Here is a 72089-nt window from a genome sequence, read left to right on the forward strand (position 1 = left end):
TTACAACTGAAAGCTCTTATTTTTGCCCCAAAGAGTGAATAAATGCTATAATGCAATTTAAAATGAAGTTTCTACTGTTTCTATCAAATTGCAACCCCCCTCCCCCAAGATCAGGTGGAGGGGTCCTCAGGGTAGATCAAAAATACGCAGGGGGTCCAGGACCCCAAAAAGGTTGAGAACCACTGCTCTAGGAGATCTACCAACCCTGTGTCCTTTTCCTTCTTAATAGTGATGTTCATAGGGACCTTTTCCTTGTTGCCATCTTTGTTCCGCTGATGGCTGTTTCAGTTGACCACCGAGTGATTTGGACATTTGTCTGCAGGTTACCCTCTGTTGCTATGGAAACTCCTGGTCTTTGCAGTTCAGACACACATTGCCCATGCAGTCCTTTGAGGACAGATTGCAGCTTGTTGATGCAGCCGTGTCTTCCAAATCCACGCTGTTAATTAACCCGAGCGCAGGTAACTTTTCTGCCAGGAAGGAAAGGTTGGCATGAAGCTTGCAAAGACAGGTTTGTCTGTCTGCAAGCGTTGGATTAACTACCCAGAAGGGGCGCATCCGACAGAGCAAGGAGTAGGAGAGATTGGAATTAGGATGTTCAGTGAGAAATGTTCTGTGGAGGTTTTCCAGGGTATCATTGAGAAACCTCTTCTCTTTCTTTATCTTCCCTCTGGTGATTGTTTGGGCTTTGCCTGCTGTCAACCGGCTGTTCTCACCCCTCGTCAAGTAGGCAATGACACCGTCTTGCAGCCGGAAGCATGGGCTGCTGTACTTCATTTTGCCTTCAGCAGAGTCCTTCCTCCTCTTGCCGGAGAGGTGTAGCACTGTGTGAATGTGTTTTGTAATCCATACCTTTTAAGGATCCTCCCAGTTATCATTTGTGACATTCCCTGCCTGTGGGTTTTCTTTTTGTGGTGGCAAACGTATCCTCGATGTTGACCATGAGGGCCATGGTGGACAAGCAATGATCGCCGCACTTCACCAGAAACAAGGGCCTTTTGTAGCAGTCGCCTCGTTTTTGATGCTGGGGATTCTGGGACCTTTGCATGTCTTTTGCATAATTTCTCCATTGCTCTTTTTTGTTTCTTGAGTAAATCTTGCAGTTTTTTTTAAGTTCTCCGTGTAGTCTATAGAGTTTTCTCTCCTGACATGTTTTCTTCCAGCTTTTTTCTGGCTGAAACAAAAAAAAAAAGAGAATCAATTTACAAAGAATGGACGGAAGCCACTTATTTTGTTACACACGTTTCCTGTTTCCTGTCTTACTATCATAAATCTCTACATTGTTCGCTCAGGTTGTTGGACGACTTGGCTGTCGGGTGGCGTGGCTAAGTTGTCAAGCCAGAGCTTTCTTTCTCTGTTTCTTTCCTGTGCTTTCCTCCAATAGGCCCTCTTGCTTCCTTTTGGTCTCTCGTCTCTGCCACTGTTTTGGCCTTGCCTTGCTCTCTAAGCTTGTGCCATGCCTCTCTGCTTCTCCAAGTATGCTGACCTTTTTACAGGATCAGCATCTCGCCGAGCCCTGCATCGCCGCTGTTTCTCAGCTGCTGACATCTGTTTAAAATCATGGGCAAATAGCCTTTCAATTCTCAATCTCCTCTGACACATACAGGCCAAAGTTGTGACAAAATATACTGATCTGTGGTAACTGATCCATTATCATCAGTGAACAATGTTACCCAGTAGGTTCACGTCAATAATAATAATAATAATCTTTATTTGTATAGTACCTTTCTTAACAAGGTTACAAGGCGCTTGCACAATCAATCAATCAATCAATCAATCAATCAATCAATCAATCAATCAATCAATCAATCAATCAATTTGCATTTTATATAGCTCTTTTCTAGCTGCAAATGCCACTCAGAGCGCTTTACAATTAACTAATTCACACACAAATGTTGTGAAGAAGATGCGCCTGGGATGTTTTAGGACCAGAGACTGTGCGGGATCATCCGGATGGTCTGTCCCCAAGTGAAGGTGAGTCTGTGTTTTACTCGGTTGCCACTGATGCCTCAAACAAGGGAAAGGGAGGGGGGGTGTTCCCAGTGTGCGTGAGGTATTTTTCTGGGTCTGTGCAAGTTACTTGACTTTCATGAAGACGGTGATGAAACTGCAAATGGTAGTGTACACCCAGCTCTGATGACCTGTGTGGAAAAGTGTGAACTGGATATTAAACACGTCACAGCCTGTGCAGCAGGTAATGCCAATGTCAGCTTTGGAAAACGCCACTCCGTTTACCAGTTACTGAGAAAGCTAATTACCTGGCTCACATCTGCGAGCACGTCAGTGGATCTCCAGCCACTTCTCAGCATCACTTCTCTGTATTTTTATGTGTGCTGTTTCTTCATCCAGCTGTTGATCGTCTCCTGCACAGCTGTCCAGCTCTCACCTCATACTTCAGCAGTGGCGCCCCCATGGGGTGGCCACGGCCACCCTGATACTATCCCTGTCCCCTCTGCTGCGCCCCCCTCCCCCCCAGCCACGAGTCGCATATGCAGAATATGCTTCTGATTATGCATAATGTGCTTCTATCTAGCAACAGGTGAATAAAGCTGTATTGACATTAATGTAGCCTAATAAAGCAGGGATATGAATAGGTTGTGAGAGTAGGCTATAATACAGTGTATCTTGTTGACCATGATTATGCTTTTTTGTTTTGTTTTTCATTTTTGGACATATACAATATAACAATGAATCGTCTAACACGTTACAATATATGCATAACACATTAAAACAGAATTGTTGTGGAACTCAAAATGTTAACTGTACCAGTATTAGTCTATGCACATCAGAAAAATTAGAAACCAAAGTATTTCAGTACACGATTCCTTAACTCTCATATTGACAGTTTTCAACTAGCCTATGCAGTATACTGCAACAGCAGAACAGAATTCCTGAAATTCAGTCATGGCTTTTGGTTTTGGTGTGCCACCCCAAGATTTTCAGTGGCCCCGTTTGGCCACCCCTATGAAACATTTCTAGGGGCGCCACTGTACCTCAGGTCCCTTGGGGAGACCTGTCCTGTGGCACTGAAGAGGATTTTTGAGGACAAAGAAAAAAAAACTGAAGCTGCTGAGATTTATCTGTGCTTTTTCCACAACGTGTGGTGTGTTTTTTGACACACTCGTCAGGAAGCTGGAGGAAACGACGTTCTGCATCACAGATGTTTACGAGGAGGTAGGAAAATTCGAAGCAAAGACGCTTCAGCGGAAACCAGACAGCTTTTTGGATACCAGACCAAGCAGCTGATGGACAAACAAGTGTCAGCACAAAGATCAAAACAGCAAAAGGACTTTCTGAGGTTCTGACTCTGTCATTGCATACACTGACAGGTGGTTTGAGCTCTCCTTCACTGACCTGGAGCAGGTGGTGGCTGCCCTCAGAATGACAGACAGTCAGTATGGCCCAACTCTATGAAGAGTGTTGTGCTAGCAGGGAGGAAATACAGAAACCAAGACAGGATACCACAAAATCCACCAATGAGAAGTGGGTGGCAGTTTTCCAAAACATGGGGAAAGCCAACTTGATCAACATGTTCAGGATTGTCTCATTTGTCCTCGGTTGTGCCGGGCTCAGATGCCTTTTGTAGAGAGGATTTTCTCTCTGATGACCATTAAAGGGTCCGACTCAAGAAACAGATGCAGCACAGATGATCCGAAATGAACTTCAGATATCCGTGACTTGTCATGTAAGCAGTTTTCTCTGGCTGCACAAACAGACAAGACTGCTTGAATCGGTCAAGAGCAGCAAAAAATATCCATGGAAAAAGTAGACTCGGTAACTAGAGGCAGACCCCTCTTTCCCTCTTTTGCATTTAAATTTTTGTTTTTACTGTTGTTGTGAGGGTCCAAGTTGTGATTTCCAACTTGTATATAGTTTTAGTGAATAAGAATATGAAGCATCCATTGCCCACCACTGTTTGTGTACACAGAGGGAGCCTCTTCTGAGTCTCGGCTGTTTTGTTCCTCTGCAAAACTACAGCACACAGAAGCTATCGTGACTTCTAGTTTGTCCCTTGCAGGATTAACAAGAAGAAGGGGAATTATAATGCTGTTGACGGAGCCTACACAAAGTGTCGCCAGATCCTCCTCTTGTTTCTGGGAACACCGGGACGAATGTCTGTATAGCTTTTACTCATCGTGGACTGGTGAGCTGCTGTTGTTAGCTATAGTTTTGTGTTCTTGTCTTGTGTTGTATTTCTTGGTTGTCGTCTTTAACATGGACCTACCTTTGTGTCTGAATAAAGTAAGATTTGTTTTGTTTTTCTAACCTACGGTGCAAAGGTCACAGACCTGTGTTCTGACTTGGACTAATAGTGTAAGCGGTTATTTTCTCGCCCGGTGCGGGATTCGATACGAGGTGTATTACACCACAAGGCGACATCCCTAACCGCTCGGCTAAAGAGTCAGACACGTTAGCTAGGGACTAACGTGTCTTATCAGTAGTGTACAGTCGTCACCCTCCCCGGAAGCGCGCCCTCGCGCTTTGTTCTTCCCGCGCTCCGAAGAGACTTCTGAGGATCTGCACACTTCCGGATCCCACCGCTGCCACCAATGTAACCGGTTATTTTCTTGCCCGGTGCGGGATTCGATATGGGGTGAACTGCACCACAAGGCGACGTCACTAACCGCTCGGCTAGAGGATCAGACCCGTTTGCTAGGGGCTAACGTGTCTTATTGTAGTTTACAATAGTAAAGGTCATGGTTCACATAAAGGGCTGTGTTAAAGGCAGTGATTAAAGTGGGCCGGAGCTACCCGGATCCCGACACCGGCACTTCCCCTCCTCCTCCCCCAAGTCAACCGGAGCTGAGATCCGGCACTCTGTAGACAGGAGTAATTTCAACCATTTTGTCACAGTAAAATTTAAAACAAAAAACATGATGCAGCCAATTCACAAGCATTACAAAATAAATCGCAAATAAAGTCGTTCTTCTATTTTTATACTACTTTACTTTTTCTAAAAGTTTGAACGCTGTCGCGTCCTCACGTGACCCGCACCTGCCTGCTGTCTGGCTTTACCAGACTTGACATCAAAGGAGACTGGCTTCACACTCACGGGTCAGGGTAAGTTCACCGCACCAGGCAGACAAGACTCGAGAGAGCGTCAACCTGCTACCTGCACTATTATCTTGGATTGGGGGGCATAAAGAGTGAGTATCTTCAGTGTATTTCCAATAGTATTTCCAATAGTTTTGTCTAGCTCTGCTGTGGTTTTCATTCAAGCAACTAACGTTAGCGAACGTAACGTTCGCTAGCTAGCTAACTAGCTATCTTCCACCCGGTAACGTTGCTAGCTAGTTGCTGACGTTGCTGGCTAGTTGTTTGAATGCTGCTAGGCAAGCTAACTATCGGTAGCCTCCGGTTACGTTACCGGTAGCTAGCTAGTTATGTTTGTCCAACCTTAGCTCTGGCCATGCAATATTTTCATTCAAATAACTAACTAGCTAGCAAACGTTAGCTACCGGTAGCTATTATTAGCTAACAATGCTATCACTCCCGCACTTTTGCTCACCTCTCTAATACAGAGATCCCCCACTTACCAAATCCCACTTTAACCACTGGTTAAAGGTACCCGCTGTAAATTAACAAACTGTTATCAAACCTACCGTATGTTGCCAAGGCATGAGAGTTGTGTTTTATTTTTAATTTGACTGTAAGAGATTGGTGTACTTATGTGTCGTGGGTTAGTTTACGTTATTACAACAGTGACCCCCCCCCAGAGGGGTCGCCATAAACTGATTTACGGCAGTGCCTCGCGGAGCGCGAATAAAGCGTGTTAAACGGCTCCCCTGCGTCGAATGATTTATAGTTATTTTAGCCAACCAATACAGTCGGCCATCATTGTGACAAACGGCTTAAAACAACACACTGTATATTCACACAACCCCATACTACCCACCCACACCGCCGCGGCACGCCATCTTGTCTCATTCGGTAGTGTAAAAGCAGGCAACCCTGGAGGAAACCCACGCAGACACGGGGAGAACATGCAGACGCCACACTGAGGACGACTCCCAAGGCTGGACTACCCCGGGGCTCGAACCATTAAGTTGTCAATCATTGAAAACCTGCCAACGTGGGTACACGGATCGAACACGTGAGCCCTCTGTTGACGACAGAAGGTACTGCACGAATCAGGGACGAGGACGCAGAACACCGGGACTCTTACAAAGGCTCCGACATGTCGACTCGTTGAGACCTCCAATAACTTTGATGGGATTCAACAAAAGGAATCGAACCACCCCTCCTACTACAGGTCGAGAGGTCATCTGCTGTGTAGCAGGGACACACATTCTCAAGTGACCCACAACAGACTTCAGATTTAAAACGTGTTAACCAGGCAATATTTGTGTAAAGCATAGGATAAAGTTTTATAAATCAAATAGAAAATAGCGAGGAACCAAATTAAGATTACTTTTAGACCAAATACAGATATGCTTTCTTATACCTGTTTAATTCATACAAATATTAAAACAGCACAGTAGACCTTGGAGCAAGTTAAAATGATCAAAGCCTCTATTGTGTTATTGACATCATTTGAGAATAAAACTGACAGAAAAAAGATGTTACAATGCATGTCAAGCAACAATATCTTTAAATAGCATTAATTATATAATTACAAAAGAAATATCACATACAATGACAGCAGTGTATATGCACAAATCAAACAAATGCAAAAAAATATATAAGATAATAAATAATCCTAACTGTATGCACAATTCAAGGGAAAAAAAGGGTGAAAAGAACTTGAATGATTTCAATGTTTTAGGGCCAAAATGCATCACAATACACTCAAGAACAAAGCTGTAACAATTTTCTTTTAGGTTCTCTTTTAGACCGAAGAAAAGCCACTAAAAGAATGATGCCACATCTCTTGCGGCCTTGCAAAGGGAAAGCATAGCAGAGTCAAACAAGTGAGCTTTCAGGTGAACTGCAGAGATCTGAACTGCAGGCATGCAAAACCAAAAAGGCAGCCTTAAGTGTAGACTATAACTGTGAACCAACCATTGGGCAAAATTACTTTATGCAAAAAGCAAGTGCAAAAACTAGACACAAAGACATTATATTCATGTCGCATGTTATTTATCAATCTGCACTCACAACAAGCACAATGTCTTATATAAAGAATTAAGTGGACCAGAAACTAGCCTTGTCTTGGAATTTGGAGAGTATGTCAAAAACCAAAATGTGAAAAATGTGATGCCTCCCAAGGTAGTCAACCATTGTAGTCTCCTAAATCCCGAACTTTAAGACTAAATATGAGCAGTGAAATAACTAAAAAACACATTTCCGGGCGTCCGGGTGGCATGGCGGTCTATTCCGTTGCCTACCAACACGGGGATCGCCGGTTCAAATCCCCGTGTTACCTCCGGCTTGGTCGGGCGTCCCTACAGACACAATTGGCCGTGTCTGCAGGTGGGAAGCCGGATGTGGGTATGTGTCCTGGTCGCTGCACTAGCGCCTCCTCTGGCCGGTTGGGGCACCTGTTCAGGAGGGAGAGGGGAACTGGGGGGAATAGCGTGATCCTCCCACGTGCTACGTCCCCCTGGTGAAACTCCTCACTGTCAGGCGAAAAGAAGCGGCCGGCGACTCCACATGTATCGGAGGAAGCATATGGTAGTCTGCAGCCCTCCCCGGATCAGATGAGGGGGTGGAGCAGCGACTGGGGGCGGCTAGGAAGAGTGGGGTAATTGGCCAATTACAACTGGGGAGGAAAGGGGGGGGGCACATTTCCAATTTTGCAATTATAAAAATGTTCAAATAAGTAATTTGGTGACAGATGGTTACTTGCCTGACCAACACCATTCACTCCCATTCATACTGATAATTACTGGTCCTATAATACTGACTAATGTCCAATTTATATGCATATTAAGTACACCCTGAAGTATGAAATACTCTTGATATTTGACTTGGCTGAAAAAGAGCAAGGATGAATTCAGCTAGAAAATAATGGTGCAGAACTATGACAAGAGAAGGATCTGCGTTTGCGTTTCTAGTGGCAACATTTCCTAGAGGCATAGGGAATGCTTTTTAAACAGCAAATATCCAGCATAACTTACATCATAAATAATTCCTTTGAAATAATAAAATAATGACCACAGAGTGAACGTCAGAAAGAAAAATTACAGTGATGTAAAAAATGGCCAGATCTTCAGCTGTCAAAACATCTTTGACAGTAATTGTGCCATTTAGAAAATAGAGTGTTACACATTCTCCTGTTGTACCACTTACACATCTATGTAAATGCCCATTTTCTTTACATCCTAAATATTATAATTCATAGGTGTCACCTATTAGGGTTCTCTGGACTTTACATTTTTTAGAAATAATGCCATTGACATGGAAATATTGGAACAAAACCGTAAAAACCAAGTACAAAAGGTACAATATAATCAAAGAACCACATGAAGAAGTGTGAAAAAATCTTCAGTATTCACAGAAAAATATTAACTGAAGTAACTCATTGGACAAGAAGCGTCCTTAGTTTATATACATACGATAAGTAAAATTGAAAATAGATTTTCATCTCTGTACATAGCATTGTATACTTTCCTTTTCCTCTTCTTTATTTACAAAGAACTCTTGTTCTCCAGTCGCTTCTTTTTAGTTCTGTGTGGGTCTAGTCAAGAGAGATCACATCAGATATGGAGCCATATATGGCTGCCGCTGCCGCAGCTTCCGCCGAGGACCTTGACACCCCAGAGATGGAGTGGCTGTCCCTTTCTCGGTCCCGCTCCCTGTCCTTGTCTCGGTCTCGTAGGCTGCTGGAGGACACCAAGCTGCTGGTGCTGCCACTGTTGCTGCCTCCATTGATGGCTGCCAATGTGCTGTTCCCTGGTGTGCTGGGCTGCTCAAGGAACATCTGAGAGGAGCTGTAGGGCAGGAAGCGGTTAAGGAGCAGGTCGTGGTCCTCAGAGGCCGAGGCAGATGCAGCTGCTGCTGCAGCCATCACCATATTGTAATGCTGACAGGATGGAGAGGAGTAAAGAGTAAACGTGTGCAGAACCAATGCATGTCAGTGCTAAGTTGCCCGATGACAGAGTATACAAGTTCAACCTTCTAGGAGCAAAAGGTACCTGATTGTCGCCTTGGAGGAAGGAGAAGAAGTTTAAGTCTGTAAGAAATGAAAAGAGTCTCAGTGCATTTAACATGTAAACAAAGGCCCTGGCCATATTTACTCTGCGATCAACAAAACTTAGATGTGTTTAATATGGGTAAGAGCTCTACCAGGCAGGTCACTCGGTGTGTGGTAATAGTGGCGGTAGTCCTGGATAAGAGGTGGTGGAGGGGGAATGTAGCTCGTCTCCATAGGAGGCATGCTGGGAGTTCTGGTCACAGGTGAGGCCTGGCTGTGTAGGTTCAATACTCTGAGTAAAAACAATGTCATATCAGTAGAGTAACAAAAGGGGTAGGGGCAGAAAAAGACTAAACATACTAAACACATAGGAATGATATGGGCATGTCACCTGATTTTTGTTTATAAGACCTACCCCTTATTTAGAGGTGGCGATGCAGGTGACAGTGAGGGACAGGCCCTTTTCGGAGGTGGCTCATCATCCACTTCTTCATCCGAGGAGCTTTCCAGTGTAAGGTCAATCACATCCACTTTTCTGCTGTTGTCATTGGATGAGCCGTGTTTCTGCTCAGGCACTTCAGTCCGACATGAACCTGTAGGGAAAGAATCAACTTATCCTCTCCTTTTTTTCCATAAGCACAGTAAAATATACCCATTCAGCTCTCAAGGGATCTGCTGAATACGTACCAGAATCTAAGCCATTGCATGAAGCAGATACCTCCTGCACTTCCTTCTTAGACCTCATTGGAGACCAATTTCCATCCTCTTTGAACTGGATCTCATCACAGTCGGAACAGCTGTTCAGTATCTCCATGAACAACCTGCAGTTATCCAGTTATTGCATCAAAATTGGCAGTAATATGGTACAACTACTCCAATGCCCATTTTGACTACTCTGTAGAGCCCATTCCATGTCTGCTCTGACAAGAGTGTTTTGCTCACCCGTCAATTATAAGGTGCTCATACGGTGCCTTCTTATCGCATACTGGACACACCCAGGTGGGCTTCTTCTCATTCATTTGGATGTAAAGTGTGGCATCAAAGCACTGAAGGTGTGAACACGTCAGCGCTCGACAAGGGATTGTCAGCCTCATCTTTCCGAGCTATAATAAATAAATACATAAAATCTTAAAAAGTTATATAGTGTATGTATATGTATGTATGTATGTATGTATGTATATATATATATATATGTGTATATGTATGTATGTATGTATGTATGTATGTATGTATGTATGTATGTATGTATGTATGTATGTATATATATATATATATATATATATATATATATATATATATATAAGCCTGTCACTGGTGAATGATGCACACACATTTTTGTACTGACAGGGTGTTGCAGGATAAAGCAGCTGTGTTCTATTGAAAAATACAAGTGTTTAAAAGAATGCTGATCCTTCAGGGAGTAACAGCACACACCCCACCCTTAGCTTTGCTTAAGAAAGGAATAAGACACTCAGACACATAGTTTGGTTTAGGTATCTGCCTTTGTATATAATCTATCTTCTGTGAATTCCTAGACCCTGAGCTGTGTTGACCTTGGACCAAATATGTTTTCATTATGTCACAAGGCCCAGTACCAACTTGGGGTCTGTGATTACAACACTATGACACACACAAGCACGCAAACATCCATAGATGCAAACACATTTTATCTTGGTTTTTTCTCCCAGCACTGATTTTGTGAAAACATTCCACTTGACTGTGTTTTATAATAACATCAGTGTCCTTGTAAACGAAGAGGAGAGTACTAACTGGACAGAGGAGAGAGACTCTTAGACTGGTTGTGGCAATCTCACTCTCTGGATCAGCTGTTAACTTCTCTTTTACTGTGGGAAGAGACATAGGCAAACATATTAAAAAGCATTATTATCTGCTTTTTAGCAGTGTTAACTTGGTTAGTTATAGCAGGCAACTACACGACCTCCGCAACTACACGACCTCCCTAGAGCTGCTAAACTGCAAATTCGCATTCTGACACATGGAACAGAATTGCAAATTTAGACCAAAACAACAAAACTGACCTTCAACTATGCAATATAGGTGTACAAAACTATATAAAATTCTAGTTTCTATTTGTGGGCATCGTTAGCATATTGACAATTATCATGGAGATGATCACATACTCAGAGCTCTGGAGTGGTCGGGATTCCTGATTCCTTTGCCCCGTAGCCTTTGCAGCAACACTGTAGAAGACTGCTGTCTTACCAAATACACAGCCATGGAAAAACTCTGACAACAAGAAACAGAAAAAAAAGTCATACACAAGTGAATAATGTGCCAGTTTAAAAAAAGAGCAGCAGTATGTGTGTGAATTCAAATGAAATAGGTGTTCCATGAAGGCTTAGCTAATAGTGGATCCCTTTACCCTGCCAATCTCTGAGGTCCAAGACACCACAATTGTGTTGGGGACTGTTGTGGACAATCGAACCAGAGAAGTTATGTTGATAGGGCGACTAGGCCTTTTTGGTTCAACTCCATTTTTGGTTGGAGGAAGATATCCCTGCAGATAAAAATTATACATCAGCAAGTCAATCGTACATCAGATTCACAATATGTGCCAGTGCAATCTATTGTAAACATTGCATGACATAAAGGTAGGATTGTCAAGACTCACCGGTAGATTACAGGGCTTGCTATTCACCTTCACACACAAATTGGGGGGGAAGTGATCCTCTTGGGGACAGCTTGTTTCTGATAAACAAAATCTGCAAAAAGATTACATGGCAGAGAAACTCAAGTTAAAAGTCATGGATGTCAAAATCAGATATTTTTTGCTGGTTGCTACTCTCAATAAAAGGTTGGAACTGTTTATTTTTCCATTTCATTTGGAACTAAAACCAAAAATATTTAGACAGACACTTTTTAATTCCTTGAAGTTTGTATGTCAACTGATACATCGAGAATGAGGAAGACGGCCTCAATTTCAAAAGCACTTTCATTCAAATTGTGACCTTTTCTACAACACAGAAATGTCATTAGCTGTCTGATACTTTACTATCTGTTGCTCCTCCTACTGACAACTTTGTTTTTTTTAAATATATATATATATATATATATCTTTAAAGAAATTAGAAGTTGGCACCACATCCCATTCTACACCACATACAACAACAGAAAATGAGCTGCCGAAACCAGAAAAAGAAAACAAGTCTAGTATCCCACCACTATGATCCTGCTTTACGACCATAGAATACATAGAAATAGATTACTTTTGCTGTAATTTCCCCCAGTTACTTTGACAAAGACAGCTATCATGAAAGCATGATGAAATATATCCATGCTTATCATGAACCCTCTGGTGCTCTATGATAAAAACCTGTTACCAAGCTGCTAACAAGTGTCACAACAATGTTCTCATGCCTCTTGAAGACCATTTTGACTTCTGAAGGTTTGACAATGTGAAAATCACTACTTCAAAACAACTGACACTTCCTGACTTAAACAACTAAATGAAGACAACATTTTGTTCAAGTTTTTGGGTCCCTTTAAAAGGCTGTAAGGTTCTGTCCAATTATTTTCTGCTTTCACTGTATTGCCAGCACCTCTTTATACAAGCGTGAAAAGAGAAGCATCCATATCCATAAAACAGCCCCTTTAAATCAAAGGTTGAATCAGTTCGTCTGCATGCAACCAGTATGTATACATGATGTTAGAAAAGTCGATTTATTGTGTTAGTCCAACTAAAACTGGACTTTTGAAATACATGTAAACATGTTAGTCCGACTGAAATCATACCAAATCGAATTTCTTGAAGTTGGACTAACACACCTAGATAATGCGGTTGGGGATTGATGTACTCTGGCATGTATACGCTTCAATCGGCCCTGAACTGGCCGAGACGTTCTGCGCATGATCCATAGTTCCCGCAGCGGTCTTTCACCCAGAAGTCGAACAGCGTAGTATCAACAGTATCAACATGGCGAGTGCCTGAGTGAGAACCACGCATTTCTGGGCAGAGGAGGAGACAAACTTTATGTTGTGTCAGCTAAAGGAGTTGACTATCCTTAAGTACATGGATGGAAGGAGAACGCGGAATGGCGAACCATTTAAGAAAGTGGCGGAAAAGTTGGACGAAGTGGGATTTAAAAGAACCCTTGTGGTGGTAAAGAGGGCACGAAGTGGAGCATAGCAGAAGTCGCATGGTTGGAACTCTCCAGGAGCATACGGCATTGTCTTCTGCTTCCGGACATCACCATAAGCACCAGGGACAGCGTGCATCTCATTTGTACCAAAAGTAAAGTGGAGAATATGTATGAAATGTACAGCGCTGTAAAGTTGTCCATGTTTTCACTGCTCAACATGGAACCTGCTTGCTAATTTGTTTTTTTTTTTCAGACGTGAGGTTTTATTACAGTAAATCTATCCGAATCTCAACATCTTTCAAACAGATGGTTAAACATACAAATGCTCACTTAACATAGTCTTTTTTAATTAAATATGTAAAAAGCAGGCCAAGTTATTCACAAATAAAATGCTACTTGCTAACTTGTTTGTCGCTTGTTTGGTATTTGACGCAATACGTAAACCGGAATAAGGTCCAATAGCAACCAGCTGAAAGAGGGCATATCGCCACCTACTGTACACTATATGTACCACGCCTCTTAATCATTGAATTCAGGAGTTTCATTCAGACCCATTGCCACAGGTGTATAAAATCAAGGCACTAGCCATGCAGTCGGCATTTACAAACATTTGTGAACGAATGGGTCGTTCTGAAGAGCTCAGTGAATTCAAGCGTGGGACTGTTATGGGATGCCACCTTCGCAATAAATCAGTTTGTGAAATTTCTTCCCTGCTAGATATTCCACGGTCAACTGTAAGTGGTATTATTGAAAAGTGGAAGCGTTTAGGATAAACAGCTACTCAGCCACGAAGTGGCAGACCACGTAAAGTCACACAGCGGGGTCAACGAGTGCTGAGGTGCATAGTGTGTAAAAGCCGCCAATGCTCTGTTGACTCAATAACTGCAGAGTTCCAAACTTCCTCTGGCATTAACATCAGCACAAAAACTGTGCGCCAGGAGCTTCATGGAATGGGTTTCCATGGCCGAGCAGCTGCATGCAAGCCTTACATCACCAAGCACAACGCCAAGCGTCAGATGGAGTGGTGTAAAACACGCTGCCACTGGACTCTGGAGTAGTGGAAATGTGTTCTGTGGAGTGATGAATCACGCTTCTCTGTCTGGCAGTCTGATGGACGAGTCTGGGTTTGGCGGATGCCAGGAGAACGTTACCTGCCTGACTGCATTGTGCCAAGTCTGGTGGAGGAGGGATAATGGTATGGGGTTATTTTCAGGGGTTGGGCTAGGCCTCTTAGTTCCAGTGAAGGGAAATCTTCATGCTTCAGCATACCAAGACATTTTGGACAATTCTATGCTTCCAACTTTGTGGGAAAAATTTTGGGGAGGGCCCTTTCTGTTCCAGCATGACTGTGCCCCAGTGCACAAAGCAAGGTCTATTAAGACATGGTTGGGTGAGTTTGGTGTGGAAGAACTTGACTGGCCCACACAGAGCCCTGACCTCAACCCCATCGAACACCTTTGGGATAAACTAGAATGGAGATTGCGAGCCAGATCTTCTCGTCCAACATCAGTGCCTGACCTCAAAAATGCTCCTCTGGATGAATGGGCAAAAATTCCCACAGACACACTCCAAGGCTTTCCATCTTGTGGAAAGCCTTCCCAGAAGAGTAGAAGCTGTTATAGCTGCAAAGGGGGGACCAACTCCATATGAATGCCTATGGATTTAGAATGGGATGTCATAAAAGCTCCTGTAGGTGTAATGGCCAGGTGTCCAAAACTATATGGATAAAAGTATTGACTTTTGTCTATATAGTGTACTTCCATCAATAAATTGATTCTCCCCCAGTTCTTGTATACTGGGACAACGACAGTAGTCCAATTATATGGCCTAATCAAGCTATAACCGTAGCTCGACTTAACTGTGCATGTAAACGCAGTCACTGTTTACTGACAGATACATTTCATCACTCATCTAAGGGACCTCTTCAGTCTAAACTGATTGCAGGTATGTCTGTGAATGTTCTCATTCATCCAGGTCATGGTTATCCAAAGGAGTTGAATCAAGTGTAACTGGACTTGCTATATATCCGTGAAGACGTTTCGCCTCTCATCCAAGAGGCTTCCTCAGTTCGTGCCTTTCTGACTAGACCAAGCTAGTCTGACTGGCTGGTGATGAGACTCAGAATTTATCCTCTTTGGAGTTGTTGTCAGAGCTATAGATGTCCATGGCTCTTTGTGTTTCGATGTTTACCAATGCCCTTCGCTAACTGAGCCATAGATATGAGTGGCTCTTTTGTGTACCGATGTTTGGCCACGCCCGTCGTTATCGGAGCTATTGGTTTGAATTTGTTTAGCAGCGACGGTCATTGGGGGTGTTAGTTTCGACTTCATTATTCAGTGGTCATGAGAGTTGTTGGAGCCGTTAGTGACTGACTGTTGTTCTTGGAGGCTAGGCTTCTTGAGTCTCCTGGGTAGAAATGAAAGGACGGCATTGTAAGTGGGAGATAGGTGGTGTCGCAGACCTCCTCCTCTGTTGAGGGATGGTTTTTCCAGTTTCACATAGATAGCTTCCTTCACCCCTCTTTCTATCTTCTCTGCCCAAAATGTGTACGTTGCTGTCCTCGAAGGAGTGTGTCTTCTCCTTTAGGTGTAGATAGACTGCTGAGTCTTGTCCTGAGGAGTTTGGCCTTCTGTGTTGGGCCATCCGTTTGTGTAGTGGTTGTTTGGTTTCTCCTATGTAGAAGCATGGAAACCCATAGCATACCCATGCTATGGGTTCCCGTCTTACCTGTAGTGGCCAACTTGTATAGGAGGGTTTCTGTGCAACATCATCACAGAGATGCGTGCGCAACTAGAGGGCAGAAAGCAGCTACAGAGCAGAGATTTTAACCAAGACAGAGCTCAGATACAGCAGAGATGACGTGCAGTTGTTGTGCAATAAACTGCACAACCTGCCAAAAGGATGGGTGGAAAATATTCAACATTCCAAAGGGGTCACATACCTTTGCATGTGAACCCTTTGGAATGTTGAACTTCTACCTTGTTGAACCACATTGGTAACTCTCTTTCGAGAGCTCCCAAAGCGGTTTTGCCCCCTGCCTGCGCACGCACTTAGTAACATTTGTAAACAGGAAACCCGTCTATACGGAGGAAATGGAAAAGAGGGCTCTGATGTCCTATCCAGGGACACCACCTAGCCATTGGTTCAGATTTGTGGATGAACCCTGGGTTAAAATTAAATCTCAGGATGTACATTTTACCGATCACATTAACTCTGTGGACATCTACCTCAAGTCCACCAGGGAGGATGTGAAAAACAGGTTAGCCTTCTTAGACTGTGAAATTACAATTGGTGATGGGGGACATTTGATTGTTGATATTTACCATAAACCAAAACATACTGATCAGTACTTAAGGTTTGACTCTTATCATTCACTGGAGCACAAACTAGGAGTCATCAGCATACTACCAACGAGGTGACAACATCCCCACCGACACAGCGGCCGGGGAAGGGAAGAAATCCCACATCAAACATGACCTGGTTAAGTGTGGTTATCCTAATTGGGCATTTGTAAAAGCCAGGAAGACACCCAAATAGTGCACCAGCCAATCGAAGAGAGAAGGACAACTGCTGCCTAAGCGTAACCCACTGGTGATTCCGTATGTGACGGGAGTGTCAGAACAGTTGAGATGCGTATTTTCCAAACATCGCGTTTCAGTTGCATTCAAACCCCAAAAAACACTGCATCAGAAGTTGGTCCACCCCAAGGATCATGTCCCCTCGCACCAACAGAGCAATATAGTGTATGCTGTTAAGTACCAGGAGGATTGCCATGACTTGAATATTGGGGAAACTAAACAGATGCTGGCCAAAAGAATGACACAACACGGGACAGCTGACGTATCAGGCCAGAAATCCACAGTCTACACACATCTACACGCCAGTGGCCACTCTTTAAAAGATGAGGATGTGCACATCCTTGATAGGGAGGAACGCTGGTTTGAACAGGGGGTCAAGGAGGCCATCTATGTTAAGAGGGAACAACCATCCCTGAACCGGGGGGGGGGGGGGCTAAGAGTACACCTGTCACCATCTTACAATGCTGTGATTGCAAACATTCCCAAATCCTATGTGAACAGTACACATTGCCATTGAAAAGTCATGGCAATTTGAATACAAAACTGATCGTTGTTTACGGTCGTCGTGCCATTGCATTGTTTATAAGGGTGAGGATACCTGCAGTCAGTTGAGACTGAAGAGGTCACTTATGCCCCTTTTCCACTGCATGATACTGGCTCAACTTGACTCTACTCTATTCGATTCTACTTGCTTTACTTTTTGGGATTTCGTTTTCCACTGCACATAGTATCCCCTCATGGTGAAGCCCAGCTGGTCATTTGTGGGCGTGCTGACTAGTTTTTCCTCCCTTGTCTACCAGCACCCTACACGAGTGTTTTATTTTTTAAAAAATCAACAAGACCAACTCTAAATGTGTGCTTCACATGAACAATATTAGTGTAACTAAGAGATTTGCTGAAAACAAGTAAGTTTTTACATAGATAGATTATAAACTATAATACAAGTTTCATAAGACTCGCTTTGGCATTCTCTGGTTATAAACAGAGCTGTTCAATTCCTCTCTGACCAATCAGTGGTCAGATTTAATTTATATTTAAATAAATAAAAATTTATTTTTGTTTATATTTTATTTACTTATATTTAAATTTAAATGTTTTTATTTATTTTATAAGATTGTATTTATATTTAAATAAATATAAATAAATATACATATATTTATATGTATTTATATTTTATTTATTTATAGTGATATTTTCATGTCACCTTTTAGTATCGGCTCAGCTCACTTGGAACCTTGACTGAGGCGGTACCAAAAAACGTACCTGGTACTATCCCTAACTTTCGCCTAATGGGGAAAAAAAAAAGCGAGTAGAGCCGAGCCGAGTCGGTATAATGCAGTGGAAAAGGGGCATTTGATGAGTGGTGAAACGTTTCTCTCAATAAATGTGTCCAGATGAACTGATTCAACTTTCTGCGATAAGAGGTACTGTTACATTCATTTTGTTACAAAATAAAGAACAAAAAAATCATGACTGTACTATTTACTTAATCAAGAGCACGATATAAATAGCATGTAAACCGCTGAATTTAAATCATGTTTTTGGGGTAGTAAAAAAGAGACTCAGCTGTTTAAAAGGAATGTAGCCCCTGTGTGACAAATCTTTTCACTACTCGGTGATGTGTTCACCCAATACCTCCAAGCTTGTCAGCTCCCTCACATCAGTTGGGAACGGGTAAGCTCTCTGGGGATGAACTAAAGTGGTGGTATTACTCTTTAAACTTATATCTAAGAGAAATATAGACAATAATTTTTAAAAATCGATTCTGCCAGATAAAAGTTAGATGTCTGCTATAAGAGTGTGTTGTACCTGCAGTCACAACTGGTACAGGTGCTAGCTGAATTTGAGGTGTTACGATGACTGGTCTGAGAGAGACATTGAAAACAATGCATTCTTTTATGTTTAAATAATGCTGCAATAAATGCTTCATCAATACTGGATGTGCTTCCTTCCTTGAATGAAGTGATCTTACTGCAATGTCTGCAGTTTGCTGTGTTGTGGTTTTCTTAGCCACACTTCAGAGAGTATGCTCCTGGCAGCCGTGTCATAAACAGTCTACAAGCTTTATTAACTGCGCGTCCTGGCAGTTGACTTTACATTTTTATAGACATTGTTAATGCTCAATGCCTTACACTAATTTAAACTTAAATCACATTTTCAAGACTCCACGAGTAGAACGAGACTCATGTTTCGAACACCAGGTTCTTGCAAATTTGGAAACCACTCCACTTCAGAACCAACTTTTGATAACCAACGCTAATAAAGATGAAGTTTTTGTAGAGATTTTGGTAGCAGTCTGTAGTTTATTGCCAGAAATTCTGATCGTATGAAGTCCCAAAAGCAGCACATCAACTGTGTTGTGTAAGCCAATATGAGGTACTTGATGGCTATGCAACTTTTTCCTCTAACTGCTAATGCAGCTGGTCATTATAGACACATAATACATTTCATGTGGCCAAATCACAACGGAAACGGTGTATTTACTTCAAAATGCAGAGTGCATAAACACAGTTTAAGGTACACAAAACAGTCCAAAGCTATAATAAACACGAATTCTGGACTAGGGATCAGAGGATTATGTTCATGCGCATAATGAATATACTTTTTTTTTTCAGATAGCGATAGTGAAAGGCAGACAGGAAATGGGAGAGAGGTATGACATGGCTGCACATTTATGACCATGTGGCATGCGCTGTAACCATTCGGCTACAGAAGCGTCACTTGAATATACTACTCTTAATTGAAAAACAGTACCTCCACCAAGAGCAAAGCTTTTTTCAAAGCTGAGTATAGAGCTGGTTGAACTTACCGTAACTGGACTTGGACTGCAAAGTCACATTTGGTCCCAGAAATATCCCTGTAGGATTGAAATAGAAGCCAGGGGAAATTTTTTTTTATTTTCTGTGTGTGCATATAGAGTGGTTTAACACAGTATTTAGTAATGCCATGGAGTACTCACTTTTTTGTGCTAGCTAGTAACGGAACACATCTGCTTTTCTGCTGATGCAGCAACTTACTTTCAAGCCGATCCCTACTTTACCAAAATTATTTCCCTCATCGTTCCATGCGTTTGAAAGACAGGGGCAACATGCATCATCCTTCATAACTTACATGGAGCTGCTGATCTGCTGCACTTGCTGTGGAGTTAATGCAAAGGCATAACACGTTTCCTGGAACCGCTGGCTGTTGTCTGAGGCTGTATGTAGAAGAAAGAGAAAGAATGACCAAAAAAAAAGAAAAAGAAAAAAAAAAGGCTAATACTGCTTGTGCTTTATCAACTCATACCAGACATTTAAAGGACACATCAAAATAAAAAATAAAAATTATCCCAGACAAATATATTTAAAATAACCTTGCATACGAATTTTTGCTATAACCTCAATGATTAATCATTAATGATGGACAGAGCCACAGATTTTCCAGTTGCAAGCGGGAGACTTACCCAGGCTGGTGGGCTTGATGAGCTCATCAAGCATGTCATAGAAGGGTAATCTCTGGAGCTTGACGTCAGGGTGTACAGGGTGCATAGCTGAGGGAAGGTGAGGGAGACCCAGCTCATGCTTAGGCCCAAGTAAAGACACAGGCAGCAGGGGCGAGGGGGCACCGTGGCCATCAAACCCTAGCTGAGTGAGGCCTGCAGGCAAGCTGGAGGTGGAATGGACACTGGGCAAAGCTAGGTCCACTGGTGATACCATTTTGGTAGGGAAGCGTCGTCTATAGAGCTCCTTGATCTTCATCTGCACGGCAGGGCTGCAGCCAGCCTTGATTAGGTGTAAGGCTTTGGTCAAAAGTTCATGTTTCCGCCCGTGCTTGTTGCGTCCAGCATACCCCAATAACACTTGGAGTTCAGAAACTCGAAGGCTCATCACCATTTGCTGATGGAAAATAAAATGGGGAATTAATGAGAATTTCAAAGAACTCCGGAAAGCATCTTTTCCCAGATTCTAACAAAAGAACAAGGCAAAGTTTCAGACTTCCCTTATTTTTAACTTTAAGTTTGAGTCTATTCAAAATTATGTCATACATGTTTTCATTATTTAACAGAGTAATTACAAACTGGCTTGTCAAGCATCAAACTGACCGCAAGAATGTTGTGAACTCTTCAGCATCACCTCATAGCATTGATAAAAATATCTTACAATCATCCATCCATCCATCCATCCATCCATTATCCAAACCACTTATCCTGCTCTCAGGGTCTCGGGGATGCTGGAGCCTATCCCAGCAGTCATTGGGCAGCAGGCAGGGAGACACCCTTGACAGGCCACCAGTCCATCACAGGGCCAACACACACACACACACATAGGGACAATTTAGTACGGCCAATTCACCTGACCTACATGTCTTTGGACTGCAAGAAGAAACCGGAGCACTCGGAGAAAACCCACGCAGACACAGGGAGAACATGCAAACTCTGACTTTACAATTCAACACAGAACAAATAAAGGAACCTTCAGTGTGATCTAAGCAACAAAAACTGACCCAGAAACATAGAAGTAGTAGTGACCTTACATAACATGTTTGGTTACAGACACTCGTTTTTCAAACTTGGGCTTAATAAAGATACGTTCATAGCTGCATAGCCCATTATATCATTAAACTTAACACACAAAGGTATAAACTATCTTCCTGGCTTTGAAAAATGCCCAGTTAGGATAACCACACTTAACCAGGGCCTGTTTAATGTGGAATTTTTCCCCTTCACCGGCCGCTGTATCGGTGGGGACGTTGTCAGCTCGGTGGTACAGCGTCCTGATGACTCCTAGTTTGTGCTCCAGTGGATAATGAGAGTCAAACCTTAAGTACTGATCAGTATGAGTTTGGTTATGGTAAACATCAACAATAAAATGTCTCCCATCACCAATTGCAATTTTGCAGTAGACTGTGAAAGCGACAGGGGAAGGGGAGAAATTCCACATTAAACACACCCCAGTTAAGTGTGGTTATCCTAACAGGTCATTTGTTAAAGCTAGGAAGATACCCAAACAGTGCACCAGCCTATCGAAGAGAGAAGGACAACAGCTGCCTAGGCATAAACCAGTGGTAATTCTGTATGTGGCGGGAGTGTCAGAAGAGGTAAGATGCATATTTTCCAAACACCGCATCTCGGTTGCTTTCAAATCCCAAAACACACTGTGCCAAAAATTGGTCCACCTCTATGATCGGGTGCCCCGGCACAAACACAGCAATTTAGTGTACGCTGTTAAGTGCCGGGAGGATTTCAGTTAATTGTACATCGGCAAAACCAAACAGATGCTGGCAAAGAGGATGGCACAAAGAAGAGCTACCTCGTCAGGCCTGGACTCCATGGTCTACACCCATCTACAGGCCAGTGGCCACTCTTTCAAGCATGAGGATGTGCACATACTTTATAGGGAGGAACACTGGTTTGAATGGAGAGTCAAAGAGGCCATCTATGTGAAGAGGGAATGACCAGCCCTGAAACGAAAGGGCAACTATTCCCCAGTCCTCTGTGAACAGTACACATGGCCATTCTAACTCTAGTTAATGGTCACGGCAATTTGCATACGAAACCCGATTGTCGGTTCGGTCATTATGCAACTACGCTGTTTATAATGGTGGGGATACCTGCAGTCAGTTGAGACTGAAGAAGTCAGAAACGTTTCCCCCAATAAACGTTATGTCCAGATGAACTGATTCAACTTTCTGTGAATATTTCCAAAACCAAAGACATTGAATCGATCATTCTCATGTGCAAGCTGTTTTGCATATACTGTACTGTACATTGTACGTATACTAATATGCTCAGTCATGTCCATCTACCTCAGGCATGTATGTAAGTACCATTGCACTTTATCACCTCTTATTTCACCTGTATATAGTCAATCCTTGTGTATATATCTGAAGATTGTTGTGTTGTAGTGTTGTTATTCTATATTAAGTACACCGTGAGAGCCACGAAACCGGAGCCAAATTCCATGTTTGTGCAAACCTACATGGCCAATAAACATGATTCTGATTCTGAAGCTGTCTGCCTTGGATAACGGAAATCAGTACTGGAATGTAAACTGCATTCCAAAACTTTACAGTACGATATGCAACTACAATGACATTGGAGAAGTCACCCACTATAGTGGTATTACGTTCACACAGGTCAGGGGTCAGTTTGAAAACAACGGTTAACAAGGTCAAAATTACTACTTAATAAGTTTGATAAAGGCCAGCCCTAGCAGTAATTCGGCAGAGGGAGCTCCGTCAAAATATGTTACAATATATATATAAACCTTGAGAGCGGGATAAGCGGTTCGGATAATGGATGGATGGATGGATATATAAACTACGAAATGACAGAGGGGAGGGGCACTGAAGAACTAAATGAATTGGTTAGCTATAACTGCCATACTTCTGGGCTGACTGATGCTGATGTATTCAGATCGATATGACTGAAATGATTGTCTTTCTTATACCAGCCATTGCAATATCGAGGGTCTTGGTATATAGCACGAAATACTTAGATGATGCATTAAATGGATTCCGTTAATTTTGAATAAGCACGTTTGATAAACAGCATTCCATTTCCAGGGAATAGACAGAGCCCTTTTGACACATACAGCGGCTGGGCTTACACATTTCTAAACATGACAGCTGGCAAATAATACACGATTAGGGCAGGAGCATATACGTTACTGAAGCTCTTAAATTACTAAATTCAATAAGTGACCTTATTTAACGTGTGCAATGTAGCCGAAACATTGCCTAACGAAACATCGGCAACAATAACAAAGCTAATGCTAGCTAGCTAGCTAGCTAACGGTTAACCCGCTCTGGTCTCTATTCCTCTGCGGTTTTCTTGCCAAGCCCCCTACGGTGAAACATCGTTTGTTAACTTCTCTAGTTTCATTAATTTGGTATTTCAGCACCTTTACATATGAACGAGTATATTAAATATAACGCAGAGGTTTGCTGTACCTTCAGTTCCGCACTCTCCGCCATCTTGTTACACTAGATGCGCAGACGCAATGACTACCCTCAAGGGGCGGCAGGACGGAGTAAAATTGACTGTCCTTACCAGAAAGCTTCAGTAGATGGCGGTGTCGACCTAAGTTAAACTACGGCCATCAACGGTTGGCAATTTAAATTGGGCCATTGAGAAAATTTTTTTTTTACTGAATCGTTGTTATAAATAGCTTCATTGCAGTAGACCTATGATATCCCATTAGGGTTGTCTGAGGAATTTTGTTCCGTGTTTGCATTAGAATGAATCAGTGATGCACGTGGCTCAGAATGTAACTAAAATGTAAGGAATCTAAGGTACGTACACCGATCAGCCAAAACATTAAAACCACCTGCCTACCAATAGTAGGCGGGTGGTTTTAATGTTTAACAGAAGTGTAGGTCCCTCTCGTGCCGCCAGACATGCTCTGACCCGTCGAGGCATGGACTCCACAAGGCCTCTGAAGGTGTCCTCCGGTTTCCGGCACCAAGGCGTTAGCAGCAGATCCTTTAAGTCCTGTAAGTTGCGAGGTGGGGCCTCCATGGAACGGACTTTTTCCAGCACATCCCACAGACGCTCGACTGGACTGAGATCTAAGGAATTTGGAGGCCAAGGCAACACCTTGAACTCTTTGTCATGTTCCTCAAACCATTGCTGAACGGCATTTTGCAGTGCAGCAGGGCACATTATCCTGCTGAAAGAGGCCACTGCCATCAGGGAATACCATTGCCATGAAGGGTTGTATCTGGTCTGCAACAGTATTTAGGTAGGTGGTACGTGTCAAAATAACATTCACATGAATGCCAGCACCCAAGGTTTGCCAGCGGGAACATTGCCCAGATCATCACACTGCCTTTGCCGGCTTACCTTCTTCCCATAGTGCATCCTGGCGTCATCTCTTCCCTAGGTAAATGACGCACCAGGTCGTCCACGTGATATAAAAGCAAACATGATTCATCAGACCAGGCCACCTTCTTCCACTGCTCCATGGCCCTGTTCTGGACTATGGGGTCATCATGGGCACTCTGACCGGTCTGCAGCTACGCAGCCCCATACGCAGCAAGGTGTGGTGCACTGTGTGTTCCTACACCTAACATAGCCAGCATTAACCTACTCAGCAAATTGAGCTACAGTAGCTCTTCTGTGGAGTCAGACCAGACGGGCTAGCCCCACTCCCCACGCGCATCAACGAGCATTGGGCTCCCATGATCTTGTCATCGGCTCAGTGGTCGTCCTTCCTTGGACCACTTTTGGTAGGTACTGACCACTGCACACCGGAAACACCCCACAAGACCTGCTGTTTTGGAGATGCTCTGACCCAGTCGTCTACCCATTGCAATTCGACTCTTGTCAAAGTCGCTCAGATCCTTATGCGTGTCCATTTTCCCTGCTTCCAACACATCAACTTAAAGAACCGACTGTCCACTTCCTTGCCCAATACATCCCACCCCTTGACAGGTGCCATTGTAACGAGATAATCAATGTTATTCACTTACCTGTCAGTGGTTTTAATGTTTTGGCTGATTGATGTAGGCGCGTACGTCTGGCGACCGGATGAACAGCGCCACTCTGCCATTGCAACCCACCCAAGTGGTTGGAGGGGGGATTGCACCCAAACGGGCACAGCTTCTAATGGCAAAACCTCTGTCATGCGTTTTTAGGTTACCTTGTTGAAAGAAAAAAAAATCGGAAATATGCGACATAAAGCTAATATAAAAGGCTACACTAGTCAACTATAGTCGGTGACGCACAGAAACACACACTCGGGAAAAAAGATTTCATATTTCTTTTATTAAAATTATTCATTAATTAGCTGTCAAAACCATTAGACAACATGAAGAAATTTGATGTCTTAGTAGGATATATCGCCACTAAAAAGTTAGCGCGTGTAACTTAGCCTACTAATACCTGTGTCTGCAAAGTGTCATAGCAAAAGGGTTGGTGCATGTTATTAAATAAATCAGTCCCCAAACACACGTTGTATTTCAATATGCAGGCTGTTTTGACAATTTCCATCTTTCGTTTAAAGTGCATACAATCCAAAAAAAAAAATCTGTAATCTATCGTTCTGCAAAAAAAAAAAAAAAAAAAAAACTAAACCCAACAAAAGTAGTAGGCTAAATGATAATACTTGCGATGACTACGGAGGAATAAATTCGCTATACTCGCAACCGCTAGTGACAACAACATACTGAAATGATGACCTAACCGTTACAGGGTACATACATGTCATTGCACTTTGCCACTAAATAAATATCCATGGAATCATTTCAGTAAAACAAATTACAGCCCAACCTTATGCAAGAAGGCTACATAAATGATACATTGAGTCTGAAGATACATAGTTAAATATGTTACAATAAATTACACGAAAGCCGGAGATCAGGCTACTTTAAATCTCAGTGTCCTCAAAAAAAAAAAATCTATTTGTTCTTCCCTCTCCGTTACAGGTTTACTGGTTTAGGGCGGCAGTAGAGGAGATTTAAAGGAACAGCTTCCGGTACAGTGGCGCGGTGTTAGCATCTTGCACGAGAAGTGGTGTAATGCGTCGTGAGCTTCTAGGAAGAAAGAGATCAGACAATAAATAGCGTGTGTGCGTGTGTGTGTGCGTGTGTGTGCGCGCGCGCGAGTCGGGATCCGTAAAAATCAAATTATGATGAGAATATGCTTTCGCGTGAATGGGGCACGTGATGTGTTTATCTCAATTTGGGACTGAATGAGAATCAGTTTGGTATCGATCAACTGATTCGAGGCCATGCTCAAACAAAGAATGCGACAAGATCTGCGATGACGTCAACAACGAGCTGCGTTTTGGACGTGTGGCAATTGGTCGCTGGTATCCAGCGATGGACGTTTATTTCGTTGTCTGGCTGTAACAGACAGGCCACCTTATGACTTCTGCTGAAAATCTTCACCAGCCCCCCCCCCCCCCGCTGCATGACATTTAAAATACATTTGAATTCTGGTAATTTGTATCATATTTATTCAGACAAAGCCGTAGTGTGTATGGGATCTGATTTATTGTCGTTTTAATTTTTTCCCCTCTTGTCCTTTAAACGGCCCCTTGCTTGATAAACATCTGCACGTCTGTGGTAAATGTTGTTAATTAAATCACGACTTGATCACCTCGTTCCAAATTGAAAAGAGCACGTTTCTCGTGTTTCTTGTCGAATTGGTCAAGTCGGACAGTTTTGAGCATAGGCCGTCATCAATCAGGTTGGCAGAAATGCCCCTTCAAATGGGGTCCGTCGCTGTCATTAAAACTGGCCCCTCCTCACTTTGATTTTTCTCACCTCTGACAATATGAAGCTGCTGAACCATCTCCTCCCTGTAGGAAAGCTCCCTTTTCATCTGGTCTTCAAAATTATCTAGAGAGGATGAAACACATGAAATCATATATATATATATACATTTTTGGGGGATCGATAGACGTCTACAGGCCTTATAATATAACGCTCATCCTGTGGCAACAGACGGGTCAGTACCCGGCTCTGTCCCTAGAGGGCACTGTTTCAACAGCTACACTAAAAGAAATAGAGGTAAACTAGAGAAGTCACGTCAAGTCAAATCGATTTTATTTGCAAAGCCCAGTAAAGGGCTAAAATGATTTGTAAAAAAATTATTCATTTAATGAAAATCTGAAACAATTCATTTGATTAAATTAAAATCTACATCGATCAGTTTAGACACGTTTTTCCTCATTAAAAAAAAACACGTTTTCGAGAATATATCTGATCAAACCTTAGCAGATTTTTGCTTTGACTAAAAAATCACATTTACAGCCGGTGATTTTAAAGATATCCGTATTGTGTTTTAGCGGACAGGCGTGTTAAACAGCCAAGCAGCGGTTGCTTCTCAAAACCCTGAAACCGCTTGGAGCTCGATGGCAAATAATAAGACGCAAACCATTAATATAAGAATCCAATAATTAAAACGACGAAGAAGAAGAAGAAGAAAAAATAACGCAGCTGCAAAACTACTTACAGCGTTGATTCCTGGGAAGTAAAGGAACAAAACCTATTCGATATGGTGAACTACCTCTGATATTATTTGTGTTGGAGTCGGTGTTTAAATTGTGTGTTTTTAAAATTTTTTTTTTATCTATGTCTTATATAACAAAGACCTGCCACCTGCACGTCTTCCCTGTAGGAAGCACAGTGAGCTCTCCTATAGTAGAGCACCCATGTGCACCTGATTCCACTTCCTGCTATCTCGTTGCATCTCGGGATATTCTCTTTCTTCGGGAACACCAAGACATATAAAATGTGCTTTATAATAAACTGAGATGGCCCGATATCATGCAGGGAGGAGGCAAAGCAGAGGGGTGGCACATGCAAAGAGACGACTACACCTCCTTAATATGTCAAAAGAAAGTGTGAGGGTGAAACGGTGAATGGGTTTTTGCTGCAGTTTGGATGACCGAAATACTATAAGGGAGCGTACACATCCTGTCGCTGTCACGATTGACGCTGTCAAGTCCACATCTGTTGAAACCAGATGTGTGTTCAGCCCGCCAAGACACGATGGCTGGCCCGGAAGTGGCCCGAACATGATACCAAAATACAAACGCTCGTGTGTCTTTACACGGTATTTGGGCAAAGCACCAGCCCCTATGGGTGGCGGATCAGTGTGGGTATAGCTTGATGGTAAAATATCTGATCTCTGTTGTTTCGTTTCGTTTTGTTCGAGTGTGTGCTGGTCTAGAAAAACTAAGGAATCTCACGTCACTTCACTGTTTGTTATATATTACAAAGATAAAAAAAAAACCTCAAGATTTCTAGAGGACAGTGATTTTTTTTAAACTACCATTTGATTTTTAAAATTTTATTTCCATTTGCTCTTATGTACCATATATATATATATATATATATATATATATATATATATATATATATATATATATATAATCCAGTGAGTCAAGTAAATTCTTTATAAGACAGCACAAGCCTGTGTCATGCCATAAGATTGCTTATGGCATGACACAGGCTTGTGCTGTCTTATAAAGAATTTATTTGACTCACTGGATTATTTTGTTCCTTATTTCTAGAGCACTTTCCCTGTTGAGTGTTTCTTTTAACAAAGTTATATATGTATATATATGTATATATATATATATGTGTGTGTGTGTATATATATATGTGTGTGTATATGTATATATATATGTATATACACACACATATATATATATAAATATATATATATATAAAATGTGTATAAGTGTATAATTAACTTTTGTGTCACATGGGGTAACCCTTTGTAAAAACAACCAAACAAACAAAAACCAAACAAACAAAAAACCCACACAGACTGAAACAGAAACCAGCAGAAATAAACGTATAAACGAGTGTCAAAACACTGCCGCTTATTTCGGGGGAATGTCCCTTTAAAAAGACCTTTTCGTATGGTAGAAACACGGGAGCGAGCTCCGCCCCGGCATTTCCGGCGTGCCATCATAACGGGTGACCTGAACGAGCAGGTCCGCGGAGCAAGAGGAGGAAAGAAATCCTCACCTTTCAGGTTCTGAAACTCCCGCTCCAGCTTCTTCCGCAGCTCCACCTGCTCCAGCAGCTGTTTCTGCAGCTCTTCTACAAGGAAACGCACAACACCAGTACATGCGGGGCCGATACCCAGCTCTCATTTTACTCTGTCTGAACAGTTACACACAACTACCCCTTTTTACCACCCCGGGGGGTCTCGGAACCGGGTCGAGGGGCCAGAACACGCGCGTAATGATCAACGCACTGCAGCTTGCTTGTGCCCTCGTGGTGTATCATAGAGCTAACACGCAGCAGCTTTATAACGCCTGGTTAAATTATTCAACCGCGCGTGCGTGCGTGTATGCGCGTGCGCGTGCGCGTGTGCGATGAAGGCAGAGGCTGTGCAGGAGAGGAAACGTCGCCATGTGTTTTCACGTAACGTTAAGAGGTTTGCGTATTGGGCCCTGGGGCCTACGTGGTAGCCAGTCTATACTTAGCATTTAGGCCACAGAACAAAACAAACAAAAACAAAACAAACGAACGATAAAAAGCTCTAGTTAACTTGTCAAATGTCACTCGTTGCTAGAATAAACATGTCTCGGCAGTTTTAACGCGTGTTAGATAATAAGTCAGCTATATCACCGGACACTTCTGATATCAAGGCAGCCAGCAGCGTCGTTACATTGAAGCGTTTGTACGAAAGAGGCCAAATATTAATGAAAAGTAAGAACCTAAATTATTATTATTATTATTATCAGTAGTACTAGTAGTAGTAGTATTGTTGATGTTGTTGTTGTTGTTGACAGTAGTAGTAGCGGAACGCGCCCATTAGAAGAGCGGCCCTGGCGTCATTGTGACCCGCGGCTTTGTGTGTAGACCAGTCTTGACCCCAGACCCGCAGACCCGCAGACCCGCAGACCAGGCGTCCTTACCTTTCGCCAGGGCTTCTGCGGTTTTCTGCGCCAATAGAGCTCGAGCTTTTGGGTCCTCGACTAAATACACAGAGGAAGAAGAAGAAGAAGAAGAAGAAGAAGAAGAAGAAGAAGAAGAAGAAAACCCCAGTTAACCTTTAATAGGCTGGGCCCACGTGCCACCTTATACAAAAAAGAAGAAGAAAAAAAGCACGCAGTCTCGTGAAACAGAGACGTAGCAAATCACGAGCCATATTTTCGGCAGAGTGTGCGGACCGCGGGGCGCGTGCGTCTCCTCCGCCTCGCGCTGGTGGTCGTCGTCTCTTTGCTCCTCGTGGGGTTTCGTCTCTATCTCCTCCACCGTGGAAGACGGCTCCTCTTTACTGGCGCCGTCATCTGGACAGGAGACAAGGAACATTGTTGCTGCTGTTGTTTAAATTGCGTTTCCTGTTTGTAGGCCTATATAGGGAACATGCAGGGAGGAAGTGACGCATGAGGGCGGCTAACCGTTTGGCTGCGGATACTGGGCAGGTCTGAAGTGATAGGGACTGGTCCTCTCCGGGGCGTACACCTAAAGGAACCAAGCGGTCATTCACAGCACAAACAAGACATGTCAGCACCCCCCAGAGTGTCGGGGTTCGGCGGGCTACACCATGCGGGGACACACACGCATTTCACAACACTCCTCCCGCAGCGGCACGCCCGTGATGGCCGAGATCTGCCCTTTTCTTTTCTTTTTCTTTTCTTTTCTTTTCTGTTTTTTTTTTTTTGTACTCACGTCTGCAAACGCCGGTGCGAGCAGTACGTGTGTCTCGGGCAGCTGCTTGCCTTGTAGCTCTCCTTCCAACGACGTCGCCACCTGCAAGTTCAACCTCTGGGCGTCGTCCGGCACGGCCGCGGACTCGACGCCCTGGCCGTGCGGGGTCCGGGGACACGCCGACGACATCGACATGGGCCGCGGGTCCTCGTCGTCCGGCGACTTATTCGTCTCGACGTCCACGTCGGGCTCGGCCTCGCTGTCCACGCACGGGGACGCGGACCGGTAGCTGGAGCTCTCGCTCAGGAAGTCGGGCGACAGGTAGCCCGTGCGGGACCCGCCGAACGCGCTCCTGCTGCCGTACAACTTGGCGATGCTGTCCGCGTCCTTGATGACGGGCCTGAAGGCGGACACGTAGCTGATCTTCCGGTGCGTCGGGGTCACGCTCTCCACCGGCCTCGCCTCGTCCCCCGACTTGTCCTCCTCGTTGCGGGTGGACTGGGTGCTGGAGCATCGCTCGCTGTCGGCCGCGCTGTCCTTCGACGCGTCCGTGCTGCGGTCGCTGTGCTCGGAAAGGTCCAGATCCATTGGCCTGGGCGGGCATAAAAGCTCCGAGGGGGGTTTGGGCTGAGGCTGGTGGTAAGGCGGCATGGGTAAAGTGCCCGCTGCGGGCCAGAACATGGGGAAGGAGTGATATGCGCTGTCCTTGGTGCCCGGCCAGAGGACGCTGGACAGGCTGGGCTTGCTCTGCTCTCCCATCACGCTGTCCTCCTTCTTCTGACACAGGCCAAAGGCCGGGAATCCGTAGGGATGCGGGAAGAGCGGCGGCGGGATCTTCTGCAGCATGCCGAAGCTCTTGCTGGGCACGGGGATGACGGGGTAGCTGCGGGTGTTGGTTATGTTCAGACCCACCCGGTTTTCTTCGCAGCGGATGATCTTGGGGGGAGCCTCGGGCGAGTCCCCGGACACGCCGGGCCCCTGCGGCTTCAACGACGAGTGAGATCCCGACCCGCTCACCGGCAGCGTCCTTTTGCGGCTCCCGCCGTTGAACATGGCCTTTACGTCCTCCCACGCGTGCGTCACGTCGTCGGCGGCGTTTTTGTCGGTGAGTCTGAGGTGGCGCCTCCACGAGTTGAAGTTGGCCGCGTCCGGCTGCGTGTACTTGGACTCGGGCGTGCGGTGCGAGTGGAATATGAACTTGTTGGGCGAAAAGTACATGTTGCAGTAGGAGCACTTGATGCACTTGGCCCTGGAGCTGTTGTACCTGGCTGGGATGAAGCTGCCGCGACTCCCCCACGCGCACTCGTGGGACACGTCGAAGGCGAAGTTTTCCGGAAGTTTCGGCGGCGCGTGGGCCCCCAGAAACGACTTGCAGAGTCTGTCGGCCTCTCGCTTGGTTATCATCCCGCAGCGCCGGGAGGAAATGGGCATGGCGCCCGCGCGCCTCAGGATCTCCAGCTGCACGGGGGTGCACTGCACGCACGTGATCCCCAGCGCCACGCGCCTGTTGTGTATCTCGTTGTAGCTGTAGTTCTTCAGGAGTGTGTTGGAGATCTGCGCGAGGCAAAGCCTCTCTTGGCCGTCTATCACCAGCGACACGATGGGTATTCCGTACAGGACCGTCTCGCTGACCTGGTTGGGCTTCAAGTTGGCGTTGGGGTACGAAAGTTCTTGTTTGGAGGTCGGAGGGCTCGAGTCTCGCCCAGCAGGTACCGACTCCATCCCTGAAAGCCCGTGGAGGCTGCAAAGACACATGTATTATGTTAACAGCGGTGTTCCTGTCAATGCTGCAACGGCCACTCCAAATAACAACAACAACAATAATAATTATATTTTTTTCTCTTTTTTGATGCGCTTTAGGTTGACATGCTTTGCTAATTTCGTTACATCGATGTAGTTCACCCACTGCGCTATTTTGAGCTCAGGATGAAAAAACAGGTAGTATTGAGCACGAGCATATCTAGTTATAAGAGGCTCAGAAACACATCAGATTAACATGCAAACTTAGTTCTTCAGTATAGCTGGGTTTATTTTGTTTTAAGCAGTGCGTGGAGCAGCGTCCGCGAGGACAATGCTGATTAAAGATTTAATTAATCGCGACGTATGAACTGGACTGACCACATCACTGCTCTAATTGCGGCTATTCCTCAGCTTCAGTATTTTAACTGTTATCAGAATAGATCCTCTAGCTGGCGGAGGGCTTCATGCAGACCAGCGGTGATCTCTAGAGCCCGGACAGGAGGTCGCAGGACGCAGTTCTCCGCAATTCAGATGTTGGCGAATCGTCAGACTTTGTAATTATCGGTTTCCGAAACTCACCTTTAACGCGTTTCAAAAGCCTCGCGACTCCGTCAGGCGACCAGAAAATTGGGGTCTAGCCAAGACACGTTGGAGCTCTGCGTAGTCCCGCTGGTAGGAAATATTTGGTTTGCAACCCTGACGCAATGCTTGTCTAATACCGCCTCCCTCCCGCTTGCTGAAGCTTTTTATCCCCGCTTCGAGCCCACTGCGCGCGTGCGTGCACGCAGTGCGTGCGTGTGTGTGCGCGCGCGCTTGTGTGTGTGTGTGTGTGTGCGCTATACCCACACAGCCTATGGTACAACCCTCTCTACGACACCGACAGCGATCAAGTGACAGCAGAAGTTGGAGCAAGACGCTTCCCGACGCACACGCAGTCTGCAGAAGCGATGCCCATTTTCGTTTGTGTTGCGTTTGTTTTCAAAAGTTATGATCCCAAATCTCCAAAAGTACAGTAGTCCCAAATAGAAAACTGGCATGTAAAAAAAAACCTCATAGCGTAACATTTAAACGACCCCTTTAAACACATTTATATTAAAACCGATATGGATAAAAAAAAGGTTTCCTTAACTATCCTGCATATGAAAAAAAAACCCCATTATTGACATAATGCATGGCAGGGGTTGTAGAAGGGTGGGCAATGCGCTGCAGCAGCAGCAGCAGGGACCCAGGGCCCATTATGTATGTGTAGGGAGTCGTGTACGGGCCTTCGTCATGTGCTGCGTTCCCACGCATCCACTGTTTACCAGTTTGCGCCTTTTGACAACGAGCAGCTGCTCGAAAGGCTTTTCCTTTGTGACCTATACCCCTGACCCCCCCACCCCCACCACCACCTTCACAGGGAAACGTATAAGTCGAGGATAAACCTGCCGACCACCTTGCGCTTTAAAGCCACTTCTGCGCGTAACTTTCTATATTAGACAGTCAAGCCTTGGCTTTAATGCTTCTTCTTTTTTTTTTAAGCGCAAAGCCCCGTGTGCAAAACTGATGGGGGTAAATGGACTTGCTGACGATCCTACTCCCCAACAACTAGGCTACAATGTATCTTGTTATTCTACTCCCCAACAATTATCATTACGCTACAATGTATCTTGTTATTCTATTCCCCAACAGTCATAGGCTACAATGTATCTTGTTATTCTACTCCCCAACAGTCATAGGCTACAATGTATCTTGTTATTCTACTCCCCAACAACTAGGCTACAATGTATCTTGTTATTCTACTCCCCAACAATTATCATTACGCTACAATGTATCTTGTTATTCTACTCCCCAACAGTCATCATTAGGCTACAATGTATCTTGTTGAATCTAAATAAGCAGCGAGCGAGGGGATATAGCGCGCGCTATAATTATGTTTTTATAACAGCAGTATATAAGTAAATGAGTAAGGTGGTCTCAGCAGCGACTTCAAGTTTTCACGCAAGGCCTGTTAACACCGCTTTTACTCTTTCACATGTTTCTAAATTAAACATTATCCAAAGTTGATGTCAGTTCAAATTGTGTTGCAACACAAATTCACAAATCAGGGCTGGCCGTTACCGTTATCTCCGTCGCGCGCGGCGGTTATTATCATAATGTCAATTACAAATCGACTTTAATTGGGAGTGTGGACGTGCTATTAGGCTCGCTGTAATAAAATCTGTGCTGATATCCACATCGGAAAAAAAACACAAACCCAGGAGCGGGAAACGGTTCCCCAGTTTCACACGTGTCTCAACACTGGAGGCGGTGACCCCAAAGTTTGAGTCCCCCCCCCCCCCGCAAGACGTCCCGATGTTTGAACGCGCCCATTGGAGATGATCGATGGCGATCATTTAATAATGCTTAGCATCACACCGTGGTAAACAACCTAATTGGTTGGGATTAGATTAAGATCAAAGTTTGCAAGTATAATATGATCAAATCCGGCTGGCCTAAAATGATGATTATTATCGATTTCAGCCAGCTCTTAAGTCACGTGACTCCGTCGTCTGTCTTGCCGCGTTTTTTAAACAATTAATCGTTAAAAAAATGATAGTGCAATAATACAAAATTGGACTTAAAAAAGGGTAGAAATGTCCGCACAATGCTGATGTTGCACAGCTGCCGTGCGCCCCCCACCTCAGCCTAAACCAGACGGCAGGAGCCTCCGAGGTCACGCTGCCACCACCCTGGGTAGGAGGAGAAAGAGAGAGCAGCTCGTCTGAAAAGTGTGTCTGCATTAATCACAGCGTGGCATCAAAGTATGATAATCACCTGAACACTCTATTAAAATAAAAGTGGCAGCCCCGGGGAAATCTCACCTTACTCTTTAATTGTTTTGAGGCTTTGATAGGCTGTTTAAGCCAAGATTAATTTATGCATTCTTAAATAACCCTACATATGATTAATAAGCTTGAAAATTAAAAAGAATGTGCAAAGCAATTATAATAAGTAGTTGGTCATCACCTCACAAGATAATATTGGAAAAATGCAGCATATAGTATATATATGTGTGTGTGTGTGTGTGCGTGAGCGTGCGCGTGCATATGTGTGTGTGGTTTAGGCTTTATTAGGTCATAGCCTGATTGTATTCACTCTAAAAAAAAAAATTGGGCTGTCCGTAAGGAAAAGGTGAGAGTGAGAGTGTACGTACGATTTAAAAGACCGAGGAGAGAGAAAGCGTGGTGGTGGTGGCGGTGGTGGTGGTGTGGGGGGGGGGCGTTTAATGATGTACTGTTTAAAGTTAGTGATAAAACAAGCAGAGTCGGCTAAATATTCTGGATCCCTTTAGCGTGCGAGCCTTGACCCAGTGAGTCAGCATCCTCTTCCGAAGCTGGCCAACAGCGAGGTACTTATTGCAAACGACTCCCTGTCTGCAGTACCAATGCAGACCCCCGATCAAGACGCCAGCCCGACAGTTTGGAGCCCCGGTGGCCGCCATGTCCACAGTTTTGTTCCAGCCCGACAATGAAAGGGACCCTACGAGGACCGGAGAAGACCCGGAAGCCGCCGCAGAGAGGCGGTGAAGGAAGGGACACTTGCTGAAGGCTTTGCTAATGTGTAAACAAGACATCGCTCTGGTGTTGATTTGTCTCCCGAAAGCCCACCCCTGGGTCCTGACCCCCACGTCTTCCATCACTAAACGGCACATTTCATCTCACAAGAGGGAATGTGGCAGTGCACTGCTTTATGTGTCCAGAGAGAGAGGGAGAGAGAGAGAGAGAGAGAGAGAGAGAGAGAGAGAGAGAGAGAGAGAGAGAGAGAGAGAGAGAGAGAGAGAGAGAGAGAGAGAGAGACAGACAGACAGAGAGAGAGAGGACGGGTGTTTGAATCTGTATATGTGTGTGTGTGATGGTTTGTGTGTGTGTGTGTGTGTGTGTGAGAGAGAGAGAGAGAGAGAGAGAGAGAGAGAGAGAGAGAGAGAGAGAGAGAGAGAGAGAGAGAGAGAGAGAGAGAGAGAGAGAGAGCGAGAGAGAGAGAGAGACAGACAGAGAAAGAGAGAGGGAGAGAGAGAGAGAGAGAGCGAGAGAGAGAGAGAGAGGGGACGCGTGTTTGAATCTGTATATAGGTTTGTGTGTGTGTGTGTGTATGTGTGTGTGTGTGTGTGTGTGTGTGTGTGTGTGTGTGTGTGTGTGTGTGTGTGTGTGTGTGCGTGAGAGAGAGTGAGAGAGAGTGAGAGAGAGGGAGGGAGAGAGAGAGAGAGAGAGAGCGAGAGAAAGAGAAAGGGAGAGCGAGACAGGACGCGTGTTTGAATCTGTATATGTGTGTGTGTGTGTGTGAGAGAGAGTAGATGAAGGAGCACATGGGGAGCGGTGTGTTTCTGAAAGGGAGGGGGGGTCAGGAGGAGGAGGAGGAGGGGGGTCATCACCGCATCAAATGAGTCTGGGTGTAGGGTGTAGGCACCCTTTTGTCACAGACAGGGACTCATCTGCCAGTCCTGAGCTGTCAGGTCCTGAGGGAAGAGCGGGAACAAAGGTGCTAAAAGGCTGTGTGACAATGACGGCGCTCCGAGGAGAGCCTTCAAGAGTAGGACGCAGCCTGCGCAGGAAGAGCCATGCCAATCACTCCGCAATTAACGCTGCGTTCAAATCTAGAGGGCCTCGCGCGGGCATTCTTGGATAGCGACAAGGAGACAAAGCCACCACGGCGAGGGTCGGTCCACGTCTCCTGCTCTTCCTCGGTACCCTGTACCGGCCCTGCGGAACACCACGCCCAATGGGGACCCCCCTGAGCACCCCCTGACTTAACCATGTGCATACTGAAGAACACCTGAAAACGTGTGTGTGTGTGTGTGTGTGTGTGTGTGTGTGTGTGTGTGTGTGTGTGTGTGTGTGTGTGTGTGTGTGTGTGTGTGTGTGTGTGTGTGTGCAGGGATAGGTCAGCTGTTGCCCGATGCCTCAGTGTGACATGTTGCCCCCCCCCCACTGGCCTTGGTATGAATCACATCAGGAAGGATGTTTCCCCCTTCTCTGTCTCCCTCTCACCTTTACCTCTCGCATGAATGAACAAGAATAGTAAGGTGAGTGGTCTGCCCACTCAGCTCTTTATTCGCGGGCAAATCTCTGCAGGAAACCGCCAAGACATCCCCCCCCCCCGGGAACACTGTGCGTAAAAGAAGATGGTCGTAACATCCCCCGTCTGGTCCCTCACTAAAGCGTCAGAGCTACGGAGACGTTCTGCATCCATTCCGTTACCAAGGCGTCAGCTCTCCTGCAGGAGTGAATGGAGAGGCTCTGCGTGTCATCTGCACGCACAAATTGGATTTTGGCGCATGCACTTGCACGCAAAGCGTCATATCGTGCTATTTGTACGCAGATCGGTGAGACGGGGCCGACCAATGAGAACGAGTTATAGATTTTGAGGCGTCCGCCGTCTTGATTTATACAGCCATGCCCAGTTGAGCACTTTCTCTTGCATCCATCACATACCGCTGTTCTCCGGTGACCCTTCATCACGACAACTGCTGGCTTTAGTCCCCTCCCCGTCCTCTCTGGCTGTATTCGGGAAGCGCCAAGTTCGTTGTGCCTCGGCATCTAATCCTATAGGTGGACCTCAGAGAGAGAAACGAGAGGACGTCTGCATGCAGCCAGCAAGCAGTTTCTACAGTGTAATGAGGACTCAAGTGAGAATGGGAATTATAGTAATGATAACAAAGCTCTCTATTCATTGTAGCTTGAGGCAGTATCGTAGCGCATTACCATAAAGATGCGATGTGCTTGTGTCGCTGGGTTTTTGTGAGGGAGCAGGCCAAAGAGATAATAACTATTAGTAGATGACAGTGCTTTGTGGGATTCCAGCTGTGGAGCCCAAATTTCCATACAGATAGAATGGCTCTGCGTGGATGATATGTGTATATGTGTATGAGTATGTGTATGTGTATGTGTATGTGTATGTGGGTGGGTGAGTACATGGACTGCCCGCACGCACACACGTGCGCACGCGCGCGCGCGCGCACGCACACTCGTGGCCTCGTGAAGAGCAAAACCGTGGCGATCAGCTCGCTCTCGTCTCTCCCCCTGTCACCATTTGGGGACGAGGCGAGTGTCTTCCGAGAGGAGGCCGCCGCGGTCTCTGCGGAGGAGCTGTCCTCAGTGCTGAAACTGCCCACCGGCGCTCTGCGGACAGCTCTGAAAGTCACCGGCTGCGACTGAATAGCTGAGCAGGAGGACCAGTGATCGCCGTCAACATCACGTGCACGTGAGAGGGGCCTGCGACCATGCCTGTCTGCACTAGGGATCAAGGGGGGGGGGACCCCTGCGGGGGGGGGGGACCCCTTGCCTGGGCGGAGAACGACGCTCTCAAGGTCATCATGGCTAACTTTTGAAAAGCACACATACCATGAAGAAAAAAAAGCTTTACAATGAGTCAAACATGACTTTGGCTAATTTGACACAAGAATTGATTCAGCCGGCCTTCTTTCCACGTGAGAGCCCATCGCTGTGACCCAGAAAACGCATGCAAGAGGATCAGGAAGTGGGAGATAACCGTGATGAATTGCGTACGGGAGAAAGTTAAGCTAATAATAGCGACGGAGGGAGCGAGACGGGACTGAACTCTGCTCTGTCCTGCGTTCCAGCCAATCTGCTGGTGTAAATAAGTCCACCAACATCTGTAAACAGCCTTGCACGTGTTTTCTATGAAACCCACACAGCTGTTTAGAGGGGGACCCCCCCAGAGATTGGCCGGGGCGGGGGCCGCAATCCCGGGACTAAGAAGCCTTTGGTTGACTTCCAGCGGCGGACACTGTGTGGCTTTATGTAAGAAAAGGGCTAATGGAGAGGAGACAAAGACAGTTAGAGCAGCACGCGGGAGGACACCAATCACCCGGTAATTATCCCCTGGTGTCTGAACTGCCCAACTCGCTGTCCTTGATAGATTCACCTGACCCAATAACACAACACACAGCCACAGTGGACCAGAGGCGGGATAAAGACAACACAATAGATAAGCCAGGGATCAGCAATGAGACAAAGACCTAACGTGTGGCTGCTACAGTGAAATTAAAGAAGTGAAAGACTGAGCCAATCCTGTTCCTGTGTTACATTAATAGCCCGGGAGCTGCTTGAGAAACGGTAGGTGCGAGGTAAAGTGGGATTCAATTTCATTTGATATGAAAGAAACACCCCATGGCATCTCTCTCTCTCTCTCTCTCTCTCTCTCTCTCTCTCTCTCTCTCTCTCTCTCTCTCTCTCCCCTGCTCACACCATTCTGCTACCTGAGAGTGATGTATTGTGCCATTTAAATTAACAATGGAATGACTTATTCTAATAGACCGCTGCTCAGAAGAGCCTCACACATTTACTGGGATGGTACATCATCACCCCTGCTACACACACACACACACACACACACACACACACACACACACACACACACACACAGACGCACGGCGGCACTTCTAAACCCCAGGCTGGGCAGTGTTGCGTGTCCTTCCGACCAGATAGCCAGACAATCTAGCCAACATCCCATCCAACGGCGGACATTCATGCCGTCATTAAGGCGGCTTACGACGACGGGAGCGGGCGAGTGAGACCACTGAGCCCCGCCTGTCATTGCAAAAATAAATCACTTAGCACATCTGTAGGTTGAGTAAATATACATGTTGTTTCCATGCCCCGGCTGGCAAGTCAAGTCAATTTGGCAAGACAAAGAGGAGCAGCAGATACACCAAAGTCAGCCGAGGAGGACAACTCTTTGGTCTCTCTCTCTCTGAGTGAGAGGCACAGAGATGGGCTCCTACAGCCTTAGTGCTTCAGCATGCAGAGATGGACTCCTACAGTCTTAGTGCTTCAGCATGCAGAGATGGGCTCCTACAGCCTTAGTGCTTCAGCATGCAGAGATGGGCTCCTACAGCCTTAGTGCTTCAGCATGCAGAGATGGACTCCTACAGTCTTAGTCCTTCAGCATGCAGGGATGGGCTCCTACAGCCTTAGTGCTTCAGCATGCAGAGATGGGCTCCTACAGCCTTAGTGCTTCAGCATGCAGAGATGGAATCCTACAGTCTTAGTCCTTCAGCATGCAGGGATGGGCTCCTACAGCCTTAGTGCTTCAGCATGCAGAGATGGGCTCCTACAGACTTAGTCCTTCAGCATGCAGAGATGGGCTCCTACAGTCTTAGTGCTTCAGCATGCAGAGATGGGCTCCTACAGTCTTAGTGCTTCAGCATGCAGAGATGGGCTCCTACAGTCTTAGTGCTTCAGCATGCAGAGATGGACTCCTACAGCCTTAGTGCTTCAGCATGCAGAGATGGCTCCTACAGTCTTAGTCCTTCAGCATGCAGAGATGGGCTCCTACAGCCTTAGTGCTTCAGCATTCACAGATGGGTTCCTACAGTCTTAGTGCTTCAGCATGCAGAGATGGGCTCCTACAATCTTAGTGCTTCAGCATTCAGAGATGGGCTCCTACAGCCTTAGTGCTTCAGCATGCAGAGATGGGCTCCTGCAATCTTAGTGCTTCAGCATGCAGAGATGGGCTCCTACAGCCTTAGTGCTTCAGCATGCAGAGATGGGCTCCTACAGCCTTAGTGCTTCAGCATGCAGAGATGGGCTCCTACAGACTTAGTCCTTCAGCATGCAGAGATGGGCTCCTACAGTCTTAGTGCTTCAGCATTCACAGATGGGTTCCTACAGTCTTAGTGCTTCAGCATGCAGAGATGGGCTCCTACAATCTTAGTGCTTCAGCATTCAGAGATGGGCTCCTACAGCCTTAGTGCTTCAGCATGCAGAGATGGCTCCTACAGTTTTAGTCCTTCAGCATGCAGAGATGGGCTCCTACAGCCTTAGTGCTTCAGCATTCACAGATGGGTTCCTACAGTCTTAGTGCTTCAGCATGCAGAGATGGGCTCCTACAATCTTAGTGCTTCAGCATTCAGAGATGGGCTCCTACAGCCTTAGTGCTTCAGCATGCAGAGATGGGCTCCTGCAATCTTAGTGCTTCAGCATGCAGAGATGGGCTCCTACAGCCTTAGTGCTTCAGCATGCAGAGATGGGCTCCTACAGCCTTAGTGCTTCAGCATGCAGAGATGGGCTCCTACAGACTTAGTCCTTCAGCATGCAGAGATGGGCTCCTACAGTCTTAGTGCTTCAGCATGCAGAGATGGGCTCCTACAGACTTAGTCCTTCAGCATGCAGAGATGGGCTCCTACAGTCTTAGTGCTTCAGCATGCAGAGATGGGCTCCTACAGTCTTAGTGCTTCAGCATGCAGAGATGGGCTCCTACAGTCTTAGTGCTTCAGCATGCAGAGATGGACTCCTACAGCCTTAGTGCTTCAGCATGCAGAGATGGCTCCTACAGTCTTAGTCCTTCAGCATGCAGAGATGGGCTCCTACAGCCTTAGTGCTTCAGCATTCACAGATGGGTTCCTACAGTCTTAGTGCTTCAGCATGCAGAGATGGGCTCCTACAGTCTTAGTGCTTCAGCATGCAGAGATGGGCTCCTACAGCCTTAGTGCTTCAGCATGCAGAGATGGGCTCCTACAGCCTTAGTGCTTCAGCATGCAGAGATGGCTCCTACAGTCTTAGTGCTTTAGCATGCAGAGATGGGCTCCTACAGTCTTAGTGCTTCAGCATGCAGAGATGGGCTCCTACAGCCTTAGTGCTTCAGCATGCAGAGATGGCTCCTACAGTCTCAGTGCTTCAGCATGCAGAGATGGCTCCTACAGTCTTAGTCCTTCAGCATGCAGAGATGGGCTCCTACAGCCTTAGTGCTTCAGCATTCAGAGATGGGTTCCTACAGTCTTAGTGCTTCAGCATGCAGAGATGGCTCCTACAGTCTTAGTGCTTTAGCATGCAGAGATGGGCTCCTACAGCCTTAGTGCTTCAGCATGCAGAGATGGCTCCTACAGTCTCAGTGCTTCAGCATGCAGAGATGGCTCCTACAGTCTTAGTCCTTCAGCATGCAGAGATGGGCTCCTACAGCCTTAGTGCTTCAGCATTCAGAGATGGGTTCCTACAGTCTTAGTGCTTCAGCATGCAGAGATGGCTCCTACAGTCTTAGTGCTTTAGCATGCAGAGATGGGCTCCTACAGTCTTAGTGCTTCGGCATGCAGAGATGGCTCCTACAGTCTTAGTGCTTTAGCATGCAGAGGTGGGCTCTTACAGCCTTAGTGCTTCCGCATGCAGAGGTGGCTCCTACAGTCTTAGTGCTTCAGCATGCAGAGATGGCTCCTACAGTCTTAGTGCTTTAGCATGCAGAGATGGGCTCCTACAGTCTTAGTGCTTCAGCATGCAGAGATGGCTCCTACAGTCTTAGTGCTTTAGCATGCAGAGGTGGGCTCTTACAGCCTTAGTGCTTCGGCATGCAGAGATGGGCTCCTACAGTCTTAGTGCTTTAGCATGCAGAGATGGGCTCCTACAGTCTTAGTGCTTCAGCATGCAGAAATGGGCTCTTACAGCCTTAGTGCTTCAGCATGCAGAGGTGGCTCCTACAGTCTTAGTGCTTTAGCATGCAGAGGTGGCTCCTACAGCCTTAGTGCTTCAGCATGCAGAGGTGGCTGCTACAGTCTTAGTGCTTTAGCATGCAGAGATGGGCTCCTACAGTCTTAGTGCTTCAGCATCTTGTAAAATCCTCATACATGCGCTATGCGACGCCGTTGGTAAAACAGAGATCTACATCACTCTGGCCAAGGCCTCGGTCAGCCGAATACAAATGAGGATACAGTGGGTGCTCTGTGTGTCCCTGAGGGGGGGCGTACAGAAATAGACCTGAGAAAAGAGAAAAGAACAGCTTGATTGATGCCGCTACACTCTGAATAACGACCGGTTCAGAGGTCAACCTACTTCAGTGGCACGCATTATATCATTAATTACAGGCATCAATAAACAATACGACGTCCTCCATATGTCTTAAGTCTGGCTATTTCACCCCCCCTCCTATCCTGGATCATTTCACAATTAGCAACTGTCACACGCGTTACCTTAAAGCCAGAAACAAAAGACACGCCGTACCGCACTTGTTACCTATTGATCACCTTCTCTCGGCATCACACCGAGCCTCGCAGAATCTTATAGTAATTACACGTGATGAGAGGAGCACATTTCGATCCCACGGTTACATAAGCAATTAAAATATTATTCATTACCTCTTAAATAAAAGGCTGGTTCCGGAATCCCATTAAATTTGGGATAATTGTGTGTGTTTAATTATAAGCCGTGGCAGAAGAGGGAAGTTTCTCGGAAAGTGCCGGAGTGCGCTGTGACCTACATTGCGGTGGAGACATTTTGTTTTAAAAGTGACCTTGCTCTAAAGCCCCGGCTCAGAATAGCTCCGATCGCTATCCACGGTGCACAGACCCGCTATCACCGCACCGCACCGCGCCGTTAGCGGTGAATGGGGCCACCGCCGCGTGCCTTGCAGAGCGGTGATTGGCGTGTGAGGTACAGGTACGCTAACACGGGGAGGGATATAGTATAACGCTGACCGGGTTATCCTCAGCAACAGGGCCCCTTCCCCCCCCCCCAGTTTAATGCGCGGACAAGACTCGACGACGCCGCCGCTGTACGAAGGACGACGGCTCAAAAAGCCCGTTGCCATCTTGATTCTGATCGCTCCAAATCATTTCTACGAGTGATTCCCTCCCAGAAGAAGAAGAAGAGGAAGAAGAAGAAGGAGAAGAAGAAGAAGACGAAGAAGAAGACGAAGAAGAAGACGAAGAAGAAAAAGGGCACCCATGTTATTTGTTAGGGATACTATGACGTGTCCGTGCATATGCATCGGAGCGTATAGGATGTCTCGCGCACGCGAACCCGCGGGCCCCGCTGCCTCCCTCGGAGAGGCGCGAGCAGCCAGGGCAGTGGCTCGCGCCTGCAGGCAGCCATAGGGCAGCCGGAGTGAAGCTATCTGCCACTCCTGTGCTTCATTAGGAAACAAAATATAAGGTTTCCAGTCCATTAGGAATGACTTTAGGAGTGAAAGCACATAAGACGGCGACTCACCTCATCAACAATGCATGGCAATAACAGCGGAGGATGAATGGGAGTGAGGAAGGGGCGGGCGGGGGGAGGGAGGATGGGGGGAGAAAACAGCATTAGCTTATAGTACACAACGTCTTTACAGCAGAGTGGGGGGGGGGATCATTAATTCAATAAAATGAGGTCAGATTAATCAAACGCCTCAAACTCTTGTGATAATATTACTGGGGGCGAATTTTCTATTACATCTAATGGCGTCTAATCTAATACTGGCAGTTAAAGGCTTGGGCATCTATTTATTGTGAAACACAATTTGGGAAGTTTAAAGGGAAGCACTGAAGCATGGGTGCAACATAACCGCCAGGAAGGAAGGTAAAGATCTTTTCTCCCTCCCCATTCCCCTTCCCCTCCGAGTCGTAAAAGCTCCCAGCCAGCCCGGAGTCTGGAGCGCGGAGCACAGGCACGAGAGGCAATATGTAATTAGCGTGTCGTAATCAAAATGACCCACTCGGACACGATCACCAAGAGAAAATTGCCGCACCGCCGGTGGCAATCTGCGGGCACGTGTTAACACCGTCAGCATAATGAACGTACACTAATGTTAATAGCCCCGCCTCGCACGTGCAGATGAAGCGCAATGTTAATTTCACAGCGCGTCTTTTGCTAACCTGGAGATGGGGGTGGGGCTGAGAAAATGTGTATATGTAAAACCCTTTTCTTTTCTTTTCTTTTCTTTCTTTCTTTCTTTTTTTTTTTTGCAAATGGCTTGGAAAAAGGAAAAGTCGTCCTTCCCCCCCCCCTCTTTTAAAACAATGACTGAAAAAGCTCCATTCCCCTGCCGCACGTCTCCAGCGAGCTACTCCGCGGAAATCTCACTTTCAATTAAAATCTCATTTGCGCGGAAGTTGAAACGAAATCACATGTTGTGAATTAGCACATGAATTTGCATATTGGGATGTTTGCCAATATGCATAAAGAATAATTTACATTAAAGACTGGTTTTCTCTTAAAGGATCTCATCGGTGGTGTCAGTGCAGTCATGCACGAGTCAGACCAGAGAGTGCATACAACCTGATACTTGGCAGCCTGAAAACACTGAAAAGCTCCCATATAGTCATGGATGCATTTGGAGGAGTCTCCTTTCACGGTAGACGGAGCCTTCTGATGTGGTTGCAGACTTTCTTCGTAACTTTATGAAAAACTCATTTTCTGGTAGCTAACCAAACACTCCAGTAATAAGTTGGCGAGCGATAACAATGAAAACAACAAAATGGTGTACGAGGACGTCCTTTCACTTGAGCTTAGCAGACACAAATAAAATAGTCTATAATCCTCCAATTCTTCTAAATCAGGTTTTAACCGATTATTTCTCTGGTTGTATGATAACTGTCCATGAAACAAGTCATCCTTCAGATTTGCCAAGGCTGTATCTGGCTAGGCTATCCTTGGTGGTCCTGCACCCAGCTATCCTTTGGGCCTTGGGTTGTCCACAGTAAATTACTTGCTCATTTTGCAAGGGCTTTTCTGACAAAGAGGCACCGCTGTTATTGATTCATTCTTTCAATTAAATAAAGCTTTGCTCTCTCCCCTCCTTGTAAATACCCAGAGACCCCCCATCCAACGCCATATCCATTCCTCTTGCACGGGAAACATTATCAGTCTGCACGCAAAATTAATTCCCCCACTATTGCTGACATAACCATAATTGCAAACTACACAGAGAGAGAAATTGGAAAAGGGTTTTTTTTAATATACAATTTCCAGGTGTATTCTCCATTTGTTCAAGTCAATAACATTTTTTCATTAACATTTGCAATAATAAAGCAAGTTTTGTTCCCTGCTCATTTCCTTTTTAATTCAGCATTCCAAGACTTCAACTCTCCCGAAACTGATACGTGCCAGTTTCTCGTTTAATTCGAACGTCTAGATGAGATTAATTTGACATATCAGCGACACAAACATTTCAATTTCCATATTTATCGGCTGAATGAGCCACGACTCGCAATAGGTAAGAAGTGTTAGCGTGATTGCATGTTGGCACAGCACTTTCTTTTAGCAACAAGACGTGAGCAGAAACAATGGAGGCCGTTGGACTGCGCTTCTTCTCATTTCCGCTCTTTGTTGAGCCGCCTCTTCCCCACAGCCGAGCCATTTTGAGAACGAAGCCATCCCTAAAATCACATTTCCTCCTCCCCACGAAAAGCAGCACGCACAGCTATGTGAACATTGGTATTCTTTTGAGCAGGCATGGCGAGAGTGAAGGGAGCTGAAAGCAGTAAGTGCACAAGGACACTCACAGACGGTCCTCACAGACGGGCCCAGAGCAGAGAGAGAGAGAGAGAGAGAGAGAGAGAGAGAGAGGGGGAGAGAAAGAGAGAGAGAGAGAGGGAGAGAGAGAGAGAGAGAGAGAGAGAGGGAGAGAGAGAGAGAGAGAGAGAGAGAGAGAGAGAGAGAGAGAGAGAGAGAGAGAGAGAGCTCCCCATCTCTTCTGTCTCCTTCATTTATATCCCATTGACAATCCTGCGGGTGAGCAGAAATCGGCGCGGCTTGGCCTCAGCTGTACCGGGGTCAGCTCTCTGCTCGTCTGTCCCGGAATTATGGGCTAGCCCTCTGCCCGAGGCGCACAGATTTAGCCGTGACCCTGGACACCGTCTCCCCCAGCGGTTGACAAATTTTATCACCACGTTTTCCCCAACTTTCCCCAGGAAACCCCATCACCACTACCGCCGCCGTCACCATCAGGGTTTTAACAAGAAATCCAGACCTCCTGAACGGGAGTCTTTTAAGGTTCACGGAAATAGGGCAGCTGAGTGGACGGTAAAGGAAAAAATAGCACGCTGCGACTCCCACGGCTGTTTCCGAAGACGAATGTTTGCACTACTAATAATTATTCAATGCCTATCTAGTTTGCAATAAACTTTTTCAAATTTCAGTTTTAATCTCTTTAAGAACTACTACCCTGTTACTTGTTCTTAGCACTTATTGTATTCGCTCATTTAAAAAAAAATCTCTTTTTTGCACTTTTACTTTAGCACTGGTTTTGCTTTTAGATGCACTTATGACCTCTGATGACAAGTAGTTCTCCTGATTTCCTATTGTAACCGGTTATTTTCTTGCCCGGTGCGGGATTCGACCCGGGGTGTACTGCGCCACAAGGCGACATCACTAACCGCTCGGCTAGATGGTCAGGCCCGTTAGATAGGGACTAACGTGTCTTATTAGTAGTTTACATTTGTTTTCGGGAAGAAGAAAAAACGTCAAATGGCCGGTGTTCGTGACAGGAAGAGCCGGGGGGGGGGGGGGGAGAGAGACATTACGCAACTATTTTGTTTTTTTGATTAGGTTTTCCCGCGGCGTGGGGAAACCTGCCGCCGCGGGCTTTCCCTCGCAAATTGCGGTCACTCACCCATGGACAAGAGGGACGTTTAGTAGGACGCGCTCGCAACTGATGTATGGACACACGGAGGACAACAACTAACGTTACATAGGTGAGGACATGCTATATCTAGCTAGCTGTATGGTTAGCCTAGTTTTACTCATGACGTTACATAGGTGAGGACATGCTATAGCTAGCTAGCTGTATGGTTAGCCTAGTTTTACTCATGACGTTACATAGGTGAGGACATGCTATAGCTAGCTAGCTGTATGGTTAGCCTAGTTTTACTCATTACGTTACATAGGTGAGGACATGCTATAGCTAGCTAGCTGCGTAGTTAGCCTAGTTTTACTCATGACGTTACATAGGTGAGGACATGCTATAGCTAGCTAGCTGTATGGTTATCCTAGTTTTACTCATGACGTTACATAGGTGAGGACATGCTATAGCTAGCTAGCTGTATAGTTAGCCTAGTTCTACTCATGACGTTACATAGGTGAGGACATGCTATAGATCGCTAGCTGCGTAGTTAGCCTAGTTTTACTCATGACGTTACATAGGTGAGGACATGCTATAGATAGCTAGCTGCGTAGTTAGCCTAGTTTTTCTCATTACGTTACATAGGTGAGGACATGCTATAGCTAGCTAGCTGCATAGTTAGCCTAGTTTTACTCGTGACACTTTTAGGATGTGACTAATCCCTAGAACAGATTCGCTACTACCTACACGCAGATTCGCTACTACCTTAACTGGTTTGTGGAGGTAGTTTATTATAACTTCACTTGTCTTTTGTTTTCCTGTCGGACTTGCAATATGTATAATCGGAGTTTGACGCGGAGATTAGCCTACGTTAGCTCTGGCAGTGTAGCGCTAGCTAGTTCACCTACACGCTGTGCTTACAGATAAGGCTGGAGAAAAAGAGCAATTTAAAGCTGTTGTTGCAAAGTGGCTGTGCCACTATTTCAATTTAGAAGACGTAGACGCTGATTATCGATGATGTCTGTGATTATACATGTTTACTGCTGGGTTTATCAAAACCATAAACCAATATTGCATTTAAGTGTTGATAATTATTATAATAGTTGATTGAAGAACGCTTATTTTAACACTTTAATGTGGAGGTGTCATAATAATAAAAGCAAAAATAGGATTGTTACGCCTATTTCCACTTTTAAAAACAAATAATTTTGCTGCCTCAACAAATGCAGATACAAATACAAATACTGGGCTCACTGCAAATTCGGCTGTATAGTGTATGACAGGCCAGCTGTTCTAAAATTTATTAAAAGTGTGAAGCAGAGCAAGGCTGAAAATGAGCGTCTGTGTTCAGCCCATGTACCCTGGACGAACAAAGGTTAAATAAAGTTAAATATAAATCAGTGTTGCACAAGGCAAACATAATGTCTAGAGGCACTACACAGGCTAATGTGTATTATTTGCTGATGTGCAGCACGAGTCAACCATAGGGTAAACAGACAACTCCAACTCCATTTCAGATGTTTCTCAGCTCTGCTTGTAAACGATACGAAGAAATAATCATGGCAAATATCCCGTCTGTCTCTGGCTTCGGCAGCTCTCATTCCTCAGTGCTGTTTGGGGGACACAAAGCCCTCGTCAAAGATGAAGAAGAAGAAAAAACACAAGTAGAAACGACGGCTACAATAAATCAGGAAGCTCTTTGCTAGCGGCTGCGTGCACATTAGACCACATCTTTAAGATTTTCAGAGCAAACCATAGAGCAAAACCCCATTACCTCCTGACACAGAATGCAAATGAATCACAACATGGGGTGAGATGGAATTAAAGACCCTTCTCTAATCAATGACAAGCCAGGATGAAACCCTCTCTTCCGTGGCTCTGCCATGGGCAAACTGCAAGCCACCAAACACACGGGCACACACACATACACACGCACAGTCACGTGCACTTTTTTATTCACAGTAAAGCCACACACATACACAGCGATAGACATACAGCAAAATGAACACACACACACACACACACACACAGACATACATACAGACACACACTTGGCACAAATTTATTGGCTTTGTTACAAGTTGACTTTCCCAAACTGGTAGAGAGGGCACACTCAAAGCGAGCCCACTGTTGAGAAGAGTCTTGTCCTAACCTGCAACCTCTGCCGTATTTCAATGTCAGAGAGGGTGCAAGTGGTTTTGTCAGGTGGATGGTGCTCGCGGTCCCAGGCTGTGTGATGTGAGGGGAAGAGCTGTCTCTGTTCTGTCGTGTTCTGCTCCGCTCAGACAGATGCACAGGCCTGTGTAAATGACAGCCTGAGCCTGAGGATGTCTGCTGGCTGCCGTTCGGCCTGCTACAGCCTGCAGGTGAAGTGTCTGTGGCGCCATATGGAGCAGGGAAAATTAACAACGAGAGGAAATTCTCCACAACAGCGGGAGGTCTCGCTACTCTCTCCTCCAAACAAAATTTAAAGACGTAGAGAAACAAGAGAGGGGGAGTGATAAAATTAATGGGGTTCAACATTTTAACACAACACCGACGGCAATGTTTACACAGGAAAAACAAGAATTCCCTTTACAGTTTACTACATTGCAATAGTGCATTATGAATTGGAGCCAGGCTTAAGTAGTTTGACCTGTTCTATAAATATTCAAATTAACCCTGCTGGTGCTCCCGCCCAGGTACCACAATGCTCCACAAAGCCCTGTACAGTGGCTGTTAGTGCAGGTGAGCTGGCTTTATGTCCCTGGTGACTCCACATGGTTGCTACCATCATAGAGGAGCCCACCCCCACCCTCCTCCAACCCCACATACCTCCCACCCATGGATTCTCTCTTGGTTTGGGTCATTGATTACAAAGAGCCTCCTGGTTTTGTCTGACAGATGTGAATCCATGCTATTTAATTTGGAGAGTTACCCTCAAAGGGACCACCATTAGCTATCCAATCGGACCACAAATAGTGTTCCATTAACCAAAGAGTTTGAGAAGCTCTGGCGGTGTGTCTCCTGACAGCATGCAAAAGGCCTTGGCATATTACAGTGAATGTTAAATGCTTGGTTGTTTAAACAAAAGGGAGATCTTACTTTAAAGAAGGTCTTTGTTTTAGAGATACATAAAGGGTCCCCTCAGCGGGATTCTTCAGGCATATTAGAGCTGAAACTGTCCTTGTTTAGTGCCTAAAGAGGGTGGGGTTGGTAGTTAAAATGTTAATAAGTGCAATTCAGTTTTAATTTAACAGCCCTCTGCATTCCTAATTACTCCACTAGCTGTGAATAAATGAGGAAGAGAACTCATCTCTTGCCCTCTGCTTTCCACACAACATATATTCTTGCCATTTCCCCTCTTATGCAGAGCTTAGGAGGACTGTGAGGAGAGCAACGTGGTCTCAGCTCATAATCTTGTCATGATCGAAGCGGTACGGGCCCGCTAGTTTTTTTTTCCAACCTATTACTTTCTCAGCAGGAGGAGCAGAAACTCGAAAGAGCTTGTATCGATATCGCCGATAAAAGCAAAATCTTGAAACCTGACAAGTTTCAAGATTTGTAAAACACAAGAAGCAGGGGGAAAAGGAGCACCACGATCGTAAGATATATATATATATATATATATATATATATATATATATATATATATATAACATTTAACAATAGGAGCACGCATCTCTGTGCAGCCATAGAATAGAACTGTGCATAAATTACTTTATGTAATCATACAATGTAGATTAGCATGATAATGGTGGGTGTTAATAGATGGCAGGAAGCAGGGAGTGACAGCACTTTGAAATGAGACATGCTCGGGGCAGTGGGCTCACACACAGACATTCACACACTCACATACACGCGCCGAGCATTGGGGAATAGCCACTGAGGCTCTTGTGCCATTACGACAAATGTGAGTGACGGGAAGGAAAGCCACCTCTACTCAGCTGCCTGAAGGCTGCTTCAGTATTTCCACAAGTCTATAGGCTCCCGAGTCTCTCGGGGAACTCTATTAATTGTGAGCAAAATGGTCCACCATTACAACTAATGCTTTTAGAGACCGGAGGAGATCTTACCTTGCCACGAGATCAGGACTCTAAAAAGCCTCCTAAAATATGATCATTCTTGACTTGACAAGATTTCATCACATTTTTTTTAATTGGAATTTTTAAATATAACCCACTTTAAAAACAAAGGGATTCGAGTGAAAATTCACTCGGTGCTGGGCATGCATAATAGATGAATGTTATAAAACGTCTTGTCCAGCCATCAGTGGGTTTGTAGGTAGGCTGATGAGGTGGATGGTTGGTTTCATGTCCCCCTGCAGCGTCAGAGCAGAGGGTGGGCTCTATTCAGACGGGGCTTTGAAGGGGGCTCTGCAATCACCCCTCATTTCTAACAGCACTGTAGCCATTAGATAATCAGCCCAAACTTAGCTGCCTTTAGAGACGAAGGGGAGGTGACCAGAATGACCAGGAGTACAGGCTAAGGGCATCAATTCAAAAAGCCCCTTTGAACGCAGTTGGCACGTTTTACAAAAGTAGTAATTCCTTCTTTTCATCCTCCAAAACCTCAGCGGATTGGGAAACCCGGCGGGGTGTAAGGTGAAAACATAAGGACCAATAAGATTTACAAACCAAGAGGGTGCCGCCACTCTTGTGGATTAATCCATACCAGAATGGCTTTAAGACAAGAGCAATTTGATCAACACAGATCCGGCTTATGCACATGCACGGGCTTCTGGCTTTGCACACAGTGTCAAGCAGGAGCGGTGCTAAGTCCTTGGCTGACGATGCCTAATGCAACGAAGTTAAGAACGCACGATACACTCAAGTCCTCTCGAAGCAAAGAGGAAATTCATTTTGATGTTTTTGTCAATAACTGATGCAACCTACATAATGGCAATTACCATAACAACTGTGGGGCTGCAACAAGACTAAATTTTGATATGTGGACCCTGGGTGTTAACACATTCCAAATCAATACTCTTTATCAATGGAGCATGTTCTCTTACAAGTCTGATTGGACTGTCATTTTTTTCTTTACCAACCTTGAACCAGTGTGTGTTCTCATATACATGTACCTTCAAGGCCAGGACAATGGTCATGTTCCCATGAGCCCGAGGCTGCAGAGAAGGGGGCTCCTATCCAGGGAGCCTCCACTGCTGACCCTCTGACAGCTAGAGCTGAGACGAAAGCTACATTCACGAGCAGATCTAGGGGGTCAACACCACCACGCAAGCACACCAAGGAGAGCTGAGTGAAAATTGATTAAAAACGCCAGGGTGTGATGAATGACAGGCTGCTTTTGTTGGTCCTCAGCATTGATGCAAGAGGCAGGACGGTCCTATGTCCCTGGTGCGAGCGAACCCCTGGTGGCCTCTGCTATTGTCTCCTTGCCAAGTGGTTGCCTTATCAGCAGCAGCATATCAATGAAGCCGCCTTCTTGTTTGCAGAAATGGTAATTACAACATCCACATTTTTGTGCATTTAAACAATGACATCTTAGTCAGGCAGCAGAGAGTGGTAAAGGAGAATGGTAGACCTTTGAACAGACTTATGGGACATGTGCCAGGAGATGAAAACAAAGCAAGCTCATCTTCATTTGCACTCTTGCATTCAATAAGATTCAAAAAGATTGGGGGGTTTTGTTAACCTACATGTCCACCGTAGAGTTCAGATGACAAACCAACCGTCATCTGGATAATTCTTCAGCCTGTGGCCTCCCCACCGTGATATAGTGGAAAAGATTTAGAGTCAAAAGACATTTAAGCAGGATGAAGCTTAGAGTTTAATGTGGTCCATCAATCCCGTTCTCACAGGACTGCAGCCATGACACATGACCAGTGAGACCATCAGAGCAGTTTAGCGGCGTGTTGCATTTTAGGTCCAACAGTAGTGAGGTAACTGGGGACCAAATAGTCTTGCAAACTCAGATTTAACTACCTAGGTTCCCTTTTGCCCATACTCATTAAACGTAGTATGCGTTTGTCCTTGTAGCAATTTTACACAAACGCACACCACACACGGGCACAGCGTTTCATAGCTCACAATGTTCGACAGGTGTCATTAGGTGTAAATGGATAGTGTTTTGACAAACTCGGTTTGCACGTTTCAACACGGACCAATAGGCCCCCGAAACGGCATCTGATAAAAGAACCCTGTGATATCCAAAAACGGCCACGGACACAAAGTGCATGCGTGACATCTCCACAGAACACGTCGAGTGAAATATCACGAACCAGGAATTGGCAATAAGGCATCATGTAAGATAGACTATTTCAAATTTTACCAAAAAACGGAGAAAGGGGGTAAACCTTGTAGAAGAAGAAACGTCTTTGAATCATTGTGATACAAGCAGACATGTTTAGTGGACAGACAAAAAAACCAACAGGAGCGTAATGGAAGCTAGATGGATGAATTATTTAGCGGGGCACTAAGTTGGGCCATTAGGTCCGAGTGCCACACGGATGCCAGGTATGTTGCACCACATGTGAGTATACGCCACATAAACATGAACTACTGTAGGATCATGTGACTAGACCGCTCACCCAAGCAGCTGTTTAATAACATCCATCCAGCCATTATCCAAACCGCTTGTCCTGCTCTCGGGGTCGCGGGGATGCTGGATCCTATCCTGGCAGTCACTGGGCGGCAGGCGGGGAGACACCCTGGACAGGCCGCCAGCCCATCACAGGCTGTTTAGGAACAGCTAAACCAGAAGGTATAAGCTAGCTGGTAATACAGGTAGAGTGACCAGATTTTCAAAATCCCAATCCGGGACCCTAAAAAGTGTACCGCACGTTCGTGCACACACACACACACGTATATGCACGTGCTCACAAGCTTGTCTGTCTCGCCGGACATGATACATTGAAGGATTTTTATCCCCCCCCCCCACCAAAAAAAAAGACTGGCTAGAGTAGCCGGGACTCGGGACACCCAGCTTGAAACCGGGACAATCCCGGACAAACCGGGACGTCTGGTCACCCTAAATATAGGCTGCATCCATCATTGATTCTTAGAAAAAAAACAGACCACGCTAAAAGTAGATCAGAAAGCATTAGATATGAATTCAAGGAAGTAATGGGTAGGGGGGTAATGTCCTCAGGGGCACGCGGTATAAAAGAGGGGCTGAACAGGTTCAGCTCTGAACTCCGGCGGAGGACAGGGTCAAAAGAGATGTGTTGGACTCTTGTCGCCACAGTCAAATTACTCAGTTACCACATTTGCTCCCTTGTGTTGACCCCTCAATTAGTGTGGAACTGTAACAATCTGCCCACCAAACACAGTCATTCATCACCGACTGTCCAAACCGCCGGTCTGCTTCTCAGAGCCACCTTAGCAGAGACGAGGGCAGGCAGAGGTCAAATTAAAGCCAGGGCCCTGTAACTACCCTCTTTAATATCCCCCGCTCGACAAGATAAGCTCTGTTAGGTCCACAGTACAACAATTCATTAGGCATAAAGGGACACGGGTGTTTCGTCTGTTCAAGTATTCGTGGCCGCAGGACTTAATATCAAGTAAACGATTTCAAATTATTTGGTGCCTCACATCAATGTAAGGGCTCGCAAATGTTGACATATCCTTTGTTTTATAATGACGCCGCATTTTGATCATTTTGTATACTTGCATTACAGGCAGCGGGCTATGTTTATTGGGCGAGAGGGCTGCGGTAAGTAAGAATAAAGCAGGAGTAACTAAGTGCCCAGGAGCACAGATATCCAGATAAGGCCTGAGTGGGTGTTAGGTGGGTAACCGCTGCCCCACCAGCCCGTGCAGCGCTACGCCTTTCAGAGAGCCTCTCAACCTTTTGGTCTCCCTGTCATCGATGGGGGGCCCAGCCACACTCCTCTCACCCCCTCTCCCGCTGCGGTTACAGTTTCCGTCACAGAAAAAGCGAAGCTGTGATGATTTAATTATGTTAGCGGTTCATTCAGTCACCGAGGTTGGGTTTCCGATCCAGGGTGAACCCGATACCGGCTAAGCTTGGTTTTGTGTTTGCAGGAGCACATGTTGCCTCCTCCCGAGCAGCTCACATTTAATCTCCCCTGGAAGGCCAGCCGGAGGGCAGGGTCCCCTGGGGGGAATCGGGCCCGTCCTGCCATCCCACCCAGTTCCACGTAGCCGGGCCTGTCACTCTGCTCTCAGCAGCCTAGTTTATTCATGATAGATAACTATGTCCTCTTCTCCGTCTCGATACCTGCACCAGTTCATCTGCTGCCCGGCAAAGTGAGTAACACACCTCACTCGGGGGGATTCGGTTACACAGACAAATGCTTCGGAGGTATCTGACTGACTGCTTTGATTAATGGCCGAAGCCTTTTACAGGGTGGTAACTGCGAACATAATTGATATTCATCTCGACCCTTGTGTGCGTTGCTTAATTAACCTCTAACTCGGTTTTCTGTATAATAAACAGCGATAGTGCACAAGCAAGCAGCGAGGGATCATTTTCCTGTTGTCTGGTACGGCGAATCCCTCCCTTCACAAATGTTCACTCTGCACCATGACTCCAGGGCCCGCTCTTCACGTGTGAGTTTGATGGCTCACTCTTCTTTTAAGCTGCAATCAATACCTTTTAAGCAAGAATTACAATTCTTAATTAAGGCGAGAGGGAGATATCAATTTAGAGCCATTATGCATCCAGGCCTTATGGTGTCTGACATTTAGTTGTGATTAAACCAGTGCCTGTATATCGTCACGGAAGCCATTACACTGCTGTCACCGCAACATGTTTTCCCTTCCCTGATTAACACGCCTTTCATAATGCACAGTGATTGCTACCTATACAACAAAACCGGGGGGCAGAGGGGTAGTAATTGCTTTACCATTAGCAACTTTCTCCTTTTTGTTGCTGAATAAAAAAAATAAATAAAAAAAACAAGAACAGCAGCTACTCTGTCAGCCTAAGGGGTAGCGGTGTAACCGAAACCGCGTGAGCCGGAGCTCCAAGTCGGCGCGGCCCTTGAAACCGTGTCTCAGTCGCCTGCATCTTATTTACACTCAAGTCTGGGCCAAAGTGAACGCTCCGGCATCAACTATTCATGTTGCACTCTAAAGCACCCATCAAGTGACAATCGTGGCCCCGATGAGAACATGGGGCCATGTTACACTTACTGAGGCCCCACTTCACTGATAGATAGATAGAGAGATAGCTAGCTAGCTAGCTAGCTGGATAGATAGATAGATAGATAGATGGTGTTTTCATTTTTTGAGTGATTTCATTTTTCATTTCATTTTCATTTTTCACTGAAGGCGTGTCCCAGTGCATCCTGGGATGTATCCGGATCATTAGCTGAGTATGTCATGCACTTGAATCTGACCTGTAAAATAGTGTTGCTACCCCCCCCCCCCCCACCCCATACAATGTCCACTAAGCTGCAGCGCATAACCAGCACATATTCTCTCGTAAGCTCTTTCCTTGCTTGAGCTGTTTTTTTGTTATTCTTTTAATTAAAAACACAGAGGCTGTTGAGACAACAATGTACATTTGTGTGTGTACATACAATTCCCTTACTCTGAGTAGCTGCACACCCTCCTGGCTGACAGATACGAGAGGAAAAGCCCAATAGACCGCCCGGCTGAATTATTTTCCAGGAAAGCAATCTAATGCAATATCCCCAATGACCTGCTCCACACAAATAACCCATGCGTGGCGGTCAGCCTAGTTGGGGTTTTACAGGAGATGTTGCATGTCCATGAGGCAGAGCACAAAGCAAATTACAAAGCGGCTAGATAGCTACAAGGTTCTGCCTTGCTTGCTGTAGCGAACACAATGCTGCACACCGGCTGAAGATAGAAGACACAACCCACAAACCCTGTACTTAGTGGAGGCAGCTGTGCCGAGAGGTTAAATGATATGGTTGGTGTTTTTAATCAATTCTGGGGGATTAGTTAAAAGTGGAGGACAAAACACTAACAAATCAGACGGCGTCTTCTAAAACAGCACCATAAAGGCATAGAGTGGCAGAGTATATAGATTTTCTGCAGGGCTCAATTGTGTGAGAAGTTGTTTGGCTTGCATTATTGACTTTCTCAGTATGGCGGAACCAAGGTAGTTAGGTGCCTTTCCTCAACTCTAATTATGGTGTCATAAATAGGAAAGGCTATTTATGAAACCCACTCATGGCTTTAAACCAGCAGATAGGATTTAAAGAGAAATAGGAGAAGAGCGAGAACGAGGTTGTTGGGTAGCCGAGGTATCAATCACCGCAAACTGCTCCTCTGTTGAGTAACAAGTATGAGAGCTGGTCAATAAGTCAGCCACGGTGCCAAGAGACTGTTATGGAGACACAGCGGGGAATGGGGGAGTGAGATATTTGACCCAGACCTGCTTGTCATCTTCACAAGACTGTGGTCATGGATCATGCTGGAGAAAAAGCAAGTCTGCCATGTGCTCATCTGCAAAATCAATATCATACAATCACAGTGCATGTCCTACGTGTCTTTTTAATACGTGTAGCAGACATGAAGATTCGATGACTTTTCTGCTCTTTGTCAGTATTTCGCTCTCTACACAAAGAACCTGTAACGTGCAGCAGCATTTAGATAAGACGTGCATTCATTTGGATGCAAGTATATAACAAGGCGAAGCTATTAAGTACCCAAAACAAAGGCCGTGCTGTGCAATTGAAATGCCGAGGACACATCTCTCCACCTATAAACATCACCGCAGCGCAGCAGGTCACCTCAAGTTCAGACGCAGCAAAGGGGGGAAGGATCAATATAACATTTGCCGTAAAGTTAAGGCGTATTACCAGGGAGGAGAGGTGACGGGAGGCCTGATGACAAATTTGTTCGGCTGGGATTGTTTGATTTTAATTTTGATAAGCTGTCGGGACAAAACGGGGAAAACCAGGCCCCCGCTGACGTTCACAGACAAGTGGAATCCTCCTCGATGCTTTTCTTGTCAGTCACTGCATGAGGGATGTTGCCAGGTCTACCGCCTAAACGGGGGGGGGGGGGTGTTTGGAGGGCATCGGCCTCTCTGGTCCGGGCGCGTCGTCACTGGCCGTAATTCACTTTAAGTGTCGTTCTACAGATATAAAAAAAGACACTGAACATGTGCAGTTTGTCAAGCTTGCGCAGGGAGTCCTCAAATACACAGCAATGAGCGAGTAAGTGCTCTTAAAATGTGTTTAATAGTTGCGTAAAAGCTCAGACAGGGTATTTCTTTGACGGAGAGCGTTTCCTTGGCATGAAAACATAAATCATTCTCTCCACTTGAGATGAGACGAAGCCAATTATGATGCAGTTAGCTACAAATAATATGCTTGTCCGTGCATAAAGACACCGTGGGACTTGCGGTACCCAATTCTACTAGCTCTCCACAGCTGTGCATGTACGACGTGTATATTCATAAGAGAATGACTGGTTTATCGTATGGCTGATAACATTACCATACAGCTACTGCACGGCTCATAGCAAGTTTACATGCATCTACGGCACGCTGGCTTTAGTGAAGCCTTGCGGATTCTGCGCAGAAAAAAGGCAATAAAATGTAATTACAACATGTTTTTTACTGCTTCATCTTCGAGACAGAGTCACGACTGCTGTTTGATGGAAACAACCAAAGCAATTTCGCGCCGCCTCTCAGAAGAGCATCTTAGAAAGGGGGAACGGCAGAGTCATGCTTGAGTGGTGGAGGAGGGGGAGGTGTTGATAGTCCTCCACGGGCTTCCTGCGGGCCGCACCACATGCATATCCCACACCTACACAAGAGGAATCCATTTCAGTCAGACGCACATTAGATAAATATTTATATGCCATAAACTGTATCGATAAATCTCTTCAGGAGGAAAGGCTATTCCACAGCATGCCAATAGCCGATTTCACCAGCAGATAATCATTTTTCTCCCCACAACGGAGCCTGATATGAAGTCGATACATGCTGTCAGAGTTCATTTTGGCTGTAGCAGCTGGAAAGGGCATGGCCAGTAGGATATGGCGCCTCACGATTTGGGTGCATTGATTGGACAGGAGTGCGCTGGCGGGGGAAGAGGAGCTGGCTGTCACGTCCTATATGTGTGTGTGTGTGCTGAAGGGAGCGATGGGGCCGTGCAGAAGGTCCGCAGCCCCATTTGACCGTCGTGTTACAGGGGGACACAGGGGAGTCACGCCTTTTAATTGTCTCTTTGACACGGGGCTGCATGCAAGCAGCCATGATACACAAGGGGGGAGGGGGGGGGAGGGGTTTGAAATGGCAATTGTACAACAGTACTCTGAGACGATGAACACATACAATCAGTCAGGATAAAGATCTCACCCTTGGCGGCACGAAAGGGGAAGTGAGCCGCGCTCGGGAAAAATCAATACGGAACCACTCATTTTGGAGGGACATGTGTGTCACAGTCAATAGGAGTTAATAGGCTGGGTTGTTCAGCGAAGACAGGCGGCTGGGGAGAGCAGCCCACTCTGACAGCTTAATACATACTGAATGGCAAGCTGCTGGCGTGCAGCAGTCGCTGTGGACGCGTCGGGTCTGGAATGGAACTTGATGGGTGCAGGCAAAAGTTAATTATAGAATGGAGTTGAGGGTCTTCTCCACACAAGTCCAGAATTACCCATCCAGTAATCATGACAGACAGATAAAATTGACCCACTATAGGCCTACATACAGCATGCCGTTACATTCCTGTGAACATGAACTGTGATGTCAAAGTTTGTTTTTTTCCTCTCTTCTCTTCAGTTTGGGTTTCGTAGCTCCCAAGCGTTACGATGTTTTGGAAACTCTTGTTAAGATTTAATTTTTCAGTGATTGAGAGATTTCAATATGTCTCTGTGTGCATGTACCTAATAATGAACTGACATTCATACAGTGCCATTAAACAAAAGGCATTCTTCAATGATTTAACCCCAACACACAAGTCTAGTGCCAAAAAAATGAGGATGCAAATTCAAAACTTACACTTTAAAAAAAAAAAAGAAATTAGTGTGTTCAACTTAACATTGCATACACATAAGATTTGTTTAAAAAAATATGGAATCAAAACCTGTTCCCATGGAAAAACAATATGATGTCGAAATGCCCCTCCTCTATTAAAGGGGTGGAAAGTGTAATGTAGATACATGCATGGGTTGGTATCTCGCAATATTGGGCACCTGCAAGAAAAGTTTCAGGCACTTTTTACCATGTATGAAAACGTTGTGAGTGTTTTTGTGTCTCTGTTCCAAGGCCGTCAGGAGGTGCCCTGCAGTCTGCTGGAAGAGCAATGCTTGACATCCCGTAGGCTCGATGCTGAGAAACCCCGCCCGCTGCTGTCGTACTTTGGCGGAGGATACGAGGTGCACCGCGCTCGCCGCTTGGTACAGCGTACATCTCTAGGAGACACAGCTCCCTCGGTAAGCAGGGTTTCCTTGAGTGCGGTAGAGGAGGAAGTAGTTGAAAAGTAGAAAAATCATGATCATTTAACCGGTGGTCATGCAGCACTAATCTCTACTGCATTTGAATACACCTGGTACGCCCAGTTGGTTGGCGTCCATGAGAGGGCTTTCCATCACAGGTCCCGATAACTTTGCAAACACGGCTTGTAGAGCTTGGGGAATTTTGACACTTACATGAAACCCATTTCTACATTTCACTTCACTTCACTGTCCGTTTCACAACTCGTTTCCATTGGACATGCAAGGAGTTCGTCACAACACAGTGCAAAAGTCCAACTGGTTTGAAAGGGCAGCCAGGTTACCATGTCCTATCTGTAGGGCCCTATACTGACTTTATTGCTGTAGTTGGCCACTTTTGAGACCCCTTTAATGACTTCAAAAAAGAACAGAGCGACTTACACGTTTGGTGCTTTCCTTGGAGGAGTCGGCAATACTGCTCTCAGTGTTGTGCAGCCTTTCCAGTGGTCAGTGTGTTGTGACCTTTAGCTACTTTCTGCTTAAAACAAGTAAGCAACAGTGCCTTATGGTATATTACACGGTGTAAAAGGCATAAGGGAGTAGAAGTTGTATCCTTTAGTGCGGGGAAATGGTGTAAAAACATGGCTGATGTCCTGGCCTGTGATCCCATTGCTCCGAGTCTTGCCATGCGTGGAGCACATGTGACATCTGAGGTTTTACGCATGTCATCCAGGGGATTTCTCTGTTTAGTTAGTTAGTTTCTACGGTGGCATTCATGAAATCGTCCGCGAAGAGGGAATTCTGCTTGAAAACCGACTTTCACGGATGGATATCGTAGTCATATGAGCCCTTTGTTTTCCTTCACTCGCATGAGTCACAAGTTTATGTCATGATTATCCTCGTAACTGTATTTCCCCCTCGAGTTTGCTTTTCCTTTGAGGACTCGTACTTCTTCAAACTGACTGCCTCACAGCGGCATCGCACAATTCTTTGCGGCATACCTCATCACATAGTTTTGAGTTAAACTGGAGATCTGCATCAGACATTCAGTTTGCAATTTTGGCTCATTTAAGTAGATAGATTGTTCCACTATCATGAAACAAATGACCAAAACAAATTTACAATTACAGCGAATGAAAACCAAATGAAATTGAATCAGTGACAATGACTTAACTATTGGGCTGTTATTAAGATGCTACTCTTGATGGCATATAAAGAGACAAATTCATATGGCATTTAGATAAATAACCCATAATGTCTTTTTTATTTGAACATGTTTGGCTTTCTTATCCAACTCCCATTCTGTTGTGTCTTGAACTGTTGGGAAATCACTTGAAACACCACTGCTTGGAAACCAAAGTCTGCGTACTGTAGTCCCGATGCAATGGAGGACGTTTATAAAAGAGAATATCTCTTTGCTGCAACTACTACTACTAATACTACTACTACTACTACTACTAGTAGTACTACTACTGCAGCTACGAATCAATTATTTAACCACCGGCAACACTGACCCGACGTGACAAAAATCCCATGTACTTGACCATAGAAGCCTGTCTAGACCTTCTGTTTCAGGTCACCCATTGAGGGGGACAAAGGAGAAAGATAATGGCCAGACACTGACGTGTGCTCACCCGAGGGCTTCTCCACACTGTCATGTGGAACCCTTCCCTGCTCTAATTAATCAGACCTGTACAAGCGGCCTCATCACAGGTTAATTGGCTTGGAGGATGGGCGAGGGACTTGTGTGGCAAAACAAACAGAAACGCGCTTTCAACAGCAAAGAAATGTATTTTATCTTCAGCTAAGATCTAGATTGGCCAAACACCAGGAAGTGACTAATAATAACTTCATTAATTGGGGTCTGGGGGTCACTCTGTTTGGCTCCATAAAGCAGGATTCTCCCTCTTAATTAGTACCCATCAAGACCTAATTTGGATTATTATCATCTCTTAATTTTCATCAGCTAATTGATAATTAATTACATTTTGAGTATAAAGTTCAAAATCATCCACTATGTGATGCGTTTTTATTTCAAACATAATACCAAAAAAAAAAAAACAAAAAAAAAAAACAACTGCTAGTCATGGATTAATCCCAAGTAACATAATCACAGCAAACAAGTTTAGACATTCACACAACGGGATAATGTTGCGTTATCTTGTTGATTCCCAGGAAAAGTAAGATCTGTAAGAAGGAGGATAGCTGGAGCAACAGATGAGTGATAAGGAGATGCCAAACTCTTTCATTCTCTCCGCACTGGATAAGAGTAAGGCAGAGAAACAGCCAATGAGGCAGTCAAACTGTCCGGATGGTAACAGTGAGGGGAGCCGAAGTAAGAGGGTCTCGACTCTAATTGACATTTCAATAAGTGGAACAGAGCGTTAGCAATCCTTTCCCAACTTTTCTGAAACAATTATTGAGATGATACCTCCAGGCCATGTATGTTCCTGGTCCCTGGAGTCCTGCCAGCTGAAACAGTAATTGACTAAATTGTAGAACACATCAGGGCCATTTGCAAATTTGCTGAAAATGAATCGTTTAAAATGAAATGAGGGTGACTCTCAAATTAGCAGGGAATATGATTGAGATGTGGCTCTGGGAATTGAGAAACATGATTTAGAGCTCTGCAGAAAGGAGCATCTGTGAATAGTCCAGTATTACGCTGCACACTCCTCTGATTCCTATTTAAATCACTGTGGTTTATCACATGTTCAATAAAGCGCTACAGCTATAGCTTAAATACAACAGCAAACTTGCTCAATAACTTCCCGAATAAGGCATAGTTTATTCAACCAGGACTGCTGGTACACATGTCTGATGTACAGAAAATTATACTTTATGGATTGTACTGACCGCTTTCGGGTATATTTGTAGTGTAATATAGTGTATTTGTCTAATGTGACACATGCAAACCAGTGCTTTTCCCTGGGAATGTTGTTGTACATGATTCCTAAATGCAAGTCTAAAAGAGAATTTGAATCACATAATTTGAATTTGAAAAAAAAAACTGAATTTGAAACACATTATTTGAATTTGTATTGTTTAGATTTAAGAACTGCATTGAAAAACTGAATCTGGATAGCATAATTTGAAATTGAATTTATTAGTCTGGAACTGAATTCCAAACTGTATTCAGTTCTCGCAATTCAAATTCAGTTTTTGAGATTCAATTTCCGTATACTGAGACACACATCCGGTCGTTGAAGAAGAGCAATCGAGCGCAGATTCACAGAACTCCTTTTCAGCCAATCAGCACCGATGTTTTTGACCATTTCCTTCACTCCCATTGTCCATAGACTTGTAGGGACTGATGGATGCTGAAGAATGTTTTTTTTTTTTCCGATCATAGACTGGGCTAGGACTGGGATATCAAACATGGTAATATCAGTTTACCAGCAAGGAATAATGTACAGCGAGCTTATCATTACTGCAAATTATACCACGGTCTGGGTGAATACTCGATTCTGATTGGCTGCAGGGTGTCCATTAATTCCTGATAACGGACACCTACTAAGACGTTTAAGAGAAACTGTCTATTCACCATTCTAAAGTAACGCGCTAGCCAAAAAGGGTAACCATAGTAACAGGGGTGCCGCGAAAGCCACGTTTACAATTTATTTTAATGTAGTGTAATTATTGCTGCGGCCAAAGGACCACAATGCGAAGTGGAGGGGTCTTGAATCACCCTGAAGGGGTTTATTTCGCAGTGACGACCGGCTTGCTGTACATTATCCCACTTATTACATGGCTTCTTACTAAAGAAATCAATAATTTGACCCAAATATTGATTTAAAAATTATTAAAGCAACAGAATTTACTGGACATTCTGCGGTTTTGACGTGGTCCTCCAGAGTCTATGATTATTACTGCAGCCAAAGCAACAGCCTGTTATTCACAGCATGCTGTAATTGCCCCCAATCAGAATCAAGTATTCCACAAAGCCGTGTAATAATATATTTTAATCATCTTTTGACGGTTCAACTGATGTTAACGTTATAGCTAGTGTTGTAGAATTGTTTCGTTTTGTTAGCGAGCATAAACAAAGTTTTGGCTATCTTAATGTTTACAGTTAAATTAGCCTACTAGCATGTGAAGATACAAATTGGAAAATATTTGCCAATAGTTTAATGTAGCGTTAATGTTAGCTCATATGGCAAAAGTTAGCAACAGAGTGTTTGATTAACGTCAATTCCTTTAATCCACACGGCTTCAGCTGAGTGTTGGCACTGTGCGCGACATATAGCAGACGGGGTGACCATTAGGCTGTTAATTTTGTGTATAATGAGACTGTCCAGCTATCTTAAATTAAAACCCAATGTTTGCGACAAGCCAAAATGACTGTATGTTTGATAAAAAGAATAGCTGGTGGGATTTGAGTTATGTCAATGCAGATGGGCTTTAGTGATAGAAGAGAGAGATGGTCCATTCACATGATCCCAACGGTGACTTGAGAAAGCAAAGAAGCCATGTACAAGTGCCATTTGGTGGTGCACCAAGTCAGGGGGAGGCAAGATAAAACAACCCAGTGTTCTTTTGGAGATTCATATTTGGCCGAATTATGCCGTGGTCTGCACAAAGTTTAGCAAGGTATATAGTGATTATGGGCACCGTCCAGCCAGTTACAAATGACTTTTTGCTGTTACCATGGTATAAAAAACCATATCTGGCAAAATCGTGTAACATTCACACATCCGCAATTTGATCCCTTGATTTGTTGGGTCCATGTGGGGGTGATAGGATGTGTATGCAAAAAGAGCCTGCGATTTGCTGCAAGTCGGTTTATACGGGAGTTAGCCCACTACAGCGGTCACAGTTCTTTTGCAATGGCAGTGGTTCAAATAAAAATGGCCGCCACTCTGACCATCCTGCTATGTTGATTTGCTGCCTGTTCTACTCTCATTCAATTTCTATGGTATGCACCAAGTACCCCATACTGAGAGACCATACCAGTGAGCATGTTGCTCCCATGTGAAGGTGAGGACATGATTTTCCTTGGCAAGATTGTGTCTGTGTTTAAGGATCCACAGGACTACTCATCTTGTCAAGGAAAATCATATGATAGTGGGTCTATCATATGATAGAATGCTAGTGGTTGATAATATTATCGACTGTCATTACTGAATACTGATATCAAGATATATGCTAAAGTTTGAAACTGCGTTAAGCAGAGATGGCTCTGGCTAGTTGGCCTTACAGCAGCCAAGCAACTAATAGCTTATAGATGGAAAGCGCCTCATATACAAAGTTGGCTTCTTGATTTCATAGACATAGCAAGCATGGAACACTGGGCTGCCGAAATGAACCAGGCAAAAAGAGAAAATATTGCACACTGGGAACAAGCGATTACTATCATATCCATCCATCCATCCATCCATTATCTGAACCGCTTATCCTGCTCTCAGGGTCACGGGGATGCTGGAGCCTATTCCAGCAGTCATTGGACAGCAGGCGGGGAGACACCCTGGACAACCCGCCAGGCCATCACAGGGTGCCCACAAACACACACATACACACAAACATTCATACCTAGGGACAATTTAGTACCGGCAATTCACCTGACCTACATGTCTTTGGACTGTGGGAGGAAACCGGAGCCCCCGGAGGAAACCCACGCAGACACAGGAGAACATGCAAACTCCACACAGAGGACGACCCGGGATGACCCACCAAGGTTGGATGACCCCGGGGCTCGAACCCAGGACCTTCTTACTGTGAGGTGACCGTGTGAACTGCTGCACCAATATCATCTAATTGCTGTCCGTGTCCATGAGGTCCAGGGTGGCTGGGATGGGATGGAGCAACAGTAGGGATATGAGAGGGCGGTTGGGGTGGCAAAACAAATGCTCTTATTTTTTTCTATTTTGTTTTGTTTTTGGTTGTCAGTTTTGTGCTGATTAATGCATGGAGATTTATCATTATATCCATCTACTTTATTTGTGAGCTATCAACTTGTAACCCCACACCTATATAACTATGTTTAAATAAAAATTGATCACAAAAAGGATCGTGTCTGTGTGCTGTGCCTTGACTATGTGCCCCAGTGTTGTTATGAAACCATCTAGTTAAACTGTATACTTTTGGCATAAACCCCCTTGTGATGTAGACTGCATTAACAGCGTTGTTTATATATGTTGCATACCATGATAAATGATGGAAAATTACTCCACTTCTGAATCTATTTGTGTAACATAATATTGATTAGTGCAATCGTGAAGTAAATATGTGTAAAGTTCACCCCCATGACCCTGAGAGCAGGCTAAGTGGTTAGGATAATGGATGGAATGGATGGATGTACATACTATATTTACATAAAGATAAAACTGAACAGAAAACCTATTACACTGAAAAGTCCAAATAGCAAATATATCTTCTGCATAAGCATGCAACCTGTTAATTAAAATAAAAAAGGAAAACATAAAAAAAAATCAATGTAAAGATACAAATTGAAGACACAAACTACTACTACCACTTTTGGCTGCTCCCGTTAGGGGTCGCCACAGCAGATCATCTGTTTCCATCTCTTCCTGTCCTCTGCATCTTCCCCTGTCACACCAGTCACCTGCATGTCCTCTCTCACCACATCCATAAACCTCCTCTTTGGCCTTCCTCTTTTCCTCTTCCCTGGCAGCTCCATATTCAGCATCCTTCTCCCAATATACCCAGCATCTCCCCTCCAAACATGTCCAAACATCTTGCCTCTCTTGCTTTGTCTCCAAACCGTCCAACCTGAGCTGTCCCTCTAATATACTCATTCCTAATCCTGTCTTTCTTCATCACTCCCAATGGAAATCTTAGCATCTTCAACTCTGTCACCTCCAGCTCTGCCTCCTGTCTTTTCGTCAGTGCCACTGTCTCCAAACCCTACAACATAGCTGGTCTTGCAACCATCTTGTAAACCTTCCCTTTAACTCTTGCTGGTACCCTTCTGTCGCAAATCAATCATGGCACTGTTCTCCACCCACTCCACCCTGCCTGTACTCCCCGTTGGACAGTTGACCCCAAGTTTTTAAACTCATATGCCTTTGTCACCTCCACTCCTTGCATCCTGACCATTCCACTGTCCTCCCTCTCATTCACCCGTATGTATTCCATCTTGCTCCTGCTGACTTTCATTCCTCTTCTCTCCAGTGCATACCTCCACCTCTCCAGGCTCTCCTCAACCTGCACCCTACTCTCACTACAGATCACAATGTCATCTGCAAACATCATAGTCCACAGAGACTCCTGCTTGATCTCGTCCATCAACCTGTCCATTACCATTGCAAACAAGAAAGGGCTCGGAGTCGATCCTTAATGTAATCCCACCTCCACCTTGAACCCATCAAACCACACACCTCACCACTGTCACATTTCCCTCATACATATCCTGCACCACTCCTACATACTTCTTTGCCACTCACGACTTCCTCAAACAATACCACACCTCCTCTCTCGGCACCCTGTCGTATGCTTTCTCTAAATCTACAAAGACACAATGTAACTCCTTCTGGCCTTCTCTATACTTCTCCATCAACATTCTCAAAGCAAACATCACATCTGTGGTGCTATTTTGTGGCATGAAACCAAGCTGCTGCTCGCTAATCGTCGCCTCTCCTCTTAACCTAGCTTCTATCACTCTTTCCCATATCTTCATGCTGAGGCTGATCAACTTCATACCTCTGTAGCTGCTACAGTTCTGCACATCGCCCTTATTCTTGAAAATGGGTACCGGTATACTTCTTCTCCACTCCTCAGGCATCCTCTAATTAAATCTAAATTAAAGACACAAACTATTGAACAAAAAAGGTGTCTGTGTTCAGCAATATATAAGGATGATATAAATACAAAAACACGCTTGTGCTCCACTGTTTCAGTTCGGGTTAGCCAATACGTATCCCTGACATTCTTCTCTCTCCACTGATGCACTTGTCGAGCGCCTTCTTCTTTGCTGCACCGGAGGAGAAGTCAATCTTGTTGCCCACCATCACTTGGACCTTGCCCAAACTAGTGGGCATCATCCAGTAGGCTGGAACGGCAGTGACTGTCTTGGTCCCCCGTATCCGTGCTGCGACTTCAGTTTCAAACGGGAGAGTCCCAACATGTGTGCAAGACTCTGCTATTCCAGCCATGCATGTGCAGCGTGCACACTCCACTTGACCACTGGAATTGAGGATCACCCATGGCTTGAGCGGATGTTCATTGAGGCGTTGAGAGTGCAAAACCTAAGACATAAATAACATTGAAATAAGTATACAATTAATGATTTAAAAAAAACCCAAACAACATCAAAATACCCTCTACATTTACAGCTAATCACCTCTACAGAAACTAGTCCAAAACAGTACAGAAACAACAGCAACAACAACAACAGTGTTTTGGCTGGAAAGCACACTTAGTAAAAGTAAACAATTTAACCACAGTGTGGCCTCAGTTAAAAACAAACTGTAATGACTAAATGTGATGCCGTGTTGGCCTCGGGAAAAGAAGTTGTTTTGTTGAGTTTAGACTGGTGACAGAGAGGTGTGCCTACATCGTGAGTGGCGATTACCTACCTTTGTGCGAACGGCGGTTTTCTGGTCACTGACTGAAAATCTGCAGGTCCTGCACCCATCTATTTGTGAACTGAAGGTTGGCCTTGAGAGATTTATAATCTCTGAACTGCTCGAATGTGTAAGCACTCACACCACAAACAAAGTGGGCAAACACGTCTGGAAATGTCACTCGCGGTAGCTCGTTGAGATCACCCGACCACACTCTGTGTTCATATGGCTTGAGCCCGTTAATTTCCTTTATTTTGTCAAAGTAGCGCTCCTTTGCTTCCTTGTTCAGCTTCTCTCGGTAAAGAATCTTGCACTTTATCTTCGCCCAGTCCATTTGTGTGTTCCCCCCCCCCACCCTCTCTGTTGACTTGTGTTTTTGGTCGCCATGTGCTTGTGGTTGCTGTATGCAAAATGATTGTAAATAAAGGTTATCTTAAATACTTCCAGCGAAGGAGCCTAAGGAAGGGGAACGCAACATCTACCTGACTATTGAAAGAAGGGGTCAGACAAGAAATTGTGTCTTTTTTCCTCCAAAGGATTTCATAATTTTTGAAGACACAGACACAGGAGAAAAGGTTTTTTGGTGGAAATTCTGTAATTAAAAACTCACAAACAAGAACTCTGGCTCTGCTGAATGACAGAAGCTAAGCAGGTGTGGGCTTAGCTTGTACTTAGATGGGAGACCTCTTGGGAAAACTAAATTGCTGCTGGAAGTGTTGTTGGTGGGCTAGTAGGGGGCAGTCTTCCCTCTGGTCCTAACAAAATGCCCTAGTGCAGTTGACAGGGACACTGTGCTGTAGGAGATGCCGTCCTTCGGATGAGACGTTAAAACCGAGGTCCTGACTCATTGTGGTCATGAAAGATCCCGTGCCACATATCATGAAAGAGTAGGTGGTTTCCTGGTGTCCTGGCAAAATTCCCAACCTGGCTGTCTCTATCTGGCCACCTAATCATCCTGCCATGTTATTGGCTCAGTGATTCCCTCCCTCTCCACTTCAAGCTGATGTGTGGTGAGTGTTCTGGCACAAAATGGCTACCATGCATCACCCAGGTGGGTGCTACACATTGGTGGTGGTTGAGGTGAGTTTCCCCCTAACAGAAGCTCACTCATGCCAAAAATGTTACCATGGCGACGGATCAGGCGCAAAACTCAAAAGCAAAATTTATCGGAAACGGCAAGACATAAAATGACCGTTTTCACTTAAAAATAGAGAATATAGAGAAAAATAGAGAAAATAGTTTAGGCTTTCAAAATATCTAGCTCTCACTGGTCGTTGATATCACTGAGAGAACATAGTCGTTACAGTAGGCTACGTGAAAAGGAGCTCTGTGAATCTGCAGTCGATTGCTCTTCCTCAACGACCGGATGTGTCTTATGCCAAGTTCACACTACACGGCTTTCAAAGTCATCAGCTCGCTGTGCTGTTCACACTACACAACTTGCTGTCTTGTAATTGGGAATCTTGAAGTCGTTACGATTTTCACACTACATGACTGAGCGGCGACCGGGGGTGGGGGTGGGGGGGGTCACACACTACAGGATTCTTCACCAGGAGGAATCCCCGGCGAGTCTTCTTCTTGTTTTTATTGGCGGTTGGCTTCTGAAATGTTGCATTACTGCTACCTACTGAAATGTGAGAACATCACAGTACTAATTATTTACATTGTACACCCAAACTGACCCCATTTATGACATTCTATAACCCAGACCCAGTCTGAGTTGATGCAAATCCTTCCCGCAGTAGAACATCTAGATCTTCTCCAGTTATGTCCACAACATCCAAGTATCTCCTGGCAGTGTCCATCACTATCTTGATTCTTTCCAACTTCCCCTTTATTTCAGCAGTGCAATTTATGACCATGACAGTGAATGTCAAAAATCTTTTTTTTTGTCCATGCAGATATTCTGGTCAGCTGCATCCCTTTTCTTGTCTGCACCGATTCTTTTTGCACTTCCACCATCTCATCATTTCTCTCTGTTCTCTTAGCAGCTTTGGCATACGACGATCCCATTTCTGCTCTCATTTTATTCACTTTCTCCTCTTTAATTATTTTTGGACACTGCTGACCCCGTTTCCTCCCACAGTCCAAAGACATGTAGGTCAGGTGAATCGGCCTTGCTAAATTGTCCCTAGGTGTGACTGTGTCGGCCCTGTGATGGACTGGCGGCCTGTCCAGGGTGTCTCCCTGCCTGCCGCCCAATGACTGCTGGGATAGGCTCCAGCATTCCTGCGACCCAAATTCAGATAAGCGGCTTGGATAATGGATGGATGGATGACCCCGTGTCATGATTTCCCTTGCAGTGCAGGCACTTTGCTTGCTCTTTCTGAACTTCACACACCTCCACTTTGCAGTTGTTCTTCCCA

At 45.1% G+C, this 72089-nt stretch overlaps 2 protein-coding genes across 2 annotated transcripts; both read right to left on the reverse strand.

Moving 5' to 3' along the window:
- Window positions 1-6431: 6431 nt before the first annotated feature.
- pias1b (protein inhibitor of activated STAT, 1b) lies at window positions 6432-23723 on the reverse strand. The gene is made up of 14 exons (XM_056281558.1): window positions 23685-23723; window positions 20197-20629; window positions 19866-19950; window positions 19564-19611; window positions 11709-11799; window positions 11460-11594; window positions 11218-11323; window positions 10847-10920; window positions 10019-10179; window positions 9764-9897; window positions 9492-9669; window positions 9229-9368; window positions 9078-9115; window positions 6432-8965 (listed from the first exon to the last, which is right to left on the reverse strand). Exons 1-14 carry the CDS (start codon window positions 23706-23708, stop codon window positions 8621-8623), a joined length of 1992 nt encoding a protein of 663 aa, XP_056137533.1. The 5' UTR covers window positions 23709-23723; the 3' UTR covers window positions 6432-8620.
- Window positions 23724-26169: 2446 nt separating this feature from the next.
- On the reverse strand, window positions 26170-32576 carry skor1b (SKI family transcriptional corepressor 1b). The gene is made up of 7 exons (XM_056282472.1): window positions 30876-32576; window positions 30605-30668; window positions 30374-30493; window positions 30119-30163; window positions 29220-29294; window positions 27003-27077; window positions 26170-26267 (listed from the first exon to the last, which is right to left on the reverse strand). Exons 1-7 carry the CDS (start codon window positions 32574-32576, stop codon window positions 26170-26172), a joined length of 2178 nt encoding a protein of 725 aa, XP_056138447.1.
- Window positions 32577-72089: the final 39513 nt, after the last annotated feature.

The sequence above is a fragment of the Lampris incognitus genome, chromosome 6, assembly GCF_029633865.1.
Source record: "Lampris incognitus isolate fLamInc1 chromosome 6, fLamInc1.hap2, whole genome shotgun sequence".
Lineage (NCBI taxonomy): Eukaryota > Metazoa > Chordata > Actinopteri > Lampriformes > Lampridae > Lampris > Lampris incognitus.

What these genes read in the sequence shown, in the direction of transcription:
- pias1b (XM_056281558.1), bottom strand. Translation starts at nt 23,708, where the DNA reads ATGGCGGAGAGTGCGGAACTGAAG. An exon ending in CAGCAGATCAGCAGCTCCAT is followed by an intron (nt 19,612 to 19,865) that starts GTAAGTTATGAA and finishes TCAATCCTACAG; the next exon opens with GGATATTTCTGGGACCAAAT. An exon ending in TCGCCACCTCTAAATAAGGG is followed by an intron (nt 9,369 to 9,491) that starts GTAGGTCTTATA and finishes GTTTTTACTCAG; the next exon opens with AGTATTGAACCTACACAGCC.
- skor1b (XM_056282472.1), bottom strand. Translation starts at nt 32,576, where the DNA reads ATGGAGTCGGTACCTGCTGGGCGAGACTCGAGCCCTCCGACCTCCAAA. An exon ending in TCGCACCGGCGTTTGCAGAC is followed by an intron (nt 30,669 to 30,875) that starts GTGAGTACAAAA and finishes TGGTTCCTTTAG; the next exon opens with GTGTACGCCCCGGAGAGGAC. An exon ending in GGAGTTTCAGAACCTGAAAG is followed by an intron (nt 27,078 to 29,219) that starts GTGAGGATTTCT and finishes CATCCTCTCTAG; the next exon opens with ATAATTTTGAAGACCAGATG.